This window comes from Phyllostomus discolor, chromosome 8, assembly GCF_004126475.2.
Source record: "Phyllostomus discolor isolate MPI-MPIP mPhyDis1 chromosome 8, mPhyDis1.pri.v3, whole genome shotgun sequence".
Taxonomy (NCBI): Eukaryota; Metazoa; Chordata; class Mammalia; order Chiroptera; family Phyllostomidae; genus Phyllostomus; species Phyllostomus discolor.
Genome location: NC_040910.2, coordinates 99,097,566 through 99,169,654, shown reverse-complemented (window position 1 = coordinate 99,169,654; position 72,089 = coordinate 99,097,566).

The following is a 72,089-nucleotide window of genomic DNA, read 5'->3' as shown; positions in this document are numbered from 1 at the left end:
ACCTTAAACTGACATGTGCGAGTGCGTGCATGTGTGTGTGTGTGTGTTAATTTCATACATTATGTTTCATTCATTGCGTTGGAAATTTCTATTTGTTTCAAAAGTTTCATTATTGATGACCATTTTGTGTAAATAAAATAGATTGTGTTGTGTGACAAGAGTATGAATCAAGTAGACTGGGGATAAAGCTGGAGATTTGAAGTTAGCTTTCATAGTTTGGAAAGGCTACTACATGGATAAGAAAGGGGATTAACAAAGGGAACTCAAAAGTTCCTGATTTACCTTTCTAGAATGAATGCAAAGCTGCCATCTTAAATGTACTGAGTCTAATGGGTATAATTACAGAGAGCATGAGGTTTTCTCCAGCAGCTCTTCCCAGCCTAGGAAAAAGAGAGAACATTGGACTGATCAACAGTTGAATACAGCCAAAGAGAGGTCAGCTGCAGAAGGTACAGGGGAGTGAATAAATGTAAATGGTAGGGAGACAGTCACTGAGATGATTAACCATGAGATCAGTCCAGGATGGCCTAGAAGGGAAATGAATCCAGAAAGCTTGTATGTACTAATAGACTAAGAAGAGTTCCAGTGATTGGAGGTCAAAGATGAAAATAAGAGCAGGTCTAGTTGAGCAGAAGAGTTTAAAGCGTAAGAAACTGGCTGAATAACACGATAGTCTCAAAAGTCAGGAATATGATTCATTGAAACACATATTCAACCCACTGAATCTGAAGTTTTGACAATGTGTAAGCTGAAACTATTGATAGAACAATCTTCATATAGTTCCACAGAGTCAAAACTTTTTCACCTGGATTGTGGCTTCATAAACCATTCCCAGTATAAATATGGATTTAATTCTCTTTCTTGTATTTTCAGATTCAAGATTAATTTGAAATATGGTAATGCTGACTGACAAGATTACAATTTATCATAAAGTGTTTACCAACTGAAAACATTAGTTGTCCCTTAATGCAAGGGTGTTGCAATGTTAATGACATTAGGGATTAATTGATGTAGCTAACGAAAGGAGAGGGAGATTTTTATCTACACTGCTCTCACATTTTAAATAAGAATGGATGTTTCCGTGTACAATGTATGTCATTGAACTACAAAAATTTGGTTCAAGACCAACATTTTCACAGAAAAAGGAAGAAGTTAAAATAGAATATGAAATGACTGTAATGGGTAAAACAAAGAAATAAGTCAAAATGTTATACATTAATGTCATGTATGGGGCGAGGTTATTTCTTGTTGCTTTATTTAAACTGTGTAAGTTACATTATTAATTACAAATTTCACAAGTACTGATATCCAATTTTGAAAACTAAATATTGCCTTATATGAACTGTGCGATTTAAAAGACTTTTACCCAAATTTGAAGAACAAATCCCGTGAAAGACCAGCGAGAGCGGTGCTTCTCTTATTCAGCAACAGTCTTGGAGCACAGGTTGCCAGGCTACAGCCAAGCACAAGAAACATGTTTAGGCACAGAACAAGTGCCAGTCATAGATCTGTGAGGCTGGGACCTTAGCAAGTTATTCAAATGACTGAAGAAAGCTGCAAACAGATCATTTAAACCTTGAAAATTGCAGATGTACGAGAAAGTAATGGATGCAGGGCACCACTCTCGGAGACCACTGATGCTTTTTGAGTTTGTGGATTCAATTTAGTGGCTTAATATGGTGTATTTAAGAAGCATTGGTTTAGATGAATCAGGTCAATGATAAAATGATTAGTGACTTAACACCGATTGACTTTTAATATTTATATAAATGAGTAAAACTCTAAAATAGATAAATTGCATTGTTTCATTTCCTATTAGTATTCACAACACTAAATTCTCAATTTACTGGAACCAAGATTTCTGGAAATGAGATTTTATGAGATGCCTTGGCACTCAGCTTTAGGATAATCATGCAGATCCATAGGATTAGTTCAAAAACTGGTGATCAGCTGTCTTCAAGCACACTTAGTCCTGTGATCAAATCTAAATGTACGTTGTTATGTAAGAAAGTGACTGCTCAGAATGCACACTCTCTTTTTCCCACCTTCAAAATAAGAAATTGAAACTTATTTTACACATAAGATGGACATGAAAATCAAAAAATACAAAAACCTATCGTGTGCATGCAGTGTGCTAAATATGCTGAGGTGTTCAATATACTCTGCAAAGCACAGTTTTTTTTTCTCAAGAAATGTAAAAATTAGATGGGCAAGAACAACATGTTAATATTTATAAGTTAAGGTCAAAATTGTTGAATGCATAAAAGGTAAAGGTAACCTATCATATGTCAAATTTCTGAGATGAAAAAATTACGTAGAGCATAAAGGGAGATTTCATGTGTCAAGTTGAATTTGCTATGACCTTCAAATAAGTATTATTTAGATATATGGTGATCAGAAGAAAGTATCCTAGAAAGAGGAAATAAGGAGGGCAAACACATAAAAAGTGTGGATGAAAATACACTATAAACTTTGTTGAGCTGATCACAGCAGAGTTCAAGTATCCCTTCTCACATTTATTTGCTGTGTAATCTTGCGCAGTTATTTACCATCTTCATCTGGAAAGTGGAAATGATAATAGAAGTTTTTATTATGGTTTATTTGGAAAAAATATTACACTATTTGGAAACAATGTTATCATTTCAACCATGTATGAGTAATGACCTTGATGAAATGTAGAGAAACTAGTGTTGAGTTTTTTAAATATCAATTGGTATACTTCTAATATGAAATGCCAAAAGATAACTTTGATATTTTTACCCGAGTATTTTATATTTAAATTCCAACATGTATAATTAATTATAACTAATTCATATGGGTCATACTATATGTCATGCAATGCTTTTTCTATCATTGACTAAATTAATACCTCTATTGACTGAATGAATCATATTATTTCATTCATATGTGGAATATAAATTGAAGGCAGCCAACAGATAAAATAAGACAAAGACAAACCCATAGATGCAGTCTACAGCCTGGTGTTTATCAAAGGGAAAGAGGTGTAAGGGTAAGGGGAGTCCAGTACATGGTGGCAAAGGGTTTGACTTTGGGTGGTAAACACACAGTGCAATACACAGATAATGTATCATAGAATTACACACTTGAAACATATCAATATATTATATGATTTTATTAACCAATGTCACCTCCAAAAATTAAATTTAACAAGAGCATATGTAAGTAAATATATTTTATGGATTTTGCAGATATTTGTTCTTATATATGTGCACAAAGCACTGTTCTATGCTTTGTGGAGGACGTGATCATTAAGTTTGCCTCATTTCAGTTTAAAAAAAGCCATATATTTGCATGCTTTCCTATATAAAATTGTCATAACAGAGATGTGGGTGAAGTGTTAAACTAACAACAGCAAGAGAAGTCTCAATTCTGCTTAGTGTTAATCGTGGAAGGCTAAATAAAGAAGAATCACATTTGAGCTAGAGCTTGGATAACTGGAGCCGTGTGAGGAACATTCCAAATATGAGGAATAGAATGAGAAGAAGTGTGGAATATTAATGAAGTGGTACTGCAGAAGGATGTGAGGATGGACACGGCTGTAACTGTAAATAGGGAGACTGCAGTGTGTTTGAGAGACTTGCTAAACCTGAAATTGTTTTACAGACGATCATAATCAAAGAAAAGGACTTTTCTACCTCTTGATACCTGTGGCACAGCTAAATATACATTTTCTTTATGTTATACAGTGGTAACTCTGGTGGAGTTATGAATAAAAGGAGAACAAAACTTGTGAAAAACATTTCAGACACTATTTCAAAAATCAAGAAGAGAGGTAAGGAGGAACTGGTCTTGGAAACTGGACTGGGAATGAGACAGATGTGATGGAGTCAACAGAGTTGATGTTACAACTGAATTTGTGCAATAACGGAGCATTAGAATTTATAGTGACACTGAAAATTTCAAAACCATGTGACTTGGAGGAAATTGGTCAAATAATGAGTATAGGGTGTATGAACTGAATGGAGTTGGGTGAAAATAATAATGGAAGCATAATTTATTTTATTAAATATATTTGTGTCTATAAAGTATAATCATGCATTTTAATCTGTAAAAATTGATAAAGATAAATGCAAACAATTATGTAAACCAAATCATCTTGAATAACATACTAATATCAAAAAATGACCAGATTTAGTGGACATATAAAAACCAGTTATAAAGAGTGTCCAATACCATTTTGAATAAATAATGAATTAGCCAGAACTCTTAACTGGACCTTATTTACCGAGAGACAAAATTTCTATTAGTTATGAGATGTCAAGACATAATGAAATAACTGGTGTGAGATATTTCATAATAAGGGTGTGATGAAAGTGGAGGGCAAAGGAGGGGACTGGATGAAGAGATACAAGCCAGAGACTCTGTATTATTTGAATTAGGTTCCCTACAGAACATGTGAGTCCAGGCTAGACTGCATCTGGTGATCGACACTTGGAGGGAAGATAAGGACACTCAAGGTAGACTAAAACTAAAGCAGTTCCTAACTTCTATTTCTGACTGTTCCTAAGAAGATATGTGGCTGCACAGAAGGAGGCTAGAAAATAACCAGCCCAAAATTAATAAATCATGAACAGTGTTAACATTATGCTAATGGCAGTTGCCTGGCACAGTTCTTTGTATATTAAAAGTATCATCTCATGTTCTCATTACAGAACCTTAGGATGTAAGTATAGATCAGTGTACTCATGACACAGTCAAGTAATCATGCTCATCACATCTTTAGCCAGTATTGGAGGACCTGAAATGCAGAAAAAAAATAAGGTAAAAGTTTGAGACTTTGTAATTATCAACACAGAACTTATAGAAGAAGTCATGGTTTTAACAGAGGAGAGAATAATGAGAAGCAAAGAGGTCTGGAGGCAGAGCCTTCAGGAATCTTTTAGGAAGGTTTTTCTGGAGGCTTTTAGGAAACACTATAGCCAACAGTTAGATTTTTACCCTTAAATGTAAATGGCCTCCCATTGGAATGACAAGTTCAAAGTTGTTCATCTACTCCTCATAGAAACTTGACTTATCTTTTGTAAATTCTTGAGAGAATGTCCTGACCATGCCAACCTTCTTGACAACTTCCTATGTGACACCTGGGTTGGTTAAAAAATACAGTCATTGATAAAAAGCAAGACACTAAAGAAATTCCAGGGAGGTTCAAGGAGGCTTGGGGAAGACCAACATCTCTCAAAAACCTGAGGAGAGAATATTTGAAGAAGAAGTTACAATCAGTTTCAAATACTGCAAAGAAGCCAAGTTGACTGAGGAATGGGAAGAGATTTGTGAACCTCTAGAGAGAGCAGCTCCCCTGGAGTGATGGTGGGCAAAGTCAGTTACAATGGATTAAAGACAGAGTGACCTAGATAATCACCAGGAACTACAGACAATGTGTGATTGTTTGTAGCTTTAAAAATCTTTTCTGCTTAGTTCTTTGGAGGACTGATTCTAAACTACATTTTGATAGGACAAGTGAAAATGTTGCTCAGAGATCTAGAGTTTCTTAGGTCAAGACAAAAAGAAATAAATAAAACCCAAGAGAACACTAACATTTTTTTCTACATCCAATTTCACGTCTATGATACCTGGCTTAATGTAAGAGTTGTCAACATCCTCTTTGACTAGGAGAAAAAAAATCAAAGGTATGGTTACTAAGGAGTCCTCCATCCCTTTGCATCCCTCAAAATATTTTCTCTACCATCACTCACCACTCTAAAAGAGAATGTCCGCTTGTACATTTTACATAAAGACTTTGTTCATGGATGGTGATAAAGGAAGAAGAGGTAAAAACCAATAAAAATATAGAATGGCAATGCTCCACAACATATAGAAAATAATTCTTAAAAGGAGTAGAATTTTCTAAGTTCAGGGAAGGTTAAAAGTTCTACATCGTATGCATTACCATCCCCACTGACATTGTATAATTAAGCACAAGATAACCGGAGAATGGTGTTCGGAGGTGAGCAGGCGTATATTCCACTTGGCTGACTTTGCAGCTGAGCAAATGTTACTCTTGGCTTGAACACAGACCTTCATTTATTTTCATTGTGAATAATTTTGCTGGGAGTCACTGTTGCGTAAATGGGGCTTCCCAGACTCTGGATCAGCCCAGACAGCCAGAAGCAGTAAGTGTGTGAATGAGCTCAACAAGCAAGTTTCTTTTCCAAGATATTTCTCTGTTAATTTTATCCTGGACTGTGGAATGGTCTTTCTGTAAGGATTCTCAGGCAGTAGTTGTGAAGTTAATCCTGATAATCCTTCAATACTATGTTCATTCCGCATATAACTGGAGTTTAAACCTCCCTAGAGCTTGCTGGGGAGTGCTCATTCACCCTAAAATGTGACAGCTTCTCTTTCCCCTCTACTCTTCCCACCCAGTGGCAGAACCTGGAAAGATGCCAAACAGCTTCTAGAGATATGCAGAAAACAACTTATACAAAACCTGGGGGACCAGATGGAGATATTTGTATAACCAAAAAAAAAAAAAAGAAATGTTTTATTATGAACATTCTTGTAAAATGTCATTTCCTGTAAAATGATGGGAAGAACAAAATGCTAAAATGTCAACTGGTCATCTCTAGAACATATTATTAGAGATACTGAGAATGCCCCTTTTTGTAGGCCTCGCAAGTATCTACAATTTTCAGAATGATCAAGCATTTGAGGCCCTGGCTGGGTAGCTCAGCTGGTTAGAGCATCATAACAGTACCCCAAGGTTGTGGGTTTGACCCCCCGACAGGGCACATACAAGAAACAACTAATGAATGCATAAATGAATAGAATAACAAACTGATGTTTCTGTCTCTCTCTCTCTCAAGAATCAATAAATAAAAAATAATTTGTCTCTAACTCTTAAAGAACATTTTTAAAACCAACTTTACAGAAGAAGTTACATACATAGACACACTGACATAATTATGTGAACTTCTGATTTATTTGGATCACAAAATTCTAGATCTAAAACAGTTTCAGAGATTATATCTCAATCTTATTATTCTACAGATGAAGAAAATGACTTCCGAGAGAGAGACGGGTGAGATAACTTGCTCACTGTCAAATATTCATGGCACATGAGGAAAATATAAATGTCTTAAAGGTTAACCTCAAGCTTAGACATCTGCATATTCTGCTTGAGGTCCAGCCTCAGTCACACCATAAGAGTGAAACGCTGACCTGGAAAACCCGCTGGTTGGAGAATCACTTAAATATTTACCAGAGCATCTGACACATAACTGGTGCCCAGTCCTGGGACATGGTTGATGCTGGATGGGCGAATGGCAGCAAACATTGTTCCAACTGGATGGACTGCTATGGAGTACTGTCATGCAGTGTGCTTGCTGAAGGCAGCGGGCTCCTTATGTCACCGGAAATTGGTGGGAGGGGCAGCAATCTGAAAACTGAGGACATTGCTTTCTTTTGGCTGCTGCCTGCGACAGATAATGTTACTGCAAATTGGTAAAAAAAAAATGTTTTTTAAATATAAAAGGAAAAAAAGTCACCAGTTATCATTGAAAGAGACTGCTACCAAATTAATAATTATGTCAAACAAATAAAGCTGCCCAGTGTTAGACTCTAGCTTATTTGATCAATTTAGAAAAATTAAAGAAATAAAAAGAAGAGGCAGAATGAAGGGACTTATTACCCAACAGAGACAGTGCTAGCTCTGGATCTATATCTAATTCTGTTTTTATAAATGATCCAACAGAAATTGTCTCTTTCAGCATGTTGGAGGGTGAAAGCATATGCTAATGCCAATAAATTGGATTTGTGTTTGGGAAATTTATGTGTGCATATGTAAAAAAAAATGTTTGCATACAACCCCAGATGGAGGAGCCAACAGAGCATGAACCTCAGTTGCCAAGATAACAATGTACACTTTAGGCCGGGAGATGCGGTTTGTGTGTAAAACAATTCAACCGCTGATTATAACAGGGATGCATTGTGGGAGGCTGTGCCTTTAAATTCAGCAGAAAACAAGACGATGGGACTCCCGCTGTGATCCAGCACAAGCGTCCACATGTCTGGCTTCATTCTACATGTGGCTTCTGAGGGAATTCAAGGCATATTTTATATCCTCACTGGTCATCAGCTTTAAAAGAATAAAAAAAAAAGATAAGGTATTTAAGGTATTTATAGAGTATACTTCTAAGCACCCTGTGGACTGTGCTGCTTGAATGATAATGGCAAAAGCAAAATGCAAAAAAAAAAAAAAACCCAAAAAACTGCTAAGGATGAATAGGCACAGTCAGGATCCCAGCTGTGTGCTGGTTTCTCGCCATGTAACCGTAGTTCCTTCGTTCATTTATTCACTGATTCATTCATTCACTTATTCACTTCGCTGCAATCACATATGCTTCCTAATCTATACAATGAACATAATGATACTGCTTATTTCACAAATAACTGTGAGGATCTAATTGGATAATATACATAAAGATCTCATTATTGCTTCTAATAAACAGTAAATTCTCTAAAATCATCATCATTTTCAATCCTTTTCTGTAAACTGGCATTTTAAGATCTGTCTAAAACTGGGCTTGCACTTTCCAAAGATGGTACTAATTCCTCCCTTGACAGTGAACGCCACTGGCATGCGACACAGGAGAGAGGGTGCCGGCAGTTTGAAGCTGATTGTCCAGAGGGCTGGATGTTACTAACCAAAGACATAGTGAGTGTGGGCTGGTACGGCAGAAGCACAGCCACAAGTAAATTTGAAAGATGGAGACGTCTCAGAAACATTTCTCAAAAAAGGATCCTGGGCAGAGGATTTAGGCCCAGTTTTAAAACCATAGAGTCAGCGGATGTTTTTGGTTTTGTTGTTGCTGCTATTGTTTTCCCTGAAGATAGCCCCCAAGTCTTTCACTTAGCTTTGTCCGCGGCCCAGTTCCTTCCCATTGAGTCTAGTCTGGTCCTCAGGAGAATGAAGAATACAGATCTGGAAAAGAAAGTAGCCCTAAGGATTTTAGGTTCAAAGCGCACTGCTTCTGAATCTCCTCTACACACCCATTATAAGAGGGATGAAGACATAGTTTTCTGTCCTTTTGCTATAGATTCTGTACAGCCCTGGCATTGGAAAGGTGTCATCATGTCAGCAGCCTGCCTGCTCTCTGAGGAGGTGGCAGAGAGATGTGGTGCTTGGTGTGTAGTGACTGTGCTCAGTAGGAAGACTGAGAGTATCAGGCACATAGTAGGCCCTCAGAGAATAGTCGTGTAATGACTCAGTCATCCCTGTACTGCGCTGAACTATGTCCTCACAAATGTGTATTTCAGTCCTTTGCTCTGGTAACTGTGAATGAATTTTATTTGGAAATAAGGTCTTTGCCAATGCAATGAAGTTAAATTCGGTCATATTGAGTTAAGGTGTACCCTAATCTAATTAGTGATGTCTTTACAAGAAGAAGAGAAGATTGGGCACAAATATGTACAAGAGAAGAAAGCCATGTGACCTCCTAGGCAGAGGTTGGAGTGATGCATGCATAAGCAAGGGATGCCAAGGGTTGTCAGAAAGTACCAAAAATAGGACGACACATGGAAGAATTCTCCCTGAAGCCTTCAGGGAGAGCACAACCCTGCCAATACCATCATTTCTACTTGCGCAGCCCGTAGAACTATGAGAAAATAAATTTCTCACTTTTTAAGGCGCTTGATTTGTGGTACTATGGTATGGCAGTCCTGGGAAACTAACACAGTCCCCAAGGAGAAAGTATTTTACTGATCCCAAGCTAAATCACTGATGGATAGCAGAGCAAGGACAATGGCAGGGCAGAGCTTAGCAGAATCTATAAAATCTCTCTGCTGTTGTCATGGTCATGTGACGGTTGGGCATGTAACTGAAAACATGCTCACAAAGATGACTTTCACAGGACTGCCAATAGAATTTGAATAAAAGGAGTAGGAGGGGAGGCATTATAAGGAGCTGGTGTTGATGGGCAGGTAAAGGCAAAATTCATCTCCCAAAGGCACCAAACTGGAGAGACGTGGGGAAATGTAAACTATAATAATATAGAATAGTTTTTACTTGATTATCTGAAGAATTGCATTAGATTCTTTTCCTGCATGTGGATGCCTTCAGCTGTCAATGTTTAGGGTCACTTATTACCCAGAAATGTGCTTTTTTTTTTTTTTTTGGCTAGAACGATTATACCAACTGTTCTATTCAAAAGGCTCTTGATCACTGAACACAGTGAAAAGTAATTCAGAAACGCTGACTCTAGAGAAATGTTTTGATAATAAAAATTGCCGAGGCAAGCCACAATGAAAGCATTTCTTAGCTTCAAATTGAAAATATTTAAAAAGAGCTATAGTGGAAGACAGTAATAGTGAGCCTTCAAAGGTTGACAATAAACACACATTACATGTTTACAATTAAATTAATTTTGACTGAACAAGATCTATGAAGCGCCTATTACAAGGCCAGGGTCTATTATAGGCAATGCAATGATTGATAACAATAGGAGTATGATAAGTATTGATGATGAATTTTATATATATTTTTTTTCCTTCTTATAACGATCTATGATTGAGTGAGTGAACAGGGTAAGCCAAGGCCAAAAGCATCACAAACATGTGAAGACAGCTTTGGTAGGTGGTTAAAGAGTTTTCATGTGAAGGAGATGACACACAGCACGCACTGAATTGATTGCAGTGATTTCTAGGTAGACACAGGCCTATTGGTAGGAAGGAAGCTCATGAGTGAAACGATAACCATTGAGTATACTAAAACTAACATTATTAGTTTAGAGTCCATGAACCAGAGATTATGTCTTTTATATATACTGACTTAACCAAATTTATGCCACCATAAAACCCACTGGTACACAGAGGTTAGTGATGTAGGGCTGAAGTTAGAGCTGTGTGCTGTAGTTCTAGCAATCAGCCTTCAATCAGTCCCATACTGCTCTTCAGGGTGGGGAAAGGATGTGGTATCAAAGCAAGCATTTAGTTGGTATCATGCAATCCTGCAAAAAATTAAAATTAAGCAGCTTTGATGGTTTACAGAGCATATGATGGAAGGAGACCCTAAGTCTATCATATGTAGAGAGACAAGTAAGGGTGTATTTATTTTCAAAACTGTTGGGAATAAGGTAGTATCTCCTTATCTAAATGTCCAGGAAAGTGCTTACGTCCCTGGAGAAGATGGAGAAGAATGGAGAAAAATCTCAATTTTGTGGATATCTTGGTCAATTTAGACTGCTATAATAGAATACTATAGACTGGGTGGTTTAAACAACAGAAATATTTATCAAGGGGCCAGCTGATTCAGTCCCTGCTGAGAGCATTCTTCATGTGTGAGTGTGTGTGAAAGAGCAGGTCATTTTAAGGAACTGGCTCAGGTCATTGCGGAGGCTAGCAAGTCCCAATACCACCAGGCAGGCCTGCAGGCAGGCTGAAGATCCAGGGAACAGTCCATGTTCTTGCTGGGGTCCGCAGGCAGTCTGGAGGCAGATTTCTCTCCTGTTGGGTAGAACTCAGCCTTTTCCTCTTAAATCCTTTAGCTGATTAGATGAGGCCCACCCACGCTATGGAGAATAATTTATTTTACTCAAAGTTGACTGATGTAAAGGTTAACCCATCTGAAAAATCTCTTCACAACAATCCCTGGACTGGTGTCTGACCAAATATCTGAGTACCAGAGCTTAGTCAAGTTGACCCCTCAACTAACCATCACACCCACTGTTGCTGGAACTCCACAGAGGTACAGATTATGACTACATTGTTCCTTGGTCTATCTCTTGATTCTAGAAACTGTACCTAGTATAATGCCAGGTATATAGTAAAACAAAAGCAGTATATTTTGAAAGATTAGCTGTTGTTGAAGATTGAAGCTACATGGTTCATAACCCGAAACATCATGTAATGCAAAGCAGAGCATAGCAGACAAAAACACAAGACAGGGTAGGAACTATTTACAGCCTTTCTGTCCCAAGTGTTTCAAGGTCACGCTGTGTTTACAAATGAATCACCAGTGAGAAAAGACACTTAAAGGACTACATGTACCCTGTATTCCTCATTGAGGCAGAGGCCGAGTGGCAGGTACACTTAGATAATCTTAAAATTATACTAAATAAACCTGGGTTAGCAATTTACTTAGGGCACATGAAAAAATCAGAGGCTTCATCCCCTAAAGAGTTTCTACTTTACCTGAATAAGCGTGATTTATATTATACTATTCTCATGCTGGCTAATATACTGATTTATAAACATTGCATGATGTACTTTCAAAGTCATGCAAACAAGGAGATATTTGAGCGGAGATTTAAATACTTCACACCTCTGCTTTGACATTGCTATGTACACAAACAACATTTTTTTTCTTGGAAAGCAAGTCAAAAGTTCAACCAACACGTGTTTAGATGCAGTTCTTAGTAAGCATGGGTAACAAATGCAATTTCTGTATCTTTGACCTGATTTCTAACCCTCTTTTGCCCTTGGATCCTTGATGTTTCTACAAATCACGTAGCACGTCATTTATTCATTTTGAGAAAACAGGGTTCAATTGTACTCTGCATTTTGACTTGCAACTGGAGGTTAAGTGCAAATTGTTTCTGAGTCTTTAATACTTATCCCTTCTGCTTCTGCATCACTTGGGAAAGTTTTCTCATCATGCACTTTTTAACTCTAAGCTTTTCTTTTTGGTTTCTTTTGCTACAAAGTACCAGAGAGTTCATAAGCTGCTGGTCAGTCAAGTAGGCTTGAACAGGGCTAGGGCAAACCTATTTTCAGCTTTGAACAGTATCTTCTTTCCTCTATCTTTTTCTTTCGGACTATCACCAATCTTATTTTGTTGTCTTTACCATAAAACTGCTTTCGTTCTTGTTTCTAAATATAAAGATCGTATCTATTTTGTGAGGAAAAATTAACTACTCTGAAAAATATAAAGGAAATGTAATCATTCCAAATGTCTTGTCATGAGATACCATAGTTAAGTAACACTGTTAAATATAATGAAGGCAGGCAGATATGTATTTCTCTCGAGTGTGTGAATGTGTGCCTGTGTGTATATACACTTGCTATGTTGGCTATCCTCCTAGTGTCTTTTCATATCCCTACTGCACCAAAAGGCCACTCTCAACGGGCTTCCTTAGCATCTGGCTTCTAATTGGTTTGGGCCAATCAGGAGCTCCAAAACGAAGTCAGAAAGTGGAAAGAGAGTGAGAGCTGAAGATTTGTCTCTTTAGCCCCTTCCCTGTTGGCTTGCCTGAAACAATTGTATTCCTTTATAAATCCCATCTCATGACAGACACCTCCACAAGGCTCTTAACTTTTGGACTCTGGTAACTGCTGCCTCCCATCAGACCTAGGAACTGTACCGGCTCCAATGAGCTAGCCCCAGGGTATACACCAGTCCTTGTGTCCTCATAGGATGACACTTCTTTAAATAGTGCTTTTATCAGACACTTCTCAAATTAACCTAATTTGAATGTGCCATCTGTTTCCTGTCTTTATGAACAATTCTCCCTACACAACACGTACACACACAAGCACACATACATGCACCTTAATTTACTAAATAGATTGGTACACGTACTCGCTACTCAAACATTTTTTATGATGTGCCATAATTTGTTTTACTAGTCTCATTTTCATGGCTATTTAGATGACTCCATTTTTTTTCATACCTTAGCCAATGATGTCATTTCTATCCTCATTTATGTCTTTTGCCAGATTTTGTCAAGGTTATTTTATGGTAAGTTTAAGTTTCTATGTCAGAGAGTATTGTATTTTTAAATTTGGGAGACATGTTAGCTTTTTTCTTTTCAATGGTCCCATGAGTTTGGATCCCCACAAACAGAATGAACATTCCTGTCCCCCATGCTCACCACACTGGGTTTTATCAAACATTTTCATCTCTGCCAGTCTGAAATATGAGAAACATCGTCATCATTTTTTATTTTTATTTTTTTAACTATGAGCAATATTAAACATGTTTCATGGTTTATTTAGCCATTGATATTTCCTTTCCTGGGAACTTTGCCTAGACTACTTAACAACACTTATTTTTGAGACAGAACTAGGTATGTAGCAGGAAAATATAAATAACCTTAGAGTCTTCCTGATTTTATTCTAAGAGATGCATTTACAGTCTTATTAATCCATTGCATTTTTCCTTTAGGTTTCTAAGTTACATTTCTCTAACTGTATTATGATGGACACTCCAAGGTGGGGAGTCACAGCGCATAGGGCCTCTGATTGCTAACTGCGGTCTTGCAGCTTCTCAGACTGTGTGAGGGTGTCTTCTTTAAAGAAGACAGAGCTCTACTTGTGTTCTCTTCCTCCTATCAGGCCTCGGGCATTTGTCTTGCATTTCTTGACCTGTTCTTTGCATTTCTGAAGTGAGCTTTTGTGGACATAGTTTCTCACCATTTTTCTCTGCCCCAATCAGTTCATTTTAGTGGCATATCTACCCAGTAAAAGCAAAGGGCAGCATAGCATACATATCTAAACATGTGAACAGTGGGTTTGGTATTCAGAGATGCCTAGAAATGTGTGCAAAAGGTAGATAATCCTATTACACTTTAGTCAATTTGGGTTAGTTTAAATTGTATCCAGGTTTTCATGTGAAGTAATAAAGGCCTGGAGCACAAGGAATACCATGGTTTTAGCAATGTTTACTGTTTGATTGGAAAGAAAAATCAAGTTCCTAGAACCATGTTAGGGAGGATTTAAGAAAACTGATTGATGAAAAATTTATTAGACTCTGATTCAAAGGTGATTTTAATGTTAAATACACACACACATACTGTATTCTGTTTTTTTCTATTTTATCCTAACAAGTATAACCTATAGTTGCTAATTGTGCTACCTTACTGGTCCCATTAGAAACTGTGCTGTTTCTCCAAGAGAACTAGATTTGTCCATCTTGGGTAAGGCGGCAGTGTGCTCCTCAGTGGGAAAGGAAATGTAGGAGCTGAAGTTACTTAGATACGGACAAAGCACTGGTGCATCCCTGTTATTCCTGGTCAGGGAATCCCATGCCATGCTCTCAGTCACTCTCGGGGGTAAGAATTGCTGGATCCATCTGTTGAAGTTAAGCAGCATCCTCAGGATCACGTGAAATAGGGAATGTGGTGTTGAATCTGAACCCAAGTCTTTGTGATTCCATGCTATTCCCACTATATCAGTGCTTCCCAAACTACCTGTGATACAGAATATTGGATTTTGTTTTGTTTTTCCGTCACAGACCAAGACATGGTCTGACTATGCATGGCTAACATGAAGCTCCTACTGCATGGAACTCATCACGTACATTCAATGAGATCTACGTTGACCTAGATCATGCTCCATGAGAAGAGTCCCCTGACCATAGGCTTAGACGACATGGCTGTGTCAAATTGCTATACAAGTTTTCAAAACTTGTCATTTTTGTCCTTTCTACCTTCTGGTAACAAATAACTTGCAGAGCAGCCACAGTCTGAATATCACACTCTGTGCTAGACTGGACTAGAAAACACTGCGAAAGCCTAATTTACCAACTGCTTTATGAAAGGCCACACATTATTATTGAGTTAAAAGTGTGGAAGGTAGAATTCTGCCTCTGTGATGAAGTACATCAAATACTAAATGGTCATTCAAAGCTTTTGTAGGAATAATTTATTCCCAGAGGAAGGTGCTTGGTAAGTAATAAACACGGGTGACATTGTTTGTTCTCCGTTAGGCAGGGGAAAACTAATTTCACAGTTTGTTGTAGCTGAGTGTTTGGCATTCTTTATCTTTGTTCTTAGTCTGTGTTGTGGATACTTAATCTTTCCCTTGGAAAATTACTTTTTATTTAATGAGATATGTGCTCAGTCCATTTGTAAATAAAGCAACCATACTAAAATAATGCTGATTCCGGGGCTCTCATTTTGCATACGATTTCCTCCAGCTGATCTGGTAGTCTGCACAGCTTGATTATCTTCCCAAATTATCTTGCCAGGGGTATTCACCAGGGTTTTTTCCCTGTGGAAGTTATATTAAACCTTTAATAATTCAGCAATTTCGGCATGATCATACCTTCCTCAAAGTGCGCTTATCCAGAAGGCATTCTTCCAGGAAGAACGTAAAAAGATTAGTCTAGCATTAGCATAAATGGTGTAGGAATGGTCCAGGGTATTTACAAAATACTTTTAATTAATTGGGAAGGCAATTTATCTCTAAGTTGTTTTTTTAAATATGTTTGGACCTGAACAACACACACATATAGTACTGTGTCCTGGCTTTAAAATTTAATTTATTTTGTAAAGTAAACAATATACATTTTTCTTCTTGTGTGAGTTATTTCTGTTGGTTGTAAAGAATAGTAAAGAGTGAAGCTCAATATAACAGTATATTTTTACTAAGATAATATATATGATCAGAAATACTATAATTATTGCTTTTTTTTGGTGATCACCAGAGCTGTTAATTTTTATCCAGTGTGAAAGTTCTGAAATTGGAGATTCAGGATGCAGTTAGTCATTGCTTTTGAGGAGATAGTAACAAAATATTTTGAATTTGTCTAGATTGTCATTTGGACTAAAGAGACACTTTAAAAGTAATAAAAACAATGTCTGAAACATCATCTACTTGATTAAGTGATCAGAAAAAAACAAAACATAAATAAATACAGTTGACCTTTCATATGCATGGATTCTGCATCTGTCACTCAATCAAATGCAGATTAAAAATAGTTTTAAAGCCCTAGGTGGGTAGCGCGGTTGGTTGGAGCGCCGTCTCTGTACACTGAGGGTGTGGGTTTGAATCCCCAGGCAGGTAGGCAGGGTACATACACATGATAACACTTAAGCAATGAGTGCATAAATAAATGGAACAACAAATGGATAGCTCTCTCTTCCTCCCTCCCTTGCTCTCTCTAAAACCAATAAACAAATTTTTTAAATATTTTGAAAAACGTTACCTTGTTGCTGATATTTACTATGTAGTTTGGCCTAGGATGGTTGTTCTCTACTGAACCAGTACGCCCTTTTTTCTTGTCATTACTACCTAAAAAACATAATGTAGCAACTACTTATATAGCATTTTCATTGTGTAAGGTATAATAAATTACTGAGAGATAACTGAAAGTATACAAGATGATGTGAGTAGGTACTATGCAAACAATATGCTGTTTTGTATAAAAAAAAAACCTTGAGCATCTGTGGATTTGCGTATTTTCTGCGGGTCCTAGAACCAACCCCCTGAGGATATCGAGGGACAATTATAAAGGGAAAATTGCCAAGACCAACCCGATTCCTCGTGCTCTACATGAAAGAATTGCAGGCTCTGTCCTATGTAGGATGCATTTCATGTTTGCAATTGCTACCCTAGAAGCGGTGGCCTTAGGTGGTTTTAAAACTGCGTCTCTTTGAATGATTCTGCACAGCCAAGCATAAGTCTGAAAGATGTTTCCTACTGATTTCTACTCTTTGTATCTAATTAGTTGGGATCCTAAGGCTGCCATAACAAAGTAACACAAACTGGTGGTTGAAAACAAGAGGCATTTCTTCTTCCACAGTCCAAATCCAGGTACCAGCAGGACCATGCTTTCTCTGAAACCTGTAGGGAGACCCCTCCCTTGTTCTTCCAAGTTTCCTGTGACTTGCCGGAAACATGAGCTGTTCTTCAGCTTGTAACTGCATCACTCCAAGGTCTGCCTTCTGTCACTGTCTTCTCCTGAGGACATCACCTATACAAACCCACTTTAACTAATTACATCTACCATGACCCTATTTTCAAGTAAGGTCACATTCTGGGTTAGTAATTAGTACTTAGGGATGGTAATTAAGGTTGAGCTTCAGCATATCTTTTTTAGAAGACACAGTTCACTCCATGACAAAGCCTGAACAACATTTTCAAAATTTCAGATGAATATTCTGGCTAAAGCAATATTTTCTACTGTCGAGCAATTGGTTAAGGCCTTGAATACCAACTGCTGTAATACACATACACCCACATTCATGACCACATTACCAATGTATGCACGTTGATTTCTCTTATTCATAAATCATAAGTGACCTTGATAAAGACTGAGTGACTTTTTTCCAAGAAGGAATTTGGGTCTGAGGCTTAGGGGAGAGTTTCACTGCACATTGTCTATGTTCTGAGCACTGTGGTGACTGCATTCATCACCCTGTTTTATTCCTACAGATACGCTAGAAGGTAGTACAATTAATGGAGTCTGTAGATGAGAAAAACATGCCCTCGAGAGTAACATGGACAAGCCAGTAGTCAGACTGCACCCCATACCAGCAACTTCCTAGTTCTCAGAGGCCAGAAAGAGAGTGAACAGAGAAGTTGAAGACATTGTGCATAGCATGACAGGCAGGGTTTCTTTGTTTTTGTTCAGTTGGTTGGTTGGTTGGTTGGTTGGGTTGTTTTTTTTTTTAACAAAGTTTACAGTGCTGTAGCCTACCAAAGTTAGTCATTTCATAGGTCACTTGATATTGCCCGCAGCACAATAACTGCCACATTTTCTTAATTTATCACTGGAACATGTTGCTAACTTTTGTTTACATAGTAATAAATGGCCTTAATTTAACTTCTAATGTCAGAATTAAATAAGGTTAATTGAGGTCCCAGAGCCACATATGAAGAGTTAGAGATTTAAACACCAAAAAAAAACATTTACCTGATTCAAAGCAATGCACATATAGCAAAACCAATGATAAGAAGATAATGATTGTTGTATAATTACAGCTATGTATCAGTAGTTATTTCAACAAACTTTATGGACCATCAGAAATCATAAATATGCCAGAAATGGGTTGTCCCTTATGACCTTCATAGTCAGCCAACACCACAGTCTGTATAATTCCTGCTGTGTCTGTAGTCATCGATCGACAGAGCCCCTGATCTCCAAACCCTCTGTCTGCCTCCAGCCTCACTGCAGGTTGCATACACACACTGCATGTTCTGCATGCTCTGGATTACTCATCCCCAATTCTCCAGAGCAAAAAAGTTATCTGTGCATTTCTCAAACACATAAGCAATCCAATTCCAGATTCCCATGTAAGGGTCCACTCGTTGGGACCATCCCAAACACCCGTTACTGTGTTGTGTCATTATTGTAGCAGGAAACGGCATAGTCAAAGTAGATAGTTTGAGAAGGATATTTGCAAAGCTGAGGACAAGGCCTAGGGAACTCACAATGCATAATGCAATAATACCTAGGACTAGAAATGGTGGAATATCATGGCTACCTGTAGGCTTGAAAGAGCAGTTCACAACCATGGAAAGTAGAAGAGCTGTATGCGGAAGGCCACACAACAGATTCTGGGAACTTTAGTTCACAAATACAGTAGCTCATGCAGAACCCAACTGGGAAGTAACAGGGGAAAGAAATACTGTGACCTCACATTCCTATTGGACAAACCCAGCCAGAAGCTGGAGGACAAAGGATGCTGTTCACATGAGTCAGCTGCCCAGGGCACAGAACAGAGTGAGGAAAGATGAAAACTAGATCCACAGGGACAAAGAGGAAATATGGAGTGTACACTTTCCAACAAGGCAAAGCATTGCATTGACATCAGTAGGAGCCAACGACTCCGACTCGGTAGGGAAACATTTGCTGACCCCCTGTCAGTTTCCCCCAACCTTAGACCTTAATAACATCCACAGCGTGGACACCAAGTGACATTGATAACACTGTACTTTGGCATTTCCCTTTCTTTCACCAGCACACTCCCAGCAAGTTTAGTGGGAGACCAACTAGACCCCAACACCACAGAGAGCAGTTTTTGGAAACTTCGGAGCTACTAGTGCTCCCAGCAAGTGCTCCAGTCACTCTTCTTGGCCCCTTTCCCTGTAGTTTTCTTTTCTTTCTTCCTTTTTTTTTTATTAAATTTTTTGGGTGCCACTGGTTAATAAGGTTATATAAGTAGGTTTCAACTGTACATTTCTATGATCTACAATCTGCATATTGCATTGCGTGCCTACCACCCAAAGCCAAGTAAACCTAGTCAAGGATGTAAAGACCCCTACTAGTTTTCATCTGACATCCACAAATCGCTTACCAGACCACTCTCAAGATGTGATGATTCATTTTGACTAAGAGTTTAATTCACACAGGGCCTTACCTTCCTACTTAGCTCAGCCACCACAGGAGGTCATCCACCTTTACCCAGACTCATCCCTCTCTGGCTTTGCAGAGAGCTTTGTATGGTTCTGACTCATTTTCCTTCTTTCCGCTACTCCACAATTCCTTTCACCATGCCTCCTGGGGTGCCTGGTTTGTCATCAGCAAAAGTCCTTGTATCTTCCCTTTAGGTAGGGCATTGCTATTACTTAAAAGCCTTTCAAGAAATGACTCAGTTTTCTCATATTTCTAACATATCCCAGAGGTAAAAATAGATATTTCTTTATTGAGTTTATGCTTTAAGGCCCCTCTTTATTTTTTTCCCTTCTCCCCCAAATTGCCTCCTCAGAAGCACCTGCTACCAGGTATTCCTCATTGATACTATCGGCCATCCTTCATACATGCAGATGGATGCTAACCTGTATGCCACCCCCACTGAAGACTTTACTACATGCCGTGCTATCCTTATGTCTGCACTACTGCTGTTATCATTTCTGACTTCAATATTTAACACTTTGCCCTCTCGGTTCCTAAACACCTGCTCAGTTCCAGCCTTCATGCTCCTACTGTCTTAATTGGACTTTCATCACCGATCCCTCAATATTTCCAACACATTAACCATGCCAAGTTCAAGTATCTTGCTCTCTACCTAACCCTTTCTGTATTTCCAGTTCATTTTCTCCAATATTTTTATTCCTACAATACTTCACCAGGACTTTCAATTCACTTATGTGCTGTGTCATTTCCCTTCTCTGCACCTCCCCTTTTCTTTTCTTTTTTTAAGATTGTATTTATTTATTTTTAGAGAGGGAAGGGGGAGAGAGAGAGAGAGAGAGAGAAGGAGAGAAACATCAATGTGCAGTTGCTGGGGGTTATGGCCTGCAACCCAGGCATGTATCCTGGCTGGGAATTGAACCTGGGACACCTTGGCACGCTAAATCCACTGAGCTATGCCAGCCAGGACTTTCACTTCCCCTTTTCCATCACTACAATTACTTCCTTGCATACACTCTCAACTCCCTTGCCCGTTTATCCTCCCACAGTACTTGTGCAGAATAATCTTTATCTGGATTGAACGTAATTCTCTATATTTAACCTATACCTCTATTCAAACATCTACATATGACTAGGGTGAAATGCACAGTGTACTGATAGGTGTCACTTTCAATTTATGACTGTAAATCTCCAGTAAACTCAGTTCACTGCATTGCCTAGCAATCTTACCATATTGTTAGCGAAATCACTTTCCCAGTCAGTAAGACTGCTACTTCACACCTTCTACCCTCCCCTCAAAGCTCCAAAGTCGTCTCTTTCTTTCTAAACATCAGCTGATGCCTTTAGATCTTTTCAAATAAAATGTTGAAACAATAAATAAACTTGCTTATTCTTTTACTCCTAAATCAACATCTGACCTGCATCTGTACTCATCAAGTCTGCCTTCCGTCTTCCAATGGTTGAACAGCAGCTACTTAAATCCGACTCCTTCACCTGTGCATCGAGTTCCATCTCCTCTTGTTTACTCAGCAACATTGCTTCTTCCATCATCTCCTGTCCATCCTTCATTGTAAATATCTCCTTCTTTATTGGACTTTAAAGCAAATAAAGACCTGCCATGATGTCTTACCTCCCTTCAACAACTGCTTCTCTCCTCTGCTCCTTTATCATAAAATATCTCAAAAAAAAAGCCTAGATTTACTGTCCCCATCCCCTTATCTCCAGTTCCCTCTGTTTCAAAAAATTAAATTCATCTTTAGAGAGAGAGGAATAAAGAGGAAAAATAAGTTGCCTCCCATATCTCTCTACTTAAACTTTCTTGGTCAACATCAGCAACACTCTCTACACTGCTAGATCCGATGATCCTTTTATAATCTCCATCAGGTGCAACGTCTCAACCACATTTGGTCTCTGTTGCAATTGTTTCATCACTTGCCTTCTGGGACAACAGAATCCCCTGGTTTTCCTCTGACGTCAGTGGCTGCTCCTTCTCAGGTCCTTTTTACTTAACCTCAGAGCTGCACTCACACTAGATTCCATTCTCAGACCTCTCCTTTTATCTATTCAAATTGTGTTCCTTAGATTATTCCATCATTCCCATAGCTTTAAATATATATGCCATACACTCCCTGGTGTCTCTGAGATATATACATTACCGACCTGAATCTCTAGCCTGTGTGTTCAAAACAGAACTGTTGATTCTTTCTTTTTGCATCCCCTGAATTGCTCCCCAGTAGTCTACCTCATTTTAAAAAATGTCACCACTAATCTGGTTGTTCAGGCCAAATTTTTCTCTTGCATTAGAATCTACATTTAAACTATTCGCTTTTTTCATTTAGCTGTAACTTTAAAATTTCTCAGATGTGACCATTTATTCACAGCTGTATGACCTAATAAAATTTATCATCATCCTTCACATGGGTTATTGAAATTGATAGTTTACTGATTTTCCTACTTTCACTCCTTGTTCTCTGTACTCTGTCCTCCATCTAGCAGCCAGAATGATCTTAAAATATCTATCAGATCTAGTTACTTTTCTACTCAAACAATCCAGGTATTTTCAATCATATTTGCAGTAAAATGTAAGTACCTTACTGTAACCACCAATCTTTCTTTACCTCCAACCACTCTCCCCAAGCCCACTGTGCTCTTTGGAGTTTTGCTGTCCATGTACGTTCCAAGTTCTTCCGTATTTCACAGCCTTTGACTTGCCATTTCCTTTCTTAAGAATATTCTTCCTTAGATATTCATTTGATTTGTTTCTTTGCTTTATTCAGAACACAGCTCAAATATGATTCTTCAGAGAGACTTTCCCAAACCATCTCATCTAAAATTACATCAACCTCTCAATTTATAAAAATTAAGATCAAAATCATTTTGGGTTATGTTCTTGACCTAAAAGAATAACGGCGCTCCACTCTGTTCAAGAAAGGTAAGAGACCACCGGCTAAGTCACAAGGGTTATGATAGTGAGTAGAACAATGATTCTTACTCTTAGAAGTTGAAATCAGTTTTACATCTAATCTGCCCTGCTTCGCAACACCACCTGAATTGTTACAATTATCTATGTAAGCATACAAAGCATAATCATTATTAAAAGTAAGACTGTGCTACACATTTTTATGTCGTCAATGTTTTCTATAACAGGTAGAAATACGATAACTGCTGCTTTAGTTCTTGTGACTTTAAAGCTATGTTGCTATTCATTTGCATTTTGCTAATATAGACCCCAGCCATGCTTCAAGGAAATAGAATATTTTTCCTTGGATCTTAGTTTTACTTCCAAAAGCAACCAAAGTACTAAAGCATTTATGAATGGATTAGAAGTAGCAGGTATCAATTATTGTCAAAATCTTATCAACTAGGAAACTAATTCCTCCCAAAACATATTTTTTTTGCTGAAATACCATTACAATTAAGTCTTATGCCAAAATACAAGACATGAAAAATGTGTCCACTTTTGAAACGGCAAGAACACATGCAATGTGTCTTACTCTGCAGTTAAACTAAACGTTGATTCAGTGGCTGGATTCAAGGTTCACTTAATCTGACAATGCTTAGTGCAAAAATAATGAGGCTATTACTTTTTTAGCTTTGTCTCCAATCCAATAAAAAGAGTACAAGTTTCCATTGTCAGGTGTCTCATTAGATCACTAACATTTTCAAAAACGTTTCTGCATAAAGATGGAGTTAAAGCAATTCACACATAACCACAAAGCCTTCCAGTGTCAATACATGAGGGACAATAATGAAAGTTTATCAAAGCATTTTCTTTCCCCATTTTGATGCCAGTTTTCTCAAAGTTGTTTTAATAGAAATAAACTTGCTTTTTAAAAAGAGAAATAAAAACACATATACCTTATATCAGATGTCCATGAATATAAAATACAGAAAATAAATTTTGAAAAAGTAATGCCCATATAGCTTCAAGTTAGGGGAGAAAAAAAAGGCCCAACAGGTAAGGATATAGATTTGAATCATCTTGTATTTCAGAAAACATTACCCAGCACAAATCTATGAGGCAGAACTTCAATGAATCTATTCTCTAAACTCTCTTCTCAAGCACAGATTTGGGACTAGAGCACGTTTGTTTGTTTGTTTGTTTTTGAGACCTGAGTCTATGAATGACTGGTAATGCATGCCTCTCCATGCTGTGTGATCCCTTTCTGTCTTTTACTTCAGCCAGGAGATGCTGGGCATGGCAGACAGTGTGCTCTCAGCAATAACTTCCTGATCACCTTCTATGTTGCCACCCGGAATAAGTTTCAACAGCAAGAGGCAATGAAGTACTTTGTTGTTTCTCCAAATGCCATTCACAGAGCACTAGTGACGCATTAGGGAAGTCTAAATGTGTGCTGATCTACTATTTTTTTAAAGATTTTATTTATTTTTAGAGAGGGAAGGAAGGGAGATAGAGAGAGAGAGAAAAACATCAATGTGTGGTTGCTGGGGGTCATGGCCTGCAACCCAGGCACGTACCCTGACTGGGAATCGAACATGCGACACTTTGGTTCGCAGCCCGTGCTCAATCCACTGAGCTACGCCAGCCAGGGCTGACCCACTATTTTTGTTTCATATTAGGCATTTTGATTTATTTAAAAATATATTAAAATTTTATTTTATAATGAGGATATACATCCTCATCAATCCTCTTATTTCATGAACATTAAATTTATGAATCATTTACAAAATACACACAAATGGCACATATATAAGGCATATACTCTCTTTTTACTGCACTAGTGTTGGCCGGTGTTGAGTTATATTCGCATCAGCTCATTACTTGCCAATTTGTGAGCTAATATTTGTAAATTGTTGTGTTAAATGCAAAGCTGTACTTATACTTAAGGAGTTTAGCATCTAAGCTAGAAAAGGAAGTAAGTACATATTTGCATATATCAAGAGTTCCAAGAGATGAGCAAACCCCATTCTCTGGTGGTTCAGAAGAATTTAAAAATCACACCCAATGGAAGGACCTTAAGGGAGGGTTTATGGGGGCAGCAGCAATGAAGGAATACTTGAAACATGCCTACTCACCTTTTGGGATAAGATGAGGAAACCGTATTCCAAGCAGCAACTGGCATGAACAAAGCATTTGGAGTCATGCTCAAAGAGGAGAAAGTCATCTTCAAATACTATGATGTTACTCATATATGGGCTATAAAACAGGAAGCAAAAAAAAAATGAACAAACTCACATGCACAGACAACAGGAAGATGGTTACCACGGGTGAGGGGGTGAGGGGAAGATAAAGACAGACGGTAAAGGGGGTCAAATGTATGGGGTCAAAGGAGACTAGACATTGGGTGGTAGTTACACAATGCAACATACAGATGGTATGTTATGAAGCTGCACACCTGAAACTTATATAATGCTTTTAATCAATGCCACCCCCTTTAAGTTTAATTTAAAATGCATATATATATATATATATATATATGCATGTGTGTGTGTGTGTGTGTGTGTATCTTCTACAGTGGTTTCAAAGGAGATTAAATATAGTTACTTTCTAGAGAAGGCCAAAGAAATGACTCTTCACTCATTATAATGAATTTTTCTTAACTGAGACTTTGCACTGACCTTATTTTACTTATTTGGGATTTCATCTTTAACTACAGAGGCATTTTTTAAAATGAACGATTCATTTGAAATCTATACTTGGAAATGTCATATTTTCTAAGACTCAACAGGGATTTTACTATATTTTTAAAGATCAATATCTAGAGGAAAAGGCTTTATATATAAAACTTAATCCCTTGGCATACTACACAAAGACAAAAATCCTTTAGTATTCATATGCTTATTTCTAGCTCTGACATTTTTATCTTCCAAGGTGGCTTCCTTAATCCAAATACAGTATATGAACTCAGTTTATCACCAAATAATGTTTAATTACAGGTGTGTCAAAAAAACCCTTTTTTCCCCTAATGTTCAGCTGCAGAGTTTATAGCAGAGATACTTGACAATAAACTGCCAATTGATAGATTTATTTTTTACCTGGGTGTCATTTTTCTATGACTGTATCCTGGATAGGCAGAGAGATTATGCAGAATCTAAACTAAATTGCAATCCGGTAGAAATAGATTTAATCTATGTGTAATCATCTCTTATTAATGTGATACATGGGATAACTGAGAGGATAAATTTTCCAGGAAAATGAACTGATGAATCGAAGTTGTCCTTGGATTGTTTCTACCTAGATACCACAGCAACAGCTGAAGGTGACAGGCGATGGCACACGAGTTTACCCTACAGAGCTTGAAACACTGAGTCACATTGTTACAGAACAAAAGGGGGCCCAGGGGGGCCAAGGGCAATATACTATTACCCGAAAGGAACCCCCCAGGTTCGTTATGTCTGCCGCCTTATAGGAAAGACATCTCTCAATGCCAGAGATTCATGAAAAGGAAAGGAAATGTTTACTTAACGCTATACAGACTTAAAGTAGTGACCTAATGTCTTCATCCAAATCTTGAAGTCCCTTAAAACACCCATAAACACACACAGTCCTTCCTCCCCGCTTTGCCCAGTCTGGGGTACCGTATCTCAGGAAAAGAAATAGAAGTCTGCGGCTCAGGCAGCCCCCGATTCTCCCCAGTAATCCGTCCCGGCTGGTAGGCCTCCCTCAGTTCCTAGCATCATCAGCTGTGTTGCCGGGATCTCTGCTAAAGCCGGGTGGTGGTTCCCCCTTCTAGAGCTGTGGGGGTCCCCACTCTGGCAAAGCCACGTGGCTCTCTCTCTACTGCCTCAGCCACCTGGTCCTCTATGTACAATGGCCACGTGAGTTTCCACTCAGTCAAAACCTCTTGGTTCTCCCTGTACTACCCCAGCCGCGTGGTCCTCTCTCAAATGGCTGCTGCCTCTGGGTTTAAATCCCCACACCAATCTTCCTCTGCAGCCCCACTTCCAACTCTTTCCACAGTTGGCTACACTTGCCAGCACTCTCATATCCTTCCAGCTTTACTGGGCTGCCATCATGAGTCTGGGCAGGTGTGGCCCCATGTCATGGAGCCAATCTTCTCCAAGCTCCCACACAGGCACTGTAACTCGGGGAACCTGTCCCCAGTTATGTCTTAGTGGGGAAGTTACTTCCATTCCCCTGGCTCAGAGTATGGCCACAACTATTTAACATATTTATGTAACCAGTTAAAGGTCATAGATATCTTAAATGACCATACCAGAGGTTAGCTGCAAAGCTGCTGCTATGCAAAACAGCTCTCAATGGCCCTGCTCCATTTGTCCCCTCCTCCAACCCACACCTGTGGGGAGGGGGCATCCTAGTATTTCCTGGACACCCTGAGTTATGGACCCCCTTCCAAATCCCTATTTGGGGTGCCCCCTTTTGGCTGCACCCAGTTACAAAATTGCTAGACTAAAATAGTCCCCCTTACTGCTGGTAATCCTGAGACTACATGCTTACCCAAATTGTGTTTTGAAGAGCACTGATTCTTAGCAATGTTAATCAGAATTGCAAGTAATTTGGGGCAAATATAGTTCATAGTATTTTCTTTTATCAATTCTGAGTACAAATTAATTTATTTAAGGAACTGAGAATTTCTAAAGTTTATTATATCATTATTGCATATATACAGGGAAGGCCCATATCAAATTTCTCATTCTGTCATATATATATATTTTTTTTCTGTGTCCTCTGTCCTTTAAACTAATTTGTGAAGGATACTGCCAGCATATTTAATTAAATGTAACTTTTAATTAATTATAAGATTTTGAAATCAGTCAACAGGAAAAACAGCCAGGAAAACAAAAATTGAGTGTAAACGTAGGTGTTTGTTTGGAGAATTTACCTCACTTAAATAATCTTCAAGCTCAGTCAGAGGCAAACCAAGATTAAGATTAAGATACGAGCTAGAAATGTAGAAAGGATACTGGGTAATAGAAATGCACATAATGTGGACATAGAAAAAAATAATATTGAGAGTTATTTAAAATGGTATGGCAGAATTTTCTTCTTTTGTGTGAAAAAGGAAGAATATAAGAGTATATATTTGATTTTTCTCATATTTGCACAAAGAAACAGTAAAAATATCCAACTGATAAAATTGTTACCAGTAGGGCCCCTCGGGCAGGACACTGGGAAGGGAGAAGGGTTAGAACAAGACTTTTCAGAGTATAGATTTTATAAGATTTTGACATTTGAATCACATACATGTTTCAAACTTAACTTAAAACATCAAAAAATAACCTCAACGAGTCTAATGTAAAAGGCAAATGCTGTTCCCAGGAGGAAAAGGGGTACTTATAATGTACACAAAGTTACGCATACAGTTTAGAAGTCAACACCGAAGCCACGGGTCTCGGGCGACACACCCCCATGTTCCCATAGGGAGAGCAGACACTCTGAGCCAGAGAGAACCTGGGTCAGTTCTCAGCCTGCCACTGATGGCTGGTGGCCTTGGGTACATGACTTAATGTCTCTGAGCCTTGATTCCTCATCTTCAGAACGGAGTTCCTGATCCCGACGTGATAAGCATAAGGAACAATTTCAACAAATGTTAAATGTTAGTATTGCCACTGTACTATGATGGCTGTGAATACTGTACTAAGCATAAGGAACAATTTCAACAAATGTTAAATATTAGTATTTAACATTTAAATACTGTACTATGATGGCTATGAATACTGTACTATGATGGCTGTCAAAGTAGAATTAGGAACTCCACAGCTGAATGAAAAGTTAGTCCGCCAGATCCTAGCAGTTACTCTGACATGTCCTGCTTTAGCGACTGGGGGAAAAACTGCCATTGATTTTTTCTTTTATTTTAGACAATTTTATAGTGAAATGTGCATTGAACAAGGTGCATAAAATGCATATCTACATATCGTTCAGTTGTTATAAGGTGAAACCAAACAGCCAGCACTCCAAGTCCCCTGTGAATCCTTTCCTAATACAATCTACCCCCTTCACCTCCTTATAGGTGAGCATTAGCCTGACTTGCTCTGTATATAACCCTAAACAAAAGGTCAGCTTTGTTTCTGAACTTCACTCAAATGAAATGAAACTGCATGTATTCTTTTCAGCATGGCTTTTCTTGATCAAAATTACTTTGGGAATATTCTTTCATTATTATGTGTATAGCTATAGTTTGTTTATTCTAATTGCTTTATAATATACCTTTGTGTGACTATAGTAAAGGAATGCATCAATTCTACTGTGGATGGGTACCGGGTTGTTTCTGGTTTTAGACAGTGCAGCGTAAGCACATGTATAGAAGTCATGCTTTACATGGCAGCTAAGACATTTCCTCTTTCTGAGTGGGGAGGGGGATTCGGGCATGTCAGAACGCCACAGGTTATGTCTTTGGGAAAAAACTGAACCCAGCATGGCACAATGTGAAGCCTGTTTACATTCTGCGATGAGGACAGCGCTGTTAAATGATTTTCTGCACTTTCCTATGTCTTGAAATCACTTACAATTTTTTTTGCCTTCAGAATCTTTATATTTTTTTATGATCTCACCTTTAAGTGGAACCTAATCCACAAAACAAACAAGCAAGCAAAACATAACCAGAGACATTGAAATTAAGAACAACCTGGCAGTAACCAGAGAAGAGGTTGGAGGAGATAATGGTGAGGAAGGGGGTAAGGGTTTCAGGAACAACTATAAAGGACACATGGACAAAACCAAGGGGGCATAGAAGCAGAGGAGGGAGGTAGGGCTGGCTGGGTTGGGGGAGGTGTGGTGGGGGGTAAATGCAGACAACTGTAGTTGAACAACAGTAAAATAATTAAAAAAGTAAAGATTCCGAAGGCAAAAACTGAGTTTCCTTTTGATATTTAGATATAACTGTTCTGAGTCATATTGCTACCTGTCATTGAATGTCACTTTACTTTCCCACTCAGACATTTTTTTTTCTCTCATAATAATTTTGGGGAAATAGACAGCATCCTCAATCCAGTGGTGTTAGGCCTGGCTTCACTTGTTTGAAGGAGAGAAAACTGTGGATACAGTTCACTCAGTCAGGGAAGGAGTCCCATGTTCCAGGCTTGTACTACAGCTTTACGGAGTGGTTGCTGGTCCTACAGTCTAGGTGGGCTCCTGAGGTGCACGCCAGCTTTCAGAGTCTGGATACAAGTTCTAAGTGTGCAAACAACAGTTGGAGTTGAGAACATTTGCTGATGCAACGTTATTTTGCATGTTATAAAAATATGAGGTCTGTCCAGAAGGTATCCAGCCACATACTATGAATAATAAAGACATTTATTGAAGAAGATACAAGAGATAAGAAACATTGTACGTAGGACAATGACACCTCAGTCCACTTCAAACTAGGTGCCTTGGGACCTCACATAGTTCTCCCAACTGCAACAAGATGTTCCTTATGCTCTGGTAGCAGAAGCCGCAGAGCGAATTTTGCCATGACATGTTTCATGCCAGACCCTGTTTCAAAATCTAGAACACAGGAGTTTTTAGAATCCTTTGATCAGCTTCTAGTTCTCACACCGTCAGTCGCCAATCTTTGTCAATTGCTGCCCATACACATTCAACATTCCGAGGTGTTCTGCTTGTTGCAGGCCTTCCAGAATGTGGATCACTTTCAACAGATTCTCAATCACCTTTGAGCATTTGTGCCACAATTTTATTTGTGCTGCACTCATGGCATCATCCCTGAAAACTTTCTGAATCATCCTAATAGTTTCTGTGGAGGAATGTTCAAGCTTAATGCAAAATTTGGTGTAGGTTTGTTGTTCTACTTGCTCAGTCATTTTGAACGTGACAGCTACACAGTACACATGCTCACTCAGCAGCATCTACTGCCCGCACTGACTAGTACATGAAGTCACTATTATTCACACATGCACATTCCAGTCCACTGTCTTTGGCTGCCAAGTTTCATCAATGTTGCACAAACTGTTCTCATTATATTTAAAATGGCTGGACTTTCTCTGGACAGACCTCATATATGATTATACAAAATCATGATTTCTGAGTCAATAATAGCTTCCAGATATGGGGCATACACCAAAGAACAGTGTTAAGGTGTCCTTTATTTGAAAGGGAAAGTGGGGAGGGGGATCACATTCCTTTGGAATAATGCAAGAATTCGTCAAAAAGCTGTTACCTTTACCAAACATTTGAACCTATGGGGATTTTTTTTTACATTAAGATAAGATCAGTTCTACCAAGATAAAGGCTTCGCAAAGCCCACTAAGCCTTCACTTCTAAACACTCTTGCATTCTTTGGCATGCTTTGTGCATTTACATAAAGAGTAAATGAAAATAAGTTGATAAACCAAGCTCAGCCTTAGCCTGAGCACTTGCTTCCTGGTCGTCATCCCATTAGGAATTTTACCTTAGCTGAAGCTTTAGTCTCATTCTGCCCTGGTGGTGGTCTTTAAGGATGAGCTAAGAATGACTGAACTTAATATTTAATAGTTTCAGGTGTGAGGCTATTGAATAACTATGTAGCTGACATACAGCCCATAACTAACATGCCTATGCCCATTCATTTTCTGTTCTGCCATGCTATTAGTCTTCAAAAACAAGAAGGTTTGAGATGTAAATAATGTATTTTTCAGACCATACGATGCACGTAGGTTTTAGATTAGGAAAATAGGAAACAAATTTTTGAAGCAAAAAATGTGGTAAAATATTTAATAACATAAATTACATAATATTTCACAGATGTAAATGTAAACAGAACTCAACAGCAGCATTAACAACCATTATTCCTCCCAAATTTTGCGAGGGAAAGTGCATCTTATAGTCCAAAAAATGTGGCAAGTAACAAACTGATCACATGTACTTCTGACTAATTAGGTGAAGCTCTCATTCTGTATGACTCTTGACCCTGAATAGCCATACAATATCAGCATCACATGAGTAACCTGCTATTACACATTTGAATTATCCACTTCACCACCAATGAACAAGACAACTAGGGAAAAGGGACCTAATGACAAGGATGTTTAGCTAGTGCTGTTTCAGTGACATAAGTCTTACAAATCTATTCATCACTTTCTCCTTCCTGAGAATGGCTTTTTTAGATCTCAATTCCCTCCTTTAAAATCTCAGTGACCACCCTGGGTGGGTAGCAGGGTTGGCTAGAGCATCATCCCGATATACCAAGGTGAAGGCACATACAAGAATCATCCAATGAATGCATAAAGAAGTGGAACAACAAACTGCTGTCTCCCTCTCCCTCTCGCTCTTTCTCTCCCCTTTCTTCTCCTCTTTCTCTACTAAAGTCAATAAATTAAAAAAAAAAAACAGCTCAATGACCTCCAAGTTGACTTGAATTAGTTCTGTATAGCAGTAATCACATCTAACATTCTTTTTAGGGTAGAGTTGAAAGCTTGGCTAGCCAGATTTCTTCCTCACTCTCAAGTGCTCTCTCAGTGCAAACACAACCATTCTGAGGTTCTTAGACTTAGGTCAGAGGGCACATCTCTGAATCTGATCTCTTCCCGAAGACAAAGTCTGTGAGTCCACTTTTTAAACATAATCTGAGCCATCAAAACATCTGGCGTTTCCAATATTTCAGGCTTCTGAATTCATAGAATATCCACAGAGTGGCCTTCTATTTTTGCACTCATTCCTGCCCATCCTCTCCTAGCTCAACTCTCATACCACACTTTGCTAAGTGTTTGTGACTGCAGCTGAGCTACTCAGGGTTGGTTTTCCAATCTCTTCCTCAGTGCTGCTGAGTCAGGAGCAGCATGGTCTGCATCCCAATGCACCACAAACAAAAGTTATATGAGATATTTTGCTACTGTATAATCTTATCTTTTCAGTCTCCCATATTTTCATGAATCTGATGTTGTATATTTTAGATTTTATTACCATAGCACTCCACTTCCAGGACCAATTTCTTATCTGTGCTGGTCAAATTAGGCTAAAAACACTGAGAATTCGGTAACTAAAGACATGAAATTGTATCACGTGCCTTGCTACCCTATGTCCAGATGGATTGGTGCAGGGCTCTGCTACACACAGTCACTTGCTTATCCAGAGTAAACCATGCTCTGCCACGTCACCATGTCACAACTGTGGCACATCTGAAACATCAGTTTCCTGACGCTGCTATTCTGTTAGCCCATAAATGTTTAAATGACACATGTCATTTCCGCTGATGGCCCATTTGTCCACCAGACTATTCTCCTTGGCCTTTTGTAAATGAAAGGCTACACTAAGCAGGGCTAGTCCCGGAGCAGTAAATACCTGTCATACTGTAAGGAAAACATACCAACCAGCTGCTTTGTAACATTTTCATGTGAGTTTCCTGGGACCTCCCTAGTTTTCATTAGGAGATTGTACCTCCTTTGATATTTGATTAAAATTCTATCTGAATTTTCATACTTCCTCATAAACCTCTTATATCCAATAGAAATTTAATTTTTCTTATTGATTAAAGTCTACACCTCATTACTCTGACCATTTTTTAAAATGTTTGATATTTATAGTTGTATGGAAAAACAACTGATAAAAGGCAATATATAGAGGTACAAAAAAATGGAACAATAGTTTCGAAGCCCTGAAGCTCTGAAGTGACAACAGCTAGAATATGCCATACTCTTTGAAACGAGAACAAAAAGAATGTGTATTGAGAACGGTCACTGGTGTTTCATATTAATAATAAATTACAGTGTCTTTTTTAAAGTTTTAAACTTTTGCTTGTCAACTGAAAACACTGAAGGAAAATATTAAAGATACAGCCACCTCTACAAGCCATGCATAATTAATAATTATTATATCTATTGCAGTCACAAACATGCTGTAGCTGAATACAGATAGGATACAAGTACCCACCTGAAGCTGGGCAACAAATCTTACCAGAAAGGGAAAGATATTCATGATCATACTGCCCAGAGCTGGGAGATGACTGGATTTGCTGTTCAAGTTCAGTATCTCAGAGAGTCACATGGAAGGAGCACGGTAAAAGTTTTTAATATTCAGCAGCTATGAAGAATGAAGTGCTCAGAATGATCAAGAATTCTGATTAATATGTTCACCATGGGTGTTAGTGTGGAATGCCAGTTTTTAAAGAATTAGGATATGGTAGAACCTACTTTTCAGTTAAGTAATGTTATATAATTTAGCATTTATTTAGTAATTCAGAACACAGTTGAGGATGTCACACAATCCGTGCAATAAATGGTGGTCATCATTATTCTGAAGATGCACCTATTCTGAAGGTAAAGCTGGTTAACACATAACTCCAGTTAACAGAAGGCACCATTGTTTTGGAATAATGCAGGGCACAATGCTCATTCTAATCCTGTCTTTTTCTATGTAGTCTTAAGCAATGTATTCTCCCTGCAGAATTTTCCTTATTAAAATTAATTTCTATTTTATTATATTATGTAGAATATTCTTTGATCCAGTGAAGTCCATGCTTATATTAAATACTTGTAATTGTTTGTATTTTAATATTAATTGATTTTATGTTATTCTATTTAAACTACCTTATCCATATTCTTGTCCCAGGAAATTAGTAGTTAGATTGAACAGACTAAGTGGATCTGAGTCTGTTGAAACCCGTAACATTTAAGATCAATTGTGTTCTGACTTATATCTATGTTATCTAGTACTCATTTAAGTATATCTCCACTTGAAGAAATGAGATAGATTTTTATTCTTAATGTGTCCCAGTCACATCTTTATTTCTCAAGTACTTCAACTTGATTTCTCCCTTGTCTTACCTAGTCTTTTCCACTTCTTGAAGTTCTGTGCATCTTTCAAGGTCAATTTCTAACATCAGGCCCTTCAAGATCTTGCTCACATTAGATTATTGACTGCATTCAGAATTCCAAGTACAGGGTCAAGGTGTAAATAGCATGAAGAACAAGACATGGTCTTTCCTTAAGGGAAACCATGGTGTGGTGGAGGAGATCCACATGGAGATCATTTCCATATCAGGTGGAGAGTCCAGTGGTAGAAGTGTGCAAACACGTCATTTATCTGAACTCTTAAAACATTTTGCTGATGTACCTCTTTTGGCAATGGTAGAAAGAGAAGTTTAATTTCATTGAATTTTTTTAAAGATTTTATTTATTTATTTTTAGAGAGGGAAAGGAAGGAGAAGGAGAGAGAGAAACATTAATGTGTGGTTGCTGGGGGTCATGGCCTGCAACCCAGGCATGTACCCTGACTAGGAATCGAACCTGCGACACTTTGGTTCGCAGCCCGCGCTCAATTCACTGAGCTACACCAGCCAGAGCTAATTTCATTGAATTTTAATCTAAGATTTTTCACTTACTTGTTGTGACCTTGAACCAAATACTTAAATAGTTAAGTCAGTCATTTTTTAAAATTTCTAATTGTAGCAAAATACATGCAACAAAATTTACTGTTGTGTTTTGTTTCGGGGGAAGTAGCAAAAATGCTCAGAGATTGATTTTGTTTTACTTCCAGCAATTTATTTAACACAGATTTTTTTGTGTGGAAATTACAATCATTTCACAGGCCAATAACATGCAGGATAATATCTCTTAATAAGCCAGATAAAGAAATAACATACTCCGTACAAATGACAGTTGAATCACACTACTACTATTCCAGGTAAGGGGAGATGAAAGGAATAAAGTCCAAATTTGGTTTGAGGTTTAGCTTTTATATGAGTTTGCTTTCTCAGGAGAGCCAGCTTTAACAAGCCAGGAGCTGACTTTCAGCTGCCAGCAAACAAAACAAAAGACCCTTGTTGCTACAGCACATTGCTAGGGAACAAAGGCACCCGGTTGGCAGGCAGGCTGATCTTCATGGAACACCCCTTGTCGTGTGAGCAGCTAATGTCCGAAGGGTCATCAGGGAGTTTATGTAGGTCAGCCAAGGGTCACCTCGCCTACACCAAAACTCTGAAATAGTCCGCCCAAACCCTCAGTACTTACAGTCTAAAGGTCCCCGTGCCAGAGTTGTTTCTCCCCAGTTTTTGCTGATGAACCCCCCCGTGGAGCCTCTCAGCCACTGAGCTGTTGAGCGCTCATCAGTGATAGCCCGACAGAACTTACCTCATTCTTTTCGCAAGGAACTTTATGTCTAAAAACAACTCTTTTGTCTTTGTCATATACAAGTAGATTAAAACAACTTTACTTAAGTCAGAAACAAGTGGATTCAAAATAATATTACTCCAATACACAACATTTACCATCTTAAAAAAATTTTAAGTGTATAGTTCAGGAGTATTGAGTACAGTCATATTATTCAACCAATCTCCAGAACTCTTTATATCTTACAATCTTAGTATCTTTTTTAAACAGAGGAAATAGTAACCATTACAGATTTGTCCAGTAACAGAATAAAAACATATATAAAATGCCTAATTCACAACCTGGCACACAGATAATGTTCAAATGACAGTGGGGTTTTTTTTCTGTACTTCCTCTATCATGACATAATATTTTGCCTGTGTGGATATATCTCAGATACAGAACTAAATCATAGACAGCAGTTTTTCTGATGTATGTCTAACGGTGCCCTGTAGGTAATGTAACAAAATGAGTAAAGAGACAATTGTGAACAGAGAAGAGCAGATGGGTAACTAAAGGTAGGGATTTGAAAAATATTCAAAGCAGAAGTCCCAAACCAGAAGGGTTGCCAATAAAAGGGATTAGTGAGAAATGCATTAGTGTCCACATTTTGTGGATTTTGGAACTGAAGCATGATGAATTAAAGGAAGCTCTGAAGCTAAATCTTATTTTACTATCATAGCTGCCTCAAAACAAATGCACACAGAGAAACACATCATTAAATTACAGATAGCCGAGGAGTTAAACAAGGTCACACAATGATATCAACGTTCAAATGCAGCTCTGTTTATTTCTAAAACCATCTCATCTCATCACCTTTTCCTCTGAAACACGAAATACTGTAGAATTCAAAAAAGTCAAAATTTGACTTTTTTTGCACATTTTTATTAAAGGCATCTAAAAGGAATGCTAATAGTCACTGCCATTTCCTCTCCACAGAATATTATTTAACATAAAAAACCCTGAAAACCCAAGTAATTAATTCTTCCTCTTTCTTAAAAATGCCATTGAAATTCAAGCAAAGAGAAATGCTTTTAGGAAATCTCTCGACTTCAAATGCTTTGTAGAACTCCGAGTACGATTTACACATGGGGACTATTCAACTTCTGCCCAAATTGTATCTGAGGTCCTTGGTGTATATTAAAAAAAAGCCACAAAGAGGTGGAGATGTATCGTAAAATTTGTATTTTAAAGAAATCTCTAGCTCAGAGTAAATGAAGGGAACTGGGACTCAATTACACTTGGGGTGTGTAATTTAAATGAATGAAAACACCAGGATGATTGAAGCACACACATTCAGGATAGCAGGAGTTTTATAGTGGGCGAGTGCATGTTAATAATATGAATACTGAAAGATATCAACAAAAAATGGAGCGAGAGAGGGGAAGAGGATTAAAGTGCCTAATGCCATAAATATTTTGAAATGAAGGACTGGTGTGCAGTTACACAAAAAATGTTATAAATGAAAAAGCTGAGATTGCCTGAGGTGGCAAATGCGAAGTCCACTTGAATTTGCTGAACTGACATGCAATTTGGAAAGAAAAAAATGTTGGCGCTCTTAAAGTTACTTTGTTAAGGAGATGTATTTACATATTGGCATCGTGAACAATAGCCTAATTGAAGGGGGACAATAATATATTCATACCTATGCTAAAGTTTAATTTTTAAATTAGGCACAGCAAAACATTAGCAATAATGAATAGTAAAATAGAACAAGTGTAACCATATACTATAATAAAAGTCATGTGAAAGGCTTTGTGGCCATTATTCAGTGAAATAAGAGTTATTTGAGCCCCGGCTGGCATAGCTCAGTGGATTGAGCACGGGCTGTGAACCAAAGCATCACAGTTTCAATTCCCAGTCAGGGCACATGCCTGGGTTGCAGGCCACGGCCCCCAGCAACCGCACACTGATGTTTCTCTCTCTCTTTCTCCCTCCCTTCCCTCTCTAAAAATAAATAAATAAAATCCTTTTAAAAAATATTAAAAAACAGTTATTTGAGCACAAGCACTGGGATACCCCAACAGTGGATCTAATCATCAAGATGATTGCTAAGTGACTGCTGGGTGAGCAGAGGTTGCAGCGTGGATACACAGAACAGAGGGATGGTCCATGTCCCCAGTGGGGTGGATCGGGATGGCACAAGTTTCCATTATGCTACTCAGAGTGGTGTGCAACTTAAAAGTTATGAATTGTTTAATTTTGAAATGTTCCATTTAGTATTTTCAGACCATGGTTGACTGAGGGTAACTGAAACCACAGAAAACAAAGTGGCTGATAAGGGCCCTGGTCAATAATTTGGTTGGTTACAGTACCACCCCTATATGAAAAGGTTGGGAGTTCTAACCCCAGTTATGGCACATACAACAATCAACTAATAAAAGCATAAATAAGTAGAACAACAAATCAATGTTTCTCTCTCTCTCTCTCCCTTCCTCTCTCTCTAAAGTCAATAAATAAAACTTTTTTAAAAAATGTTCTGAACTACTATATAAAGGATAAATTGTAAGTCTATTCAGAATTCCAGAGAGAATAGGAAAATATGTAAAGTAGCAATATTTTAGGAAATAACGGCTGAGGATTTGCTATAATTAGAGGATAGAATGTACCATCTATTTGACGAAATACAGAAAATTTAAGCAGAATAAATAAATTCACATGTTGGCATATCATAGTTAAGACTCATAAGGCACAAATATAAGATCTCAAAATTTAGAAAAAAAGATAGACCACCTTCTAAAACATAGTATGCCTTTTAAGTAATAATACTATCTGGCAAATACAGAAAAAGAAAATAGCTCTCAGACCATGATTATGTGAATAATTAACCTACCACACAGAAAAGATATTGAAAGGAAGACATACTCAGATAAAAATAAACTCAAAATTTTACTTCTCACAATCTCTCATCAGCACATTTTAAAGCAGATTCTTCAAGAAAACCAAGAAACACAAAAGAAACCAGAGAAGAACTGAGAGGGAAGGAATGATGGGCAGAGGCACTGACACGGGGCCATTTAAACAAAAGCCAAATGTGTGAATATTATTTTAACAGTATTTTGTTGACAGGGGAGAAACCCAAGCAGAATGAACATACAGCAATAAGGTAAGGCAGGGCAGAGGGTGGGAGTAAGAGATAAAGTATTTTAAGTTCCTTCAATTCTGCTGGGAGAGATAGTGAATAAACTTCTAATTATGAATGTTAGATTTCTAAGAGTAACACTAAGGGAATAGAAATAGAGTGTATATTCTTCCCATCCCTAGGTGGAGAAAAGGAGTTTAAAAAACAATCAATTCTTAAAAACAGAAAATCTAAAGTAAAAACATATAATCAAGTTTAATGAAGCACAGAACGTAAAAACAATGGAAACACATTAATAGAGGACTAATTTAAACAAACTGAACTCTAGTTAAGAGCCAAATGCAATCATGCTGATTCCAAACACACAGAAAACCCTGACAGCTGCCAGAGGGGCTGCGGGACAAGGGAAAAGAGGTGAAGGGATTAAGCAAAACAAATACACAAACAAAAAACTCACAGACACAGCCAACAGTAGGGTGGTGACCAGAGGGAAGGGGGGTGGGGCAGGGAAAGGAGAGAAAAGGGGATAAGTGGTGATGGAAGGAAAGTTGACTCTGGGTGGTGGACACACAGTACAATATGCAGATGATGTAGTACTATAGGACTGTACACTTGAAACCTATATAATTTTATTAAACCATGTCACTCCAATAAATTCAATAAAAATTCAAATTGAAATAAAATTATATATGTATATATATATGCATATATACATCCAACACTATAGGGTTCATGAGAGATATTCTAAATCATGGAGATGTAAATGTTTTTAAAAAATATGCCTCCAAAAGTGTGATCAGGCTTTAATAACTTAAAAGAGTACATTTCAGTATTTTGGGGGGGGGTATATTTTATTTTATTTTATTTTATTTAATTGTTGTTCGAGTAGTTTTCTGTCTTTTACTCCCATCCCAGCCAACCCCCCAGCCTTCCCCACCTCCCTCCCATTTCCACCCCCTCTAGTTTTTGTCCATGTATCCTTTACACTTGTTCCTATTTTTAAAGTAACCCTAGAAGCAAAGACAAATTACTTTGTGTCTGCAATGACCTTAGTTAGTCCTTGCACTGTGATATGTATTTGAAGCCTCATCTTTGAAATGCATTCTTGTGTTTGTCTTCATGTAAAAGAATATGTTTACCTGTATCTTCTCCTGCTTTGTTTTTTTACCATCTGAGATATTGTTTTATTTATTTGTTTACTATTTATAGTACTCCAGTAGAACGGAAACATTAACAGATCAGAATTTTTTTTTTGGTTAATTTAATTCAATATCTCTGGTGCCCAAAAGAATACCTTGCAAAAATTAAGTATTCAACAAATTTATATTAATATGATTATTGGCTAATCTGCAAACCTGGCCACCAGTAATAAATCATTTCAAGGTGATAAAATGCTTATTATGCAAATGCATGTATTTTCAATCTTTCCAGCACAACTAATTTCTGAATGAGGTATTACTTGCATTATAGCATTTAAATAGACATTTATGAAGAAATGATGGAAGGAAATGAGTGCAGTCTGCCTTTTTTTTGTATATCCCCAAGTTATTCTGTGCTCATTACCTGTACAAACACGATTCTGAACTTTTACCTAATAAGACATTGCTAAAGAAAACATCTTGATATTACGAAAAGAGGAAGCCAATTGCTTTAGGTATGAGAAATACAATATACACTGTTGTAGCCATTTTAATTTTAAGTCCTTTTAATTTTAACAGGTATTATATTGCAATAGTGTTGAAATTGGAAGACATTTCTCTGGCATTTAAAAATCTGGAAAACCTAAGATATTTTAAGCAGCTCAAATAAAACTGAAACCCACACAAACCCACACAGTAAATATGACTCTGACAAAACTTCTCCATAACCCTAGCTCCTCTTTTGCATTTAATACACTTTATTCACAGTTCTGCAGTGCTTAGTAGCTCATTTATACTCTTTGTATATTCAATTCCTGTGCTAGAATATCATACGAACATTAAAATCCAAGTGTTACATATTTTAGGAAATATTCATAACCAGGAGCCCACATCTGCATAAATTAAAGCTAAAAATTCATGTCATGCATATTTTAAATATAAGCTAATTTTCTCAACACAATTGAACCCAACTCAATGAATAAATTATGTTTGATTTTATCATTTTGACCTACAGGTGAATACATATATGTATAACTAAGTAATAATGTACTTATGCATTTTTAACCAATTTTTGGATTTATTACCTGTTTCTCTTATTGGAAATATGAAGATTTTCAGTGTATGTTTGATGGCTTTTTGGCCAACTGTCTCATTTGAACACAAGTCAAGGAAATATTTAAAACTGTAATAGCAAGTGGTCTGTATTGGTAGTTTGGTCCTGAATAGTTTCCACTCCCTTTAGTTTAAGAAACAGCCACTTGATTTTCTGTTGTGGACCCACCTGCTTCTACTCTGAGTTTTTACAGTTTGGGAAGGGCGAGTCCCACCCTCTGGCCGCAGGGGTTGGCACATGACCCCAGCATGGCCAGGTAGAGAACTGGCATCTCCGATCTACTGCGATTCCAAGGTGAGTACTTGATTCGAGATAAGGCAATGAAAGCCATCTGCCAACTTTTGCTCTCAATATTTGAAAAGTTCTGTTTCCACTCATATTATTAGGAAAGTAGGCTTGTTACTGTCAGTAGTGTGTTTATGAAACCTGAGAGTGAAGGCAACAAAAAGAAAAAGAGAACTAAGAGATGAAGACAAGCTGAGACGTGCAGCTTCCCTCTTTCACTCTGGTCCACCTACGGGACTTCATGCATGTTCCTCTAACATTCAAGACGTGGTCCCAACCCTGGCTGGCGTAGCTCAGTGGATTGAGCGTGGGCTGCAAACCAAAGTGTCGCAGGTTCAATTCCCAATCAGGGTACATGCAAGGGTTGCAGGCCATAACCCCCAGCAACGGCACATTGATGTTTCTCTCTCTCTCTCTCTCTCTCTTTCTCTATCTCCCTCCCTTCCCTCTCTAAAGATAAATAAACAAAATCTTTTAAAAAAATTTAAAAAAAGACATGGTCCCTGTTTGGGGCCTCTGGGCCTGTGTCTCAGTGATGCTACTCCTTGAGACGTACATGTGGCTATTCTCTCACTTCTTCCATGTCTTTATTTATATATAAACTTATTAAGGCCTCCTGGCTGTTACTAAGGTTGTCACACATATCCTCACTTTCCCTCTTTATTTTTCTCTGTAACACTTAACCTTATATATTAAACCATGTTTTGTTTTGTTTTTCAAGTTATCTTGTGAATAGTCTAGTTCACCCAGTAGAATGAAAGCTACTTGAAGGAAAACCATATTAATCTTTAATAAGGCAAATAAAACACGTAAGTTATGTTTAAAAGGAAGCCGATGACAAAGTTTGCCAAAAAAACAAGTGGTTTATACCTTATCCATAAGGGGTTTGCAAAGTTGGGTCATGGATATAGGAAACGCAGTGTAGAAAGAGCTAAGGGAAGAAACCGTGCTGAGAGAGGTGTGTGATTAAGAGTAAACAGGAGTTTGTAATGTACTCTACTTACGAGAAGTTTTTAGATCCTGTTGTGGAGGGTTTAGTGTGCAAGGGTGGTGTAAAAAGGGGGATAACACAGGTTGTGAACAAGTGCACACTCACACAAACAGGAAAACTGAAGAGCCAATTGAATGACTATACGAGCACACCATTCCTGTAGGACTTCATAATGAGGGGGTGGATACTTTGGTATTACCGCTGTAAAATGATCTACTGAGCTCTCCACGTCAACAGCATGCCGTAAATGCATACATTCTGTGTGTCGGTGATATTCAGAGCCTCAGAAAATTGTTAGAGGAGCTTGTGCAGCCCACTCTTGACTAGACTTTCCATGAAATTATACCAGCAGCTATTGAAGAATAGGGGCTAATTACATTCCAAATTTATACTGTGATGATATTTCACGATTCTCAATTAGTCAATAAATGATTGAATGAAGAAATACATGAACATGTAAACTTGTACCCCCTCATTGTTTAATCTTACATGTATGAAAACACATGATAAAATCCATTAGCTATAAAGCCGAGCCAGTAGTATTTCTGAGAGTAAGGTGTTTTGATGTGGTGTTATATTTTCAGAGGTGTTGAGATTCTTTTCTGGTCATCTTTAAAATTATTTCATTAAAATAAAAAGATCATTCACATTCTAACATAAAATATTTTTTCTAAATAATTCATAATCTTTCTGTGACAAGAGACCAGTGACAAAAATAGCATGTCTCTGTATACTAAAGTACTGAACACCTTGAAAAACAAAGAACTGTAATTTCAGGGGGTCTCTTTTTATGTCATGCAATACTTGACATGCATATTTTTATTCTCTTGGAATATTTCTCTTGGTTACAAAAATAGAATGTGGTAAGTTATGCAAACTAGCTCATTTAACTCCTAAATCTATTTGCTATTACAAATACAATCTAAAATATTGATAGTTTAATGCTTCTTTTCAGGAAAAACATATTTTCAGAACAGAAATAAAGAACTTAGTAAGCCTATAATATAAAAGTAATAAATTGGCCGTCGTTCAAAGATTTGTTGGATTCAATTTGTTTTGCTTTCTTTTCAATAATGACTTACATATTGAATGTTATTCCAACAGGATTTTCTGTAATAGTCCTGCTTTGAAGATTTTCAATGAATTTACTTACCATTGAGAATGAATTCTAAATCAACTGATTAAATAGAGAGTCATACACAAATGTGTAGATTCCATACAAAAGCTTAGTCTGCTCTTGAGCTTCTCAAACAAAGTGTGCACATGAATCACATGGGGATCTTGTTAAATGCAGATTCTGGTTCCATAGGTCTGGGCCTGGGCCTGGGTCCTGCATCTCTGAGAAAGGCAGAAGTGCCGTCTGTACCAGGCCTCTAGGAGGCACACTTTGAGCGGCTGGGTTATTTGGTTGAGCACAAGCCCCAATGGGCACTCACCTCATCTGTCTTTATATGATTTCTCCTTTGTTTTCTTTTTTTTAGTATCGTAACAGAAAAAGCTTAAGATGTTGTGTCTCCCAATCTTCTCACTGTTCTTCTATAATTAATATTTTTTAGGAAGATGTTATTAGGATTTTTTTAATCTTGAAGCCCTAAAGTTCTTCTAGGCATGTCCAAACATACTTCTAAGTAATTCCACCTGCTAGTCAAATAGACTTGTATCTATAGAATCAATGCTTTCTAGTTTTTTCCCCTTAATAGTTTTTGAATTTTTCTTTTTTTTTCAAGTACTATCATTTCATTGGATCACCAAGTTCTGCCTCTCCTGTTGTTTGCCATGATTTGTTCATCCTAATTTTTTTTACAAGTCCTAAAAGACAGAAATATGACTCTTTATTGGATCCTTTACCATTCTGAATTTAGTAATTTGTTTGATCCTAGTAAGTAGTTGATTCATTTTTAATAGATTTGAACTTTTAATTCGATATTTTGAAGATTTTAATAAATTTTAGTTTTTAACCTTTATAAATGTAAGATTAAACCCAGAAAGAAAACACATTTGTAAATCATGTTGCATGCTCTGTAAACACAACACCATGTAAATTCAACTGTAGCACCTAGACTAGCTTAAGCACCTAATCTAAAACAGAAGTGTAATGGGCATACTCATCATTTCATTAAACATTATTAAACTTGTATCTTTCAGACTTTACACTGAGTATTTGATCATTAAAAATTAAGTTTGTAATATTACTAGCAGAACAAATTACAAATGAAACTATTGCTCCAAAACGATCTTTGTCAGAGAATGTATACATGTATGTAATTCAGGTTAGGAGTCATCCAACTACTATGAACCAAATCTGTCTTGCGGTTGGGTTTTTGTTTTGTTTTTACTGTTTGTTTTTTTAAGTGAGGCAAAATTCACATAACAAAATTAACCATTTTAAACTGCACACTTCAATGGCATTTGACACATTCACAACACTGTGTAACAACTATCAAACCCCAAACATTTTCATTATTTTCCATGAAAACTACAGCCTAAGCAATCACTCCCATTTCTCCCCTCTCCCCAACACTGACAGCAACCAATCTGCCTCCTGCCTTATATGGATTTACCTCTTATCAATATTGCATATAAATTGAATCGTATAATTTTGAACCTGTGTTCTGTCACTTATTTTAATGTTTTTGAGGTTCATCAGTGTTGTGGCAGTTAACAGTCCTTCATTTCCTTTTATGACTTAATAATATTCCACTGTATGTACATATACCATAATGAGTTTGTGTACTCATTTATTCATTAATAGACACTTGGACTCCTTAGCTATTATTTGAGTCTTCTCTCTCTGTTTGTACTCTATCGATTTAAGATTTGTCAAGTTTTGTAGATTTTTTTCCAAATAGCAAACTTCATTTTCTCCATTGTTTTTCTATTTTCTTTTTATCTTTGTGCTAATCTTTATTACAGCTTTTCTTCTGCCGTCTTTGGGTTTAGTTAATTCTTTTTTTCCTAATTTCATAAGGAGTAAAGTCAAGTCATTGATTTGACAACTCTCTTCATTTTTGATATAAATATGTACATCTATAAATTTCTCTAAAGCACTGCTTTGGCTTCATTTCATAAATTTTGATTTGTTGTGTTTTAATTTTCATTCTTCTATAAGTATTTTCTATTCTTTGACTTATTGATTGTTCAAGACTGTGTTGTTCTATTTCCACATATTAGTGAATTGTCTAATTTTCCTTCTGTTATTGATTTCTAGTGATCACATTGTACTTGCAGTAGGAAAAAACATTGAAATATTTCAATACTTCAACATTTGTTGAGACATGCTTCACTTATGTATGGTCTCTGCTGAGTGAAGTGCTAACTCCTGGGACTCCCCCATTCTGTCTTGGCATGCTGCCTTGTGTATCCCACAAGTCTCTTAGCTCTGTTTATTTTTCTGTATTTCTTTTGATCCATTTGTCAGACTACGTATCCTCAGTGGACCTACCTTAAAATTTTGCTGACTTTTTCTTCTGCCTGTTCAAATCTGCTGTTGAAATTCTCTAATAATTTTTATTTCAGTTGTTATACTCTCTTGCTTTATAATTTCTCTTCAATTTCTCTTTGTAATATCTATCTCTTTTTTGATATTTTCTATTTGTTTATTCATTGTTCCATTGGTTTTCTTTAGCTATTTGCACATGGTTTCCTGTAGCTCTTTGAATATATATAAGACCATTGATTTCAAGTCTCTGTCTAGTAAGTCTAATGTCTGTGTTTCCTCAGAGACCATTTCTGTTCATTTCTCCTGTAAATAGGACATAGTTTCTTGTTTGTTTTCATTTCATAGTTTTTGTTACAAATTGAGAATTTTGAATATTATAATATGGAAACTGAAAATGATATTATTTTTCTTCCTCAAATTTTATTTTTATTGGTCCCATGAGTTGTGGTAGTTTGTGTGGTAAGTTTCCTAAATTATTTCATAAAGTATTCTTTGTCATGTGTAGTCTCTGAATTCACTCTTTAGTTTGTGGTCAACTAGTGTTTTTACAGAGATTTCCTTGAGCAGCTAAAGCCAAAAAATGAAAAGGAAATAGAAAAACTCTCCTAATCTTAGCATATTTGCTCTGTATTGGGACATTACTTCCATGCTTAGCTGGGTCATTTATAACTCTGCCTAAGTGTTCACTGTCTGCTGCTCTGAGCCTAGCTTGAGGTGAAATTTAAGATTTTCTAGTGTCTATTTGGAGCATGTGTCCTCCTATGAACTTGAACTTGGCTCTCTAAATTCCCTGATGTATGCATGTGCTTTTTAATTCCCTAAATTTCCAAAGAAACTCTTTTATCAGATTTTCCTCCCAGGCTTTTGCATGTCTTATATTTGTCTCAACTATTACTTTCTGCAGGTGGCAATGGATTATTTGTTTGTTTTTACAATGTTTCCAAGGACTATCTTTTGCATAGTTGTATTTCTGTACTGAGAGAATTTAGAGTTAGGTGAAACAAAGACAAACACCTTTGTCAGTTCTTCAGGTAGCCCCAGACAGGACAAAGCAGGCAACCACAATTCTTTGAGAATAATGTCTGCTTAGGTCTCTTTATAATCACTGATCAGTCAGGTTCTTATACTCAGAATGCAGGCTGTTGTCTTCAAGACTGGTACTGAACCAGGAAGGTGGGTGGGGCATGGGGTAGTAAAAATGTCACAAAGGTTTCCTATCATTTCTACATTGCCTTTTTGTATGTGTGTGATTCGGCATTTGTTTGCTTGCCATAAACTCTGAATATTTATTACTATTCTGATAAAGGTGATTCTGATAGCTTCTGCCTGATTTGGGGGGATTTCCGTGGAGGGACAAAACCTTAGAATTACCTAATCTGCTATGTCTGCTGATGCCATGCCTCACTGAGTATTTTTCATCATAGATTTTTATTGGAACACAGCTACACTCTTTTTTAAAAAATATATAGTCTATAGCTGCTTTTGAGCTACGGTGGCAGAGTTGAGTATTTGCAATGCTGTATAAATTGCAAAGCCTAAAATATTTACTATCTGACCCTTTATTTAAAAAGTTAGGTTACCTTTGCTCTAGGCTAAGGAAGTCCAGAGGTATATAATTGCTATCACAGCAGTGAGAGTTGTCTCTAGGAAAAAGGCTAGAAGTTTCAGGAGCTAATAATAAAAAGAAAGAAAGGGGACGGGACTAGCGAAAGCGTATGAATGAATAGCCCGTGGCCATGGACAACAGTGTGGGAATTGACTGTGGGAATGGAGGGTGGGTTGGGTAGAGGGGGGCAAAGAGGGGGGGAATTAGGACAACTGTATAAGAATAGCAATGTAAAAATCTTAAGAAAAATAAAATCAAATAAATCTTACCATAAAAAAAATCAGCCAAAGAAATAGTGACTTTGTTTAATGTTGTATATAATGTTCTCTACTTAGTAAATGGGATTACAGTGGATCACTTTAGCTTGGTGCTTTCATTCTGTGTAACACAGAACCCAACAGCTCTCCAGGTTTGCCTTAAGTTGACAGCTGGGGAAAGTCTGTGTTTCAAGCAGAACAGTCCCACTTTTATCTGTCTTGTCTATCAGTTTGTGCATAACATTGCATTTGTAAAGAGGGTTATTTTGCTTTAAAAAGATTAAGAAAATCACTTATTTGATTATTTTTATCATTAATTCCATAAGATTTATATCTAATTACAGTTTGCAAAAAACGAATTTATAATTGTTGTATCCTTATTTTACATTATCAGTCTTCCAAAGTCCCCACAAATCATTTTGACAGTAGATAACAATCTGTATATTGTCACCTTGTAAAAAAGAGTGTTTTGAGCAAAGATTTAAATTGGTGCTTATTCATAGAATGATTTGTGAGTCTTCATACAGTGAATAAAGTAGAGGCTGTTCTTAATAATTATTAATTCAGTATTGCTATCCTGTAATTAGATACATGACAAATCTCATAAATTTTTCCAAAAATTTTTTTTCAGTTTATACTTAGTTACAGTCAAGGAGGATAAAAAACAGAAAGAGAGAGAACGAGAGAGAGAGAGAGCTTTCTAATGAACAGAAGTGTGACTCCTTTAAGTCAAGAAACAAGCTAGGGGGATAAAGAAGGTTATTTTAGGAGAAAAATATTTTAATTTCCAATTTAATTGTCTTGCTGTTATTTCAGCCTAAGTCTTTTTAAAAATTTGAGACTTTTTTATTTGCAAATGTTAGGAAAGATAGGCAGTGATCATATCTGAAGAAAAATACACATATATACCCATTCTCTAGAAATGTATGGATCTCAATCCAAGGATCGTGGGTTTTATCCATTTAAAATTATTCACTATCAAAATGACTACTAGCTTTTTTTAATTATTATTTTGAGTAAGACCCTCAATTTTGAAAAAAATGTTGTTCTTTTTCCAGACTTTGATATTCATCAGATACTCAAAGCTTAAAAATCTGAATGTCTCAAAAGACCACTTTGTGAACACAGTGCTATATTGGTTTTTCTAGTCCTAGGTTTTCTCAAATTGTAGCCACACTGTTTGCTTACTCTTCAATAACAAATTTTCTATCTGCTGGATATGACATGGGCATAAGTTAAGGAAAATACAAATCCAGCTCTCTAAAGCATGTAGATAAATATAAACTAAGCAATAGAGTGATGAAGTGAACTCGTGTAAAAATCATTTAGAGGGACAATGTGGTCCTCAAATCTTTTATCTTTGACACATAAATGGCCCATGCCTCTACCACTTATTTCCGCTTTATCATTCTTGCTACATATCCTAAACTGTCTGAGACATTTGCAGGGTTCTAAATCCACGAACTATAAATAATTCTGACCTTCTCTGGAGTCTCATTTGCAGCGGCACTCTGTGTCTTCCCTATATGTTATTATTACACACTAACTGAGGGATCAGCATATTTCTCTTGCACATTTTTCATGAATATTTACTGGAGACATTAAATATTTTAGACTTTGTGGGCCATGGGAGGTCTATGTTACTCTTCCAACCTGCCATTGTAGCACTAAATTAGCCATAGGCAATACAGAAACAAATCAGCACGACTGTGCTTTATGTATGGGTAATGACATTTGAATTTCATATAGTTTTCAAGTGCCACATAATATTATTATTTTTAATTTTTCAACCATTTAAACATATAAACACTATTCTTATTTATTTTTATTTTAAGTATATTTTATTGATTATGCTAGTACAGTCATCCCAATTTTTTCTCCCCATTATCTCCCTCTTTCCTGTACCCCCTAACCCTCTAGCATTCCCCCACTTAGTTCATGTGCATGGGTTGTACATATAAGGTCTTTGGCTTCCCCATTTCCTATACTATTCTTAACCTCCCCCTGTCTATTTTGTGCCTACCTATTATGGTTCTTATTCTCTGCACCTTTCCCCCATTCACCCCCTCTCCCTCCCCACTAATAACCCCCATGTGATCTCCATTTCTGTGATTCTGTTCCTCTTCTATTTGTTTGCTTAGTTTTGGTTTTTGTATTTTAAATTCACTTGTTGATATTTGTGACTTTGTTGTCATTTTACCGTTCATAGTTTTTGATTTTCTATTTTTTAGACAAGCCCCTTTAACATTTCATAAAATAAGGTCTTGGTAATGATGAACTCCTTTAAGTTGGCCTTATCTGGGGAGCATTTTATCTGCCCTTCCATTCTAAATGATAACTTTGCTGGATATAGTGATCTTGGATATAGGTCCTTGCCTTTCATGACTTCAAATGCTTCTTTCCAGCCCCTTTGTGTCTGTAAGATCACAAAATGAGGGAAGAAATGAAGGCTACACAAAGCAAAATAAAGGAAGATATACAGGGAACCAACAGTGAAGGGAAGGAAATGAAGATTCAAATCAAAGGTTTGAAATAAAAGGAAGAAATAAACATCCAACTGGAATAGAATGAAGAAATAATAATTCAAGAAAATGAGAGAGGCTTTAGGAACCTCTGGGATAACTTCAAATGCTCTAACATCTGAATCATAGGCATGCCAGAAAAGGAGGAAGAGCAAGAAATTGAAAACTTATTTGAACAAATAATGAAGGAAATCTTCCCCAATCTGGCAAAAGAAATATACTCCCAGGAAGTCCAGGAAGCCTAGAGAGTCCCAAAGAAATTGGATCCAAGGAAGAACACACCAAGACACATCATAATTAAGTTGCCCAAGATTAAAGAAAAGGAGAGAATCTTAAAAGCAGCAAGAGAAAAGGAGACAGTTACCTACAAAGATTTCCCATAAGGATATCAGCTGATTTCTCAAAAGAAACACTATTCTTATTTAACCTATGGACTGTACAAAAACAAGTGGCAGGCTGGATTTTTCTCACGGTCCATAGTATGGACCACTATTTTATTTTGCTTTCCATGTGTATTAAAGATTTATCTCTCACTTGATGGTAATCTCTTTAATATGGAACAGGTGCATACATTGGCACTAGAGTTATTCTCTTTGAAGAAGCACACAAATCTAGTCAGCAAGGTTCACCCACTGCCCCAGAGACCCACATTTTTAAAATATTTATTTTTCCCCTGAGAGTTGATTGAAAATAATCAGAAACATAAATAGTGCATGCACACATTTCTAAGAATCTATCTATTCTTTGTAAGAAATTAAAATGAAGACATTGCCAGGCCCTCTTTCTTGATCGCTGTTGCAAGAAAATAAGAATGGCTATCACCTGGAAAAAGTGTGTTGCATTAGGCTAAAAAGAAACCATCATTATACTGATTTCAAAAGAGGGATGAGTTTAAAAATATATAGAATGCAAGCCCTGGCTGGTGTAGCTCAGTGGATTGAGCGTGGGCTGGGAACCAAAGTGTAAAGTGTCCCACGTTCGATTCCCAGCCAGGGTACATTCCTGGGTTGCAGGCCTTAACCCCCAGCAACCACACATTGATGTTTCTCCCTCTCTCTCTCTCTCTCTCTCGCCCCCCCCACTCTCTCCCTCCCTCCATTCCCTCCCTAAAAATAAATAAATAAAATCTTTAAAAAAATATATAGAATGCACAGAGTCTGTTGGCTTGCACATCTTACATTTATACATCCATTCAACCAGTGTTTGTTTAGCACTTACTATAAGGCAAGTCTTACATTATGATCAGCGTCTGCCTTTAAGGTACTTACTCTTCAGTGAAGGACTGGACAAAGGAAAAACCTTTCCCCCCAAAATAATAATGAGGGAAATATATAAATGTTGTGAAAAAATTGAGTAATGGATTGAAAAATATAATAAGAAGCTTGAATGTCCTCTAGATAGCGTGGTTAGGTGGAGCCGCTCTGAGGAAACGGCAACAGAGGTAAAGTCTTGCACTAGTTCCCAATGAGAGAAAATCTTTTCAGTGATGATAATTACAATGGTCATGGTTTGCAATGTGGCAATCTGTGCTAACCACATGGATTATTCCTTTTAATTCTCATAAAAACCCTATGACAGAAGCTATTAAAAACCAAGGAGAATGAACAATTTCCCAATGTCACAAAATAATAAATGGTCTTCATGCTATTACTTGAACCCAGAGGACTTGCTGCAAAGTGGCTATGCTTAAGTTAACCCACCTCGGCCCATTATTTCAACAGGACATGGATTAGTCATAGACCATTGTCTCTTGGGTGAGTTCTGTAACATCTTGTTTTACATGGTTGTCATTCCTGGCCTGTTTTTATTCTAAACTGTATATCCCTGTAATAAATATGTTATCTATTCTCTTGGGTTAATAGTCTAGTCTCAGACTCAAAGACTAGACTATTATATATATACTACAACCAATGGCAAGTTAATTTTAAAGTTTAAATTTTGGAGGGCAGTCATAAATGCCTTATTTCCAATATTTAAGAGAAGTCACTCTAATAAACAGTCATATGTTTTCCAATCTTTTATTCAAATCCTGTTACTCTTGACAAATAGAACTCTACATTATTGTTCTCATTTATTTTCTGTGTGTGATGTTTTATTCATTGCACAGAAGATTCTAAATATATTTGCCAATACTGCACAATAGTCATTGTCCTCGAATTTACTACAGATGAATCTTAATGCTACTTCAAATATTGCAATGTTTTTATTATTTGTTTGTATGTTTCATTGATTCTCCTTGTAGTGACAAAACCTGGGATGCTAGTTAACTCGCCCTAGGTTACCACTTAAAGTTGTAGTTTTATCTATTTTGTTGCTCCCTGGCTTGAACACACATTGATTTTAAGGGAGTTCACAGCTTCTCACAATTCTTCTAGTTTAGTATACTTGATGTTTAGTATAATAATATTGATTTCCTAACCAAATAGTTTAACTTCATCATGTAACTACATTGAGCATTAGGCTTGGAAACATATGTTTCTATTATTTCCTTCAGATAGTTGGCAATGGAAAATCAGTACAAACACTAGGTCCCCAATTGTAATGTATTTATGTGGTGCACCTGATACTCAGTTGAAGCAAATATCAGCCTTGCACTTCCTGCAGTATCTCAAGTTGGGCTACAGGCTGAATAGCAGGGAAGTTAAGTGTAGTTCTGGGGCACACTAGGTGACAGGACAATCCCTCTTCAACTCTGCAAACTTCACTCCGGGTGCCTTGACAGCCAGAGTGCACACAACACGTGAGGAGTTACTATAACCTGCGTACTGGTAGGGCATTTCTCATGAGGCTTGCATGGAAGAATTTCAGAGCAGGACACATTTGGGGTTAATCCTGGGGTCTGTGTACTGTGTCCTCACTCCTTTCACTGCCAGTGTCCGCTCTGGCTGCCAGGACTAGTGATTCTGCCTACACCTTAGTGCACAGGTCTTAGTTCCAAAAGGACCCAGCGATGACAGTTCCTTGTTATTAACTCATGTCGTGTATTACAGCTTCTTATCCCGAACTCAACAAAGGACACTTTAAGGATGGGATTCTCAAACCTGTTAGTTTGGGTGCCCCTCTACAGCCTTCAACACTGAGGATCTCAACAAGCTCTCGTTCTGTGGTTTATGTCTGTTGATATGTACTGTATTAGTACTTAAAGCTGAAAAACATTTTTATTTATTTATTTTTTTAAGATTTTATTTATTTTTATTATTTATTTTTAGAGAGGGAAGGGAGAGAGAAAGAGAGAGAGAGAGAAACATCAATGTGCGGTTGCTGGGGGTTATGGCCTGCAACCCAGGCATGTACCCTGACTGGGAATCGAACCTGCGACACTTTGGTTCCCAGCCCGTGCTCAATCCACTGAGCTACGCCAGCCAGGGCTTGAAAAACATTTTTAATTACTTAAAAATAACACTGGTATTGTCACATAGTAACCAAACATACTTTCGAAACACATGGCTATTGTTTTAGAGAACAAGAGCACCACCCTGTGCTGCCCTGTGTGCTGGGGCATTATCCAGCCCCTCTCAGATAATCGCACATGCCAGGCATCACGAGTCTGCCAGGAGACTCCGCCCTTTCTAGTAAATTAGATTGTGCTGAGAAAGTATTCTCAGTCTTTCTCCTCCTCAGGCAAAGCACCCACGTTGCTTTCAACATTGGAAGACGCTTGAATCTGAAAGGCATAGGAAACCAAGCACAATGCCTCGACACCTCTCAGATCAACAGCCTCTCAGGCAGGGCTGAGCCCTCACTGGGATGAAAGGTTCTGCAACACCCCTCCGTAGCTCCCTTGACGGACTCCTTTGCCCGTTGTTCACTTGTCAGAAGATGTTGCTGCTGGGCTTTTCTCTGGAATGCTAAGATTTTGCTGTGGACAGTCTGATGTTTTCCCCCCAGTAGGTTTTGTCTGTTTTATTCCACATTGTTTCTCGTTGTCTAAGAGCAGACCTAATGCATAGTGAGCACTCGTGGAGCTGAGTTAGACGGAGTGCAATGATTCGTTGTGAAGAAAAACAATTTGCCTTTGGAGTCGTTCCTCCGCACTCGAGATGAGGAAGAATACCTTCTTAATTGAGGAAGGTGAGAAATATATTAGGAGTAAAATAGTTTTGCTCAAAAAAATGCCAATTGTATCGGTTAAATGGGTCAAGAGAGAACTCTGCATTAAAATACTCACAGTTTAACTTAGATCAGACTCAGTCTACTACAACAGTAATGACAGTGGCACAGAATGGTCACAGAACTCATTTTAAAATAAAAAAGGGTTTGCTAAGCAATAAAAAATTAAAGAGCAAATCCTATTTCTTCATTTGACTTTCATTGAATCATTTGAAATAGCTTTTTAAGCAAATGCCCCTCTTATCAATCTATGCACAAATGAATCTCTGAATAAATTTTTGTAAAATGTTAATATTGAACCCTTATGTATAAGTTATAGGTTGTAATAAAAGCACTTTGTGTTTGTATAATTTCTGTAAAAACCATTGTTCCAATAACTCAAAGTCCAAAGGTAAAACATTGAATTTTTCATAACTAAATAGAACGCAAAAGATTGAAAAATCTATTTTTATTACACTCTCTTCATAGTATATTTTAGAATCCCCAGTCACTGCAAATATTCTGTGAGTAATGGGGGAAGGAGGAAAATTACTGCAAAGATAGAAGCAAGGAATTGACAGATACTTTGGTGAGGCCATTGAGATTACCTCCGTTCTCAAATGGACTAAAGTAAGGTAAAGAACCTTGCATCCCACTTACCCTATGGGCGACTACAAAATCCTATAGACCAGATGGACCTAAAGAACATTATGCAAAGTGAAATAAGCCACTCAGAGAATGACAAATACCATATGATTTCTCTCATATGTGAAACCCAATGAACAAACTGAACTAACAAGCCACATAGAGACAGACTCTATGAGCAAGCTAACAGCTCTAATGGAGGAGTGTGGGAGATGGAAGGATCCAGCAAAAAAGCAAAAGAACTCAAGGACATGGACAATAGCATGGTAATTGCAGGGGTGGAGGGGTTGGGTGGAGGGACAGGATGGTATGATGGGGATAAATGGTAATGGTAATACAGTAGAAAATAAACTATTTTTAAAAACCTATATAGTTAAGCATAACCTAGAGAGTTAGACTGGGGAAATACAACTGAAACAAAATTTTCCCCAACCCAGAAAACCTCACCACAAAGGTAGTAGGGAAAAACAAGTTTTCTTATTAAATAAGCACTGAACCACATCGTAATGTGTCCCCTAGACAATCCGCTAAGAGATTGCAAAGGCAGAAAGAAATCTACCCCCTTATGCCAAGCAGATCGAACTCATTGCACAGATATCCTCAAAATAGACAATAACTAGACCTCAGGTAAATGGACTTAACGGACCCTTTTGACGCTCAGAGATAATCCAAAATTCACCTGGTAAATTAGTGTGACTGACTGTGTTAGCTATTTGGCTTTATTCAAAAGAAAAATTAGCTTTTCATCACTTTATGACAGGAAGTGATTTCGCAACTTGGAGCAAGGCAGCCACCAAAGTCAGGCCCCCACCCTCCACAGAAACTGGGAGACAGGGGACTGTCTCCCTCGATGTTTACATTTCAAAGTGAGGGCTCCCAGGTTCTTGACAAAGACAATCCTGGGTGACACAGTATCAGGCCTATCTGGTTTTCAAAAGAATTTATCGACATTTCAAAGAGTGATATAGTGCTTATAATGGCAAGTTTTCTAAAGTAAATGCTCTAAGAAAAGGGAAAGGAGAGAAATCTCTTCCCTTATTTCCAACAGGAATAATTAAGTCTCTTAATTTTAATTTGAATTTCTCCTTAACAGTTGTTATCATTACTTTGAGAACAGCATATCGCAATAGATTAAATAAAATAAATGCACTGCCAACCCATTAACAGTAAAATGTTCTATATATCATCTCTTTTAGTAGTAGATTTGTGTGTGATTCACACACTAACTATAAGACATGTGTGTGTTATTGGCTTAAATTGACCACCATGGAAAGGGCTAACAAAAATACCCACAACAGATTAGTCTGATAATGATGAAGAAGAAAACAAAAGTAATTAATTAATATCAAGGACAGCACAAACTCGAAACAACTCAGATGATGAGCAGGGGAAAAAAATTTCCTACAGAAAAATGTGAAAATCCCCACTATCTGTAGGAGCCTTGCAAAATTATCTGGCATTTATAGAAGCCAGATTACTTAGTAGAGTGCAGAATTAGCATTTTCATGAATCTTTAATAATATGACAAATTTAATTTATGAGTATCAAATTGTATTATGTCTTAATAACTCACTAAGTAGCTGATTTATAAGTAGCTCTCAATTGCCATTAAAAATAAGAGTCTATGAAATTGCATATATTTAATCTGTGAAGAAGCTACCATATTATTTTTAATACATAAATTGGAGGCACAAAACTAAGCCAAGGACTAGGCTTCAAAGGCAACGCATAGCATATTCACATGAGATCTGGCTAATCATTGACATAGCTGAGTGGGATTCCTAAATACCCAGAAGTAACAATAAAAGAATGCTCAAAGAATGTACTCATTTAGAATCTCTCAATTCATGGTCTTAAGTCAGTTCCTATAGTTGTCCTGTCATCTTCTTCTTCAGCCTATTACCAAAAACTCCGTTTGAAACAAAAAGTTTGCTATTAATATCTACCCAGATATTAACAGCTGTCAAGCCATTATTGGTCATTAATTCAAACACTCAATTGCTTTATTATATTCACAGAAAGAGAAAGTGGCAAGAATATAAACTTTGTCATGAAGTAGATTGGGGTTTAAATACTGCTATGACAATTTCATTACCCGAAGATGAGCAATTTAGGTCTTCTGAATCTGCTTCCTTATATAAAAACTGGGTTATAATCCACCTCAAATGTCTTAAAAAACTTTATTTTCATGATTAGACAAGACATGTGACTGATTCAGAAAATACTGTCTTTTTCTCCAGCCCTTATTTTTCACTTAAGTGTGAGGAAAGGGAACCTTAAAAAAAGACATTTTGATAAGAAGTTAGTCTAATGCATGAATAATGGAATTCAATCACCATTGAGATGGGAAATCTTTATGAATTAGGAGCAATTATGTGGGCATTAAGTGCTTTTGGAGAGTTAAATAAAGGAATTATTAAATTAAGAGGAAGGCACCAAACATGCACCAGGGAGATTTTAGTCTACTGAAGAGTTCAGGCTAGGAACATTTTTAAAAGAAAATCACAGATGGATGGAAGTCCCTGTGAATTTTGTCCTTATACTGAATTACAATAAACATGCAGGAAGTTTGGAGTACCCAGGTAACCAGCATCCAGATTATGAAATATAATATTACCAACACGGGGACAGCCCTCCTGATACCCTCTCCATCCCCCCACTATCAAGTGTGTGTTCAGGCTTTACGGCCACTCTGTATACAGTGAAGGTACAGTTTGTTAAACTGTGCTCTTCGGATATTCTATGTCTTGACTGATATTTTGTCTGCTTGTTCTATCAGTCATAGAATAAGATGTTCTCATATTTCCCTCTGTGGTGGTAGATTCCTATGTTTTTCCTTTTTATTATGTCAATAGTTGATTCATACCTTCTGAGCCTATCTATATCTTGGATGTATAAAATTTAAGATTATTGTATCTTGATGTTAGATTGATGACTTTGATATTATAGAATGTTCTTCTTTATCTCTAGTAATGCTTTTCCTTTAAAGTCTCCCTTGTCCTATGATATTAATTTGGTTATACCGCCTTTCATTTTCATTGTGCTCACATAGTAATTTTTTTCTATTTTTTTAACTTTCAATTTTAAAATTTTATCTATCTCTCTACCTATCTATGAGTGTCCCTTGAAATGTCATGTTGCTCAATCCAACATAGCAATCTTAGTATTCCATGTGAAGCATTTATTTAGTTTATTTATAGTTAGCATAATCATTATAGAGTTGGGTTTATATAATTTTTTTGCATTAGTTTTGAGGAATTTTTTAAATTTTATTTTGTTTTCTGAAAGCCAAAGAAAAAGAATTCAGAGGAACTGAAAACCAAATTTGCTGACCCTTTGATCTTGGATGTCTGACCTCCGGAGCTGTGAGAAAACACATTTCTGTTTTTAAGCCACCCAGTTAGTGGTAATTTGTTATGGCCGCCCTAGGAAGCTCACACACACAGATGGCATTTCATTGCCTCTGGATTCCCACCACCTCCCCTTTTTATTCTTTTGAGGAGTTAGTCATCACTTTTATTGCTGCCCCTTTGAAGGGATGACATCTTTTATTTTTGTGTGTTTTTTAAAAACACTTTATTAATGACACTATTACAGATGTCCCTCGTTTCCACCCCGCTGGGCCGTCCTCCACGCCTCCCCTGACCCTCTGGCCTTCACCATGTTGTAGTCTGTGGCCACGGGCTATGCATATATGTTCTTTGGCTAACCTCTTCTGTTCTTAAAGTTTTTAAAAATATATCTGTCTTTAATTCTCAGTATTTTAGCATTATATACCTGTGTCGTTTTCTTGGGCTTTGCTGAACTCACAAGATTATTGGCTTAACTCGTCTTTTTTATTAGCTTTGGAGAACTCTCAATGAATATATCTGCAAATATTGTTTAGGTCCAGTCACTCATTCACTCACTCTCTTCCCACTCCTGGAATCCCAATTGTATGCTTCTTAGTTCATTTGAGAATATTCTACATTTCTTTAATTCTCTGTTGGTTTAATAATTCTATTTCCTCTCTTTGCTTTGTTGTGGGCATTTTTTTCTACAACCTGTCTTTGAGTTAAATAAACCTGTGTTTTTCCTTTGTTCAATCTGCACTGACTTCTCAGTAACAGCCATCATGGGCATTCCTGTTTCTAATTGCCCATTTGTTTCCTTGTTTATATATTCCAACTCTTTGGTGGAATTCTCTGTATGTCCATCTGTTTTGTTCAACTTTCCCTCTAACATTCTTTAACATAATAATGATAGTTGTTCTCGATTTCTTGCCCACCAATATCTGAATCATTTATGGATCTGTATCTATTTGACTTCTCTCTCAATTGTTGGTTATATAATCTTGCTTTCATATGTTTAGTGATTTTTTTATTGTATACTAGATAATGTAGTAAAACCAAACTCTACTGGCTTCCCCTTTTCCTCCACTATTCAAATAATTACTTTGAGCCAGGGACAGGACGATGTTTCAATAAGGCTCAGTTAGTCTCTGCTCTGCTTGAAGGACAAGGCCATCCTAGGTACTCATTGAGAGTCTAGCCATCTCTGTCTTTGCAGCCCCCCCAAAAATGGGGAGTTCTTTCTTACAGAGGCCTGCACCAAGCTCTTCAGACTTTCTCCACATGTAGCTTCAGAATTGGGCAAGTATGTTGACAAAGTTTCCAGCAGTTTCCTTGGGAAAGGTCTAAATTAATTAAGGAGTGCAACTTTGCAGGATATCTCACTCTGCCTCCTTAATGTGCTTCTGTATTTCTGATCTCCTGCTCCAAATAACTTCAATATCTTGAAGATGCCCGAAGGAAGAGGGCTACAGCGTGCTTGGAGCAGGTATTTTTTTTTCTTTTTCTTTCTTTCTAAGCACGGGAGACCAAGGGATATTTCACTCTGATTTTTAGAAGCTTTCAGTGTGCCACAGGAATCTAGAGTTCAGTAAATATCCTCTAGGGAAAACAGGCTATATATATTCGAGTCTCCTCATTTTATTAGGTACATCAGCCTCTAGTAACTACTAAAGGTGCTGTCAATTTCTCTCTCCTCCAAGCAGAGGATCTTTAAGCAAGACTAATCCTAAGTCTGTATTTAATATTGGCAAATGCCCCAAGAAAATTGTCAGCTAATCATCTCTTCCAGAAATTTCATTCACCTGTCTCTCATTGCTTCCACAGTTCCTTGATGCTTGTGACAACACGATCTTTTGAATCAACCAGACTTTTCTAATTGCATCAGAGAGATCATTGACTTATTGTAGCCTCATACACTGTAATCAGAAGTACCACAAGTCTCTTGGAGTTTTTGAAAGGGATTTATCTAGAACTGGATCCTAAATTCATGAAAACATGTTGGATTTATTTGAGAGTTAAACGAAGTAATTCTTTCTTAGTTGCTGGGGGTTTGTTAATTTTTTTTTCTTTTTTATTTGTTGTTCTTTTATCTTGCATTGGTCTTTATTTTGATCTGCAAACTCAGCTGTACTCACATACTTCATTGTATTTAATATGAATAAATTTAAAGCAACTTAATTTGACTCATAAACTTCTATCTAAACTGAAAGAAGCTTCTATTTTGGGAATTCCGCTCCTTCTTCTGAAAGTCATATTAAATGTTCTGGGAAGTACAGGTTCTGGTACAATCCAAGTACATTTTTTTCCCTTCCTTGGTTTTTAGAGGTCTAAATATTTTACAGATTGCTTTTGCTGTTATCCTGTGCATTCTGTAAGTCTGACTTGTTCTTACATTTCTGTGTGCTGTTAACTTTACCAAATATCCTAACATTGCCTTCAACTTAACATTAGTCATATTATGTAAATTATGTGTCATATTTATTTCCAACCTGTTAACTTCCCAAAACAATAACAATTAAAAACAAAAACAAAAACACTTGCTTTGATCCTGGATTAGCTTCCTCAAAGCACAGGGTGGCTATCCTGGCTTCATCTCTGACTCACCCTCTCTCTCTGCCTGTGTTCACCATAGGCCCAGAGGTGCCCCTCTACTGCCTAACAGCTCTCTGATCATTGTGCTGCAATGCAAGGTGAGTTCCTCGTTTGGGTGAAAGTGTTTTATGACCTATCAACTTGTCTTGGAACCTGAGTCTCCCTGCCTCTTTCAAATTTATTATCTGCTACCAAATTATATTTCTGAAAATCGATTTTGATCATGAAAAAACAATTCCTCTCTGTTGGTCTTTTCTACATTGCATCAAGTCCGAACTGTGTCCTCATATTTTTTTCTCTTCTATTTATTTTGTTATTAAATTTATTGGGGTCAATAGGATGATAAAGTTAGAGAGGTTTTAAGTGTACAATTCTATGATACATGATCTGTATACTGCGTTGTATGCCTCCTGCCCAAAGTTAGATCTTCTTCCTTCACTGTATATTTGACCCCCTTTACCCTTTACTAAGCCCCTAGATCCTGTATTTCCTTTTCAAACATTTATCTCAGTCTTCTTCCTTCATCCTATGCTCCAACTAGTTAGAAGTGTCAGTGTTTTCACTCTGTGTCCCATGCTCTCTGGCTATAGTATGTATATTCATATGATCTTATTACGTGAAAAATTATTCCCACTAACATCTTATCTACCTCTTCAGTAGTCTCAGGTCCTTATTCTGCCCAGTCCTCAAGAAGCCCCTTGAACTCTTTTCTGTGTGGTCTTCCTGACTTTCCCCTCTGAGCTCCCACAGATCTGAATCACCATAGTAACGCACCTGTGCTTTTTGGAGAGGACTTAAAATGGCTTCTTGGTGTTCATTTTCTGTCTTCTTTTCTATACTAGACTTTGAACCTATATTATGATGCTAAAATAACAAAATCACAAAAATATTCCATTTGTATTAAAACATTTTGCTAAGTATAAAAAGAATATATAGTAATAGTGCAAATTTCAGAAAAGTCATTGGATTGGTTTACTACAGCTGTCACAACACAATACTATGGGCTGGGTGGCTTAAACCATGGAAATGTTTTCTCACAGTCCTGGAGGCCCGATGTCTAAGTAAAGATGATGAAAGGTTTGGTTTTCCTGAGACCTCTCTCTCCTTGGCTTGCAGAGGCTCTCTCATCTTGCCTCTGTGTCTCCACATTGCTTTTCCTCTTAAGCACCCACCCCTCATGTTGTCTCCTCATCTAATAAGGAAGGGCACCAATCCCATTGAATTAGGGCCCCGTTCTATGACCTCATTTAAAATGAGTTACTTCTTTATAGGATCTGCCTCTAAATACCGTCACTTTCTGAGGTATACCAGGGATTAGGATTTCAGCATACAAAGTTTAGGAGACACAATTCTGTCCTTAACAGCCTTGGAAAAAAAACACATTTCATAAGCAACCCAACAAGGAGATATCTATCCATCATATAAACATTGTGTATTAAAGTTTGTATTTGAACCCTGTGCACCAATTTTATTGCTTGCTTTAGCTAGATTTCATATGGAAGACACTACAAGATTGAATGAGAACTTTTATAAAACCCCTTGAAAACACTTGGGAGAAGAAAAAAGAAACCATCAGAACATATTTTACCAATTTATTTTCATGCAAGCAATAAGAAACCTTGATTTGTATAATTTTAACTCCCCTACACTGACTGATGAGAAAAAGTTGTATATTGTATTAATTTGAATTTACTTAATTTAAATGCTAAAGATTTCATTGATTTATTTAAAAATATTTACAGATTGCCTACTATATCCTTGTTACTATGCAAAAGCTCAAGATTCAACAGGGAACAAAACAGATGGTAGTTCCTGCTCTCCAGAAACTTATAACCTAGGAAAGCAAAAAAATGGCTTTATAATTACAAAACATATTAAGTGATGCTCAGTATTAGGAAAATGTATAAGCTAGTGACTAACCTACTCAGGGAGTGAGTGCAATTTTCCCTGAGGAAGTACTATTTATTCTTGTTAATTGGTTATTTAAATTTATTATTTTGTGAACTGGCTTTTCATTTTGTTTGCCTATTTTTCATTTGGGGTGTTTGTCTTTTTATAATTAAGCACGCTACAAAAATATAAAGGTGAGATACCACCAGCTTAATACCACAATCCAAAAGTAAAAGCTAGAGTTTTTTATGTATTGGACTTCTTTCAGTTCAATGAACATATTTGTATTTTATAAGTATTTACTTAATAATGTAATACTATTTTATACCCTGTTCTTTATTTGTAATAATAATCTGCAATTAGCCCTGGCTGGTGTGGCTCAGTAGATTGAGTGCCAGCCTGTGAACCAAAGGGTCACTAGTTGGATTCCCAGTCAGGACACGTGCTTGGGTTGGAGGCCAGGACCCCAGTTGGGAGTGTGGGAGTCAACCACACATCCATGTTTCTGTCCCTCTCTTTCTCCTTGCCTTCCCCTCTCTCTAAAAATAAATAAATAAAGTCTTTTTAAAAATCTGTACTTACTTAATTTGATTAATTATTGCTCCCTTGTTTCTATTTTCTTTTTAACACAAGTGAAAGTACAAGAGTGCATGCTTTTTTTCTGTTTTGTTCTGTATATTACTAAGGCTTAGGACAAGTTGGCTATTAATAAAATATACATGAATAACAAAGCAAAAATATTCTTAGTGAATGCAATTCTAAAACTTAACTTTTTAAAAAATGAAGTAATATTTCATAATGGATATATTGTTAATTACTTTAAAGTTTCTATTTAGTTGACAATGCTTTCAAGTACTACATAATTAACTAACAGATTAGTTAACACCAAAGTGCAGATGGGTTTTTTGAATTTTCTTCTGCTTTGTCTCTCTAATGTAGAAAAATTGATTTATTAGCAAGAATGTGGTCATTTCCAAGCCAAGGAAGAGGATTTACCAAATTTGGAAGACCATTCAGCACAGAAGCTGAGCTGGTAGACCTCAGAGATACACTGATTCCAGTCCCAGGCTCCAGTACTTAACTGTGTGACCCTGTGTCTCTGCGTCCTCATCTATGAAATGGGGGCTGTAATGATACACACGTTATAAGTTTATTGGGATAATTAAATAAGTTATTTAACAGTGTGCTTAAAACCATACCTGATATACTATATGCAATATATAATCATTAATTGTCTTTCTTGTGGTTATTAAATTATATATAATAAAACATAATATCTGTGGCTTTTAAAACAAAATGATGATAGCTTTTACACATTTTTATAATTACAAGATAATTATAAGATGACTTGTAAGTAGCTATAATTTTTATAAAATAAAATTACTATAGCTAGCAAGTACTAGGTATCCCAAAAGAAGGACAGAGTTTGGGCTGAGTACCTTGTGTTAAAATAATTTAGCAGGATGCAAATTAACAACCTGAAAAACAAACAAACAAACAAAAAAACAAGATGAAGAGCAAATGTTTAGCTACATGAAAAAAATACCATGTCATGGTAGCCAAGTTTTACTGTGATGAGTTAGACTCATGCAATAAGTTAATACTACAAAAATATATTGGGGGCAGAGGCTTAGAGTAGGACCTTAGGTAACACAATGGGACTACATGCAACCTCAAGTAGACAGGTTTGAAGACAGTGACTTCTTTCGAAGCTTCTCCATGGTATTCTTGTGAGTATGTAACCATACTTAGGCACTGACATTTGCATCCATTAAGAACATGGTGCTGTTGTTCGGCACCACATACTTGCAATGTGACTTGGGTAAGATCGTTTATCCCTTTGTGTGAGAGAAAACACAGATGTTAAAAAGTGTTGGCTGTAGAATGAAAGTGTCCCAGGTTAATTCCAGCTCACTTATTGACACAATGTGAAATGAGATAAAGATACTTAAGAGAGACTATTATTACTGGTCACTGATTTACACTTCTCCCCTTGGGTAGAAAGAGAAGGTCCTGTTTCTCTTCCCTGCTGAGACTGGCTGTGTCAGTTTTGTTTGGCTGAGGAAACTTGAGTCCTGTGGGTCACTTCAGAGCACAAGTCTACTGGCCCCCTTATGCCTCCCAGCATTCTCTCATCCCCTCTTCCTGTGTCAGCCTAGATCCTGGAATGAAGATGGTGCAAAGCAGAGGGAAAGAACCTAGCCTAAGTGAGGAGTTCGTCTCTGTTGCCTTTGTTTGCCTGTCCTGATTGGCTCAGAACTTAATCTCCATAGCCTCATTTTATTCCCCACAATGGACCATTAGGGTTTCCGCATACCAAGCAATTGAAACAGATAATTCCTGTTTTATTAATGATCATGAACTCCTTGAAATTTCTTGTTCACATGACATTTAAAAAACTGCTCTCCAGCTTTCTGGACTCCAAAAATCTAGGCCATTATTGCTCCAAAGCTGCCTGGGTGTGTCTGATTCATAGAAGAATTTCTCAGGAGGTCCAATGAAAAGGAGCAGAAAGAGATGGGTTTAATTCCCACTTCTGTCTAACATCTACTGTATTTCTCCAACTATAAGACACACTCCCCGCCCCCAGCCAAATTTGGGAGGAATAATGGTTGTTAATGCTGCTGTTGAATTCTGTTTACATTTACATTGGTGAAATATTATGTTATTTATGTTATTAAGTATTTTACCACGTTTTTTGCTTCCAAATTTTTTTTCCTATTTTCCTTCTCTAAAACTTAGGTGCGTCTTATGGCCCGAAAAATACGGACCTTGCACAGGACTTTGTTGTTGTTTTTTTTTAGCCTTTCTAGATTTCCACTTCCTAATCTATAAACTAGAGTTAATATCAATAATCTCATGTAATTATCACAAGGTCTTTAAAAAATGTGTGTGTGGAAATGCAAAGCACAGTTCCTGGCAGACACCAGTCACATAAGAAATATAGTCCTTCACTTCCCTTCTTACAATACTGATGCCTTCTTTTGTAAGTGTGTACTTTCGTGCAACCTTTGGAGAGAGAATGTTTTACACAGAATATGTGTTTCAGCAAAACCTTTACACTTTCAGAACCCACAAGGATCCAGATTTCTTTATATCCAGAATAAGCTTAGACTCAGTTAACCCGAGGCAACATAGGAAGTTCATCTTAAATTAGAAATAAAACCACTGTGACCCCATGAAAGGGCAGGTTCCACTACTTTTGTGCCAATATATTACCTGGTAGTTTACATTTAATTTTAAATATGCGTATTGATTTTTGTCACTAGCATTTCAAGATATACTAAAGTTTTTGTGTTTTAATATGCAAAAACTTTGTTTTTTATTAAACACATTTTTACAATCTAATATTTGGTTACTACTTAGCATAATCATCTTCTTTAAATGCATGCATTCAGAATGGATATTACATTGCAATAGGAACCCCATTTTTAGTCTCAATAACACCTCATAGACATAATGGGTTTTGCAAATTTGCCGGTAGTGATTGGAATCACCACAGCCATTAAACACCATACTCTTGACTTGCTATTAGCATTTGCAGTGATTAGTTTCTGCTGTCATCTTGCTTTGATTTTCTTTTTTAATGTATTTTATTGATTATGCCATTACAGTTGCCCCATTTCTCCCCCCCCCCTTATTCCCCTCCACTCTGCACACCCTCTCCTACCCACATTCCGCCCCCACACTTAGTTCATGTCCATGGGTCATGCATGTAAGTTCTTCGGCTTCTATATTTCCTATACTATTCTTAACCTCCCCCTGTCTATCTTCTACCTACCATTTATGCTACTTATTCCCTGTACCTTTTCCCTCATTCCCCTGCTTCCCTTCCCCTTTGATAACCTTCATGTAATCTCCATTTCTGTTACTCTGTTCCTGTTCTAGGTGTTTGCTTAGTTCGTTTTTGTTTTTGTTTTAAGTTCGGTTGTTGATAGTCGTGAGTTTATTGTCACTTTATTGTTCATAGTTTTGATCTTCTTTTTTTCTTAGATAAGTCCCTTTAACATTTCATATAATAAGGACTTGGTGATGATGAACTCCTTTAACCTGACCTTATCTGGGAAGCACTTTATCTGCCCTTCCATTCTAAATGATAGCTTTGCTGGATAGAGTAATATTGGATATAGGTCCTTGCCTTTCATGATTTTAAATACTTCTTTCCAGCCCATTCTTTCCTGTGAAGTTTCTTTTGAGAAATTAGCTGATAGTCTTATGGGAACCCCTTTATAGGTAACTGTCCCCTTTTCTCTGGCTGCTTTTAAGATTCTCTCCTCTTTAATCTTGGGTAATGTAATTACGATGTGCCCTGGTGTGTGCTTCCTTGGTCCAACTTCTTTGGGATTCTATGAGCTTCCTGGACTTCTTAGAAGTCTATTTCCTTTGCCAGATTAGGGACATTCTTTTTCATTATATTTTCAAATAAGTTTTCAATTTCTTGCTCTTCCTCTTCTCCTTCTGGCACTCCTATGATTCAGATTTTGGTTTTGGGGATCGCTCTGTGTGGTTTCAGAGATTGTAGCCCCACAAGAGCAAGCTCTGAGAGGGGCTAGTAAGTCTCCATGGAAAACCAGGTTATAAAGCAGGTGGCAAGCATGACTGGATTCTAACACCAAGGGTCCCGTGGGAATCAGGCCTGAAATGTATGTTTTCATCCTCTGAAGCTGGCTCTGCTCAGTGATAAACCCTGTTGGTATAACCCAGATGCTCGAGTGAAACTCTCTTCTTCATGATATACGCCTTTACAGCCATCTGGCACCTGCATGTCTCACAGATCTCAACCTGAAAAGATTCATGTGTTTCTTTAATTGTTTTCTATAGATAGTGTTAGTTTTTTATGACTATAGCCCGTTGAACATTGGTTGATAAGCTACGCACATGTGCTGTATCCCCTGCACTTCCCAACCCTAATAAAAGCCGTGTCAGAGAAGGGCTTGGGGCATTCCCCACTAGAGGAAATCACCACTCCTTTTCCCACCGGAGCAACAAGATTCTTTATTTTCATCTACCGTGGCTCCCAGGAGAACTTGCTGGTCGAAGGCCCCCTCATGTTGGAACATTTAAAGTTGTTCTGGAGGTCCCTAAGCCTCTTCTTATGTTTTTGAATTCTTATTTCTTCATCCTGTTCTGGTTGAATGCTTATTTCTTCCTTCTGGTCTACACTGTTGATTTGAGTCCCAGTTTCCTTCCCGTCACTGTTGGTTCCCTGTACATTTTCCTTTATTTCACTTTTCATAGCCTTCACTTTTTCCTCTAGTTTGTGATCATACTCAACCAATTCTGTAAGCATCCTCATTACCAGTGTTTTGAACTGTGCCTTTGATAGTTAGGCTATCCCTTCATTGCTTAGTTGCATTTTTTCTGGAACTTTGATCTGTTATTTCATTTGGGCCATTTTTTTTTGTCTCAGAGCACCTGTTATGAGTAAGGGGCAGAGCCTTAAATATTCGCCAGGGTGGGGCAACCCACAGCTGTGTTGTGGCACTATATGTGGGGGAGGGATCAGAGAGGGAACAATGCTGCTTGTTCAGCTCTCAACCAGCTTTCAGTCACTTCCAACACCACCCAAAGCAAATTGGGCCCTTCTGGTGCTGATTCCCGAGTGCATGGGCTTGTGTACATCCTAGGACCCTGTGGGAGGGTCTCTCCAACGAACTCTCCTATGAAGCTGGGAGTTTCTCCTGCTGCCTCAACCCCCACAAGTTTTTCAGCCAGAGGTTTTGAGGCTTTATTTCCCTGCATTGGATCCCTGGGAAACAAAGCAAGCTCATCTTGCTTTGTTTTTACAGAAGTTTCTGAAGGTGTGGTAAAAGGCATTCAACGAAAACACTGTTTAATGACCCTATATCATAAAAGCCCAACCTGAAACTACTGTAGGCTCTGCAGTCATGGTATCTGCCCCATGTTGTTAACATTCAGATTTGAAGGAATCTAGTCTTAGATTGTAGTTTTCTTTGCAGTGGGAATCTGTTCTTCCTAGAAAGAATACCAGGTATCCTTTCACTCATTCCATACAGTGTGAGTTCATTGTTCACACTGATTAATTTGTTGGTTATTAACCGAAGCCTGCTATGACAAAACAAATAGTCTGACTGCCAGAGATATTTGGTACAGAAACAGTTCAAAGCTGAAGTTTGTCAATTTTGCTCGGGAATGTCAAGGATAGCTATAGAGAATCTAGTCTTTGGACTGAGTCTGAAAGAGTAAGGCATTTTTCACTACATGAAGGGGAATAACTTTCTAGGGAGAGGGGAATGTGTGTAAAAATAGCCAGATAAAACATGAGTATAGTGCATTTGGGGAACTGTGAATAGATTAGGATGATAAGAGCACGAGTTGCATATTTGTAAGGAAATAGCTGGGACCAAAGACTGATAGCAGCCCAGAGACAGATTAAAGATTGCTTTATATAAATTGATAAGAAATTTAGATTTTATGGTTTATGCAATATGGAGCTATTCGAGGCTTTAGAAAGGGCAGTAAAAGGATGTTTCGTACTTTTAAGAAGATTACTCTGTAACAGAGTGAAGGATATAGTAAAGGGAGGAGGAGGGACAGATATAAACTTCTTAATAATCCAGAAAGATGATGGCTGGACTATGCTTGGAATAGAGAAGGAGATAGAGAAGGCAAACACGCACACAGAGTTAGGGTGGAATAACTAAGGTTTGGTGTAACAGGGGAGATGGAGAGGCAATAGTTCGACTCCTATACTGAATGGCTTCATGGATAAAAAAGATATTAACTAGGATAACATTGTGGAAGAAGCACACTTTGCAAAATTTTGTTTCATTTGCCTCTGTTTTTATTCTTCTTACCTTCTGCAGTAGATAGTTTGCAAAGATAGACACTAATGGTGCCTTGCATCCCTGAACATACATACTCCTTCTCCTACCAAAAGTAGATTTATGTATTTATTCCTTGACCTGAGCTAGCCTTGGGATTTGTTTTGAGCTATAGAATGTGGCAAAAGTAATAATATGCTTATGAGGTCCAATAGCTTCTACATTTGCTTTCTTGGAGGCCTGCCTGAGCCATCATGTAATGATGGAGAGAAAAGGCATAGACTACTCAATGGTGTGAGGAGAGGGGGAGAGAGAGAAAGAGAGAGACTCTACAGACGCTAGCTCCTAGACATTCCAGCTACTCTGATGGAGACAGAAAACAGGTGAATCACACCTTCTTGAATACCTCAAGTCAAATGTCCCCAGTCAATACCTCATGGAGCACAGACAAGACACAAGACATCCAGACTGAGTGTTGCCCATGAACAAACCAATTGATTTCTTTTAAGTTATTTAACTTTGGAATAGACATTTTTTGTATGCAGTAATTAATAACCAATAATAGTGTTCTCTTTCTTCTTTCCTTCCTTCCTTCTTCCTATTTTTTCTGAGGCAGGACGATAGAAGAAAATATTGTGATAACTGGGTTATTTAGAACAGAGTTTCCAAAAGGAGATAAACAGTTCCTAGTCCTTGTCTTTAAACATATCTGTGTGCTCCAGTTCCCACCCAGCATCTCTAAAGCAGACCATACAGATCCCGCAAAACAGCATCCATGCAAGAAACTCAAAAATAGCAAGTCTTCAATGTTCAGGAGGAAACCCTATGTAACATGAGGACTTTCATGAAATATGTGCACAAATCACAAGTAGCTACGAATAACAACTTTTTGTATTAAATAAATAATAATTCCTAGCATCTATCTCTAGAAAGAAAACTACAACCTGCAAGACTGATGGAAAGCGTTAAGGACAAAAAGAATTTTTTGTCTTATATTTGCATATGCTATTTTCATGGTTTCATTATTATCCATTACAACTGAAAAAATTCATAATGTGAAGATTTTTTCCCATTAGCAGGTAACTGGTAAATGACCTTTCATATCTTTAAAACTATATATACATTTTTTAGATATTGAGACTAATAATCATATTTTTTAAAGATTTTATTTATTTTTAGAGAGGGGAAGGGAGGGAGGAAGAAAGAGAAACATCAACGTGTGGTTGCCTCTCGGTGTGGCCACCACTGTGGACCTGGCCTGCAACCCAGGCATGTGCCCTGCCTGGGAATCAAACCTGTGACCCTTTGGTTCGTAGCCTGCACCCAATCCACTGAGCTACGCCAGCCAGGGCAATAATAATCATATTTTTAAAACCAGAATGGACCTGGAGATTATTGTATTAAGTGAAATAAGCCAACCAGTGAAAGACAAATAACCATATGATCTCACTTATATGTGGACTCTAATTAAAATAAACCGAGGAACCAAATAAAAACAGAAGCATGGATACTTGGAACAGACTGACAGCTGTCAGAGAGGAGGGAACAGCGGGCACTGGATGAAAGAAGGTGAAGGGATCAGCCAAAGATCGTATATGCATAACCCAGAGACACAGACAACAGTGTGGTGATGGCCTGAGGGAAGGGGTGGGTAAGGGCTGGGTGCACGTGGGCAAAGGGCTGAAAATGGGGACATCTGCAATAGTGTCAACCATAAAAATAAAGTTGAAAAACAGGCTTAACTAACATATATCTTTGGGCTAATTTATTATTTAAATATTTGATTTCTAGTATCCCACCCTCTCTACTAATCAACTAGCTTTAGCGTGGTGGTTATCTTCTGTAAATGTCAACCCAATGTACAAAGTGTTATGTCATTTGCTTCAAGAAAAACAAATTTGAAGAGCAGACTTTCTCTTTACGGAGAAAGAAATCAAGAGGTTAGCACACATGGACAAAGCCAGAAGGGGGTAGGACCGAGGGTGGGAGGTGGGGATGGCTGGGATGTGGGGGAGTGGTGGGGGGAAAGTGGAAACAACTGTACTTGAACAACAATTAAAGAAAAACTAAAAAAAAAAAGACATGAAGAGGTTATCAGAATCTATCTGGGGAACTTTTAAGAACTTATTCCCACACCTAATAGTGGCAGATGTGATGAGGGCACTTCTTTGCAAACCATCTCCGACTATGCCACACGGCCCACAGCCACTTTAAGACACGTTGTATTAGAAGGGGAGGGTAAAAGAAAGGTGCTCAGTTCTCCCTTTTTAAATTAATTACATTATTTTGTTTTCATTATGTTATC